Raw genomic sequence first — 72,089 nt, forward strand, 5'->3', positions numbered from 1 at the left:
GGGGGAAGTTGAGGTGGGTATTTATAGGTTTTTCGGAACCGTTAAGATCGTTCATCGATAAACGAGCTTCGATCTGGATCGTACACCTCTTACCCACTGATTTACAATACCATGGGAGCCCATAGATTGCTTAGAAAACCATTTGCACACTCACAAACAGCTGGAAACAGCTTTCTGCTGATCTGGAGGGGCTTTACGGACCGTAAGGTCCATAGCATACGGTCCGTAAGGACCAGGTCTGCACATGGCCACTTTCAATAGTTGACAGTTTTGGCCCCTGCACCTCCAAATGTCATTTCCGACACATCCAAGACCCGTTAAACCATTTTTAAGGCTCTACAATGATACCTAAGCATAAGGAACATGAAACATGCTCAAAAATATGCCGGATGTCGGTTCGTTTGGTCGTACGATCCCGTTGTTCGGCTAATTACGACGAAACACGGACGGACGCTAAAAACGATCCAAATTACGCGATGAATGGAATTTTATCATGCCACACACTAAAATAAAATATTTTAGTGCTTACATAAATTTTTGGGTGTCCGGGGATATTCAGAATGCGAGACATGCGCAAAAGTGCAAACTTGTGCACTTTTTGACACTTTTAGTCCCTGCAAGACATAAAAGTTTATTTTTGCGCACCAAACACCTCTAATCCTATACCTAAGCTATATAAAGGATAAATATGGTATGTTTAACTTATGAACATATTCCGGAAGGTCCGTTACCATACGATTCGACCTCCTTTTGCAGTTTGACGCAATTAGTCCCTTAATTGCGCAAAGTAGCGCGAAATGCCGTTTAATGACATCTAAGCCTTCCATGGCCCATATTAATCATTCCCAAGCATATACTTAAATATTACTATGCTCTCGTTCACTTAAATGGTCACCGAATGGCGTAGATTCAAAAGTTGACGCTTTAGGCCCCTCTATTGCAAAAACTTGCGCATCTCATCATTTAATTGCATTGAAGCCTCATCTAATCCATATTAGGCATCCTTGATAGTATTATTAAACATCACGATGCTTCGAGTTCGCTAAAAGGCCATTCAGAGGTATAATTAAACATATTGACGCTTTTAGTCCCTCTAACTTGCAAAGTTGCGCGTAACTTTACTTATAGGCATAAAAACCTTAGTTGGCCATTACTTGGCATTCCCGAGAGTATAATTAAATATCATGAAGCTCCCGGTTGGTTAAAAGGTCACTCAGAGGTAAGAATTAACATGTTGACGCTTTTAACCCTTCATTGCGCAAACTTTCAATTAATTACGCAAACGGCTACACTTTATCATCAAGTGGCACATTTGTGAATATCACCATCGTGAGAGGTTATTTAGAAACTTATTTTAGGTATGCTAACACTTCCAGTCCTTTCAAAATCAAAGTTTTCGATTTTTCGAAAAATTAGTCCCTAAACTTCGCTGTTTGACTTCATCAGGGTTTATTACACGTGTCAATACCTCATTGGACGTGATTTTACGAGGTGTTACACCAACCCCTTGAGATACAACTCAATGCGTCTGATAGGAGGGTCCACCATAGTTGGACACAGAACGGCCAGCTCGTTTGACCTTTTAGTATAAGCCTCAATTTCCGACCCAGTCATCTTCAAATGAAAGAACTCCACTTCTAACTTGTGGATGTCGTCGCGTGTGCAGTATTCCCATTTAATCAGCTCCTTGAAATCATTCCAAGGAGTGGCGTTAGCAGCTGCCAATCCTAAAAGTTGGACTTGCGCATTCCACCAAGTCAGCGCGATTCCTTCCAATGTGCCAGTGGCGTACTTCACCCTGCGAGCCTCAGGGCATTCACACATTTCAAACACAGACTCGAGCTTTTCAAACCAATGGAGTAGTCCCACTACTCCCTCCGTGCCACTGAACGTGCTTGGACGACAGTCCATGAAATTCTTGAAAGTGCAAACAGGTGGCTGAGTGTGTTGACCTGTTGTGTATATAAGAACAGGACAAGGTTAAACACAAGAGTTGGTTTAGGAATGTAGGATCTAAAGATCCTAGTGTGAGTTACGACTGCATGGTATACCTCCTGCTTGTGCAGCTGCAAGTGCCGCAGCAACTTGTTCGTTGATGAGAGCCGTCAACTGGGCTTCTGTCAAGTTAATACGTCCGGCCATGATCTTCATAGCAAATATAACATATGTGAGAGAGGTTCGCGAATAGTGCGATGACAGAAGAGAGTAAGCACACAAGTGTTCTCAAGCAATAACGAATAGTAGACAGTGTAATCTAAGCATACCACGAGCTAAGTTCTATGTAATTCTAGCATGTAGGCAATAAACATAAACCTTATTACCTAGGATGTTGAGTCTTGCACGTGGAGCGAGGCGTCGTTGTGGATCGTTGAGCACTGTACTGGTTATAGTCTGGTTTTAATAAAAACATTTTCCACATATTAAAACCAAGTTCTCTATAACCAATGGCTCTGATACCAATCTGTCACAAATCCACACGCGGAGTATCACCGCTTGGGAGCGTGACTGACCAGGATCAAGCCACCAATCATATAGAACAACGTAAATAGTAAAAGTAAATGTCATTAAACCAAACCAATCCATATGAAAGGTGTTCAAAACATAAGTATAAATTCAACGTTTAGCGGAAGCAAATGAGTAAAAGCCCAATCATAAGTAAAGTATGAAATGTCAAATGTTTAATCAAAGCATTCACGATCCTTGTCCGAAACGACCGCGCCTCCCAGTGCAAGCTCCATGTATACCTAACGACCTGTAAGGCATGTAACAGAAAGTCAACAACTAGTTGAGCGAGTTCACAGAAAGTAAGTTCGTAATAGTAAGTTCGTTTGTAACGTGTGGCTCTACTGGGCCGATAGTATGTTCTATTGGTGGGGGCTTCCCATAGTTGCATATACACTAGACTATTTGTAACCATAAGTGTTCTTCTTAACACAAGAACAGTAGTACGTACAGGGTTTACGTAGGTTTTACGTAAGTGTCCTTCACAAACCGAGGACAGTGGTACGCGGGGGTTTACGTAGGTTTTACGTAAGTGCCTGTCACAACCCGAGGCAGTAGTGAGTATAAGTTTACGTAGGTTTTACGTAAGTGTCCTTCGCAACCTGAGGATAGTGATGAGTACAAGTATACGTAGGTTTTACGTATGTATCCTTCGCATCCGAGGACGATGGTAGATAGTCTAGTAACAGTGTAAGTACAAGTATCTATTCAATCACATTTCTTCAATCCCATTCCCAAACCCCGGGATTCCCATGCCTTGGTAAGAGTGTGAACTCACCTCGGTTTGCTCGGTATGTTATTGCTTCTAGTGTTAATTAATGGTTAGGTCCGTAACACACGACCTAAGGTACATTGCACATAAACTCAATGTAAGTGTTTACGTTCAATTAGGGTTTACAATTCCTTGATGTCCAAACAACTGTGTTCCGTGCGATAATCGTGTACAGAATGACATGACATAGATTGTTCATACATACAGTATCATCCAGTAACTTACAGTATCATTCAGTCATATACAAGTCATATACAATAGCATACAGTAGCATGTTGTTCCTCATACAGGGTTTTGAAACTTGGCATCATTAATAAACTCGGATCCCTAGTGTTAACATCAGTCTCTAACATTGGTGTTTACAAGTGAACTCGGATCATACATCACTTTGTAAAGTTCGGATTATATATATCATATGAAATTCGGACCACCATCAAAGCATAAAACTCAGACAAGGCATCAAGGCATAAAAGTTCGGACAAGGCATCAAGCATAAGAATTCGGACAAGGCATCAAGCATAAGGTCGAACCATATATAACAAGCAAAAGTCGGACCATGGATAACAAGCAAAAGTCGGACCCTACTTAACTTTACAAAAGTCGGACCTTTCATAACATCACAAAAGTTCGGACCCTTATATTCCTTCAAAAAGTCAGACAACATACAATCACAAAAAGTCGGACCATATGAAACTCATAAAATTCGGACCTTAAGCTTTAATAAAATTCGGACCATATGCATGCTTGTTAAAGTTCGGACCATGCATACTTGCAAAACTCAGACTATGTTTCATTCACAAAACTCAGACACTTAACTCCGAGTTACAACATATGTGATTTCCAAAACCAGTTCACAGAATCAATGGAACAGTTACATTTACGATCAAAAAAAACCCTAATTTCATACATTTGCATTGCAGTAATCTAATCATCAATCAAACATCACTATCATATCAGGCATCTTAGTGTCATGCAAGTGATTACACAACTAATCATATCCATTTCACAATAATCAGAATCGATCAATAAACACAGAACTATTGTTTGTAGAACTAGGGTTTGCAAGAATCAATTAACCAATGATTAACAACAAACAATCATTAAACATTTACCTTGGATTGATTCTAGATGGATTGGAGGATCAAGATTGATGCAAGAGAACTTGTGTAGCCAAGAATGATAGCCAAGAATGATGTGAGAATGATTGTAGAGAGAATGATTTGAAGTGACGTATGATTGAAATTGGTGAGAATGATTTAGGGTTAAGGGGTTTTGTTATTTTTCATTACTATCACTAAACACCCCTAAGTATCATCCTTTACTAAACACCCCCAAGTATCATCCTTTACACAAAACACACATACCACATATAATTTACAGTTTCATCACCAAGTTCATGTATTTGTCAATCATTCATAAAATAACACATAACCTTGCAACAATCACAATACACTTTATCAAATCACAACGTATACAGTTACAACGCAAACAAATTGTGTAAGTAAGTACTGAATAAACAGTGAACATGCAATAAATGCGAAAGTGGAATCTCGGAAACTCGAGTTCTCACAGCAACGGCGCCAAAAACTTGATGCGTGTGTAGTGTAATATATTTTAGGTGTATATTTTAAGCCCCTTTTTTACACTTTTTTAGCCAAGTTTTAAATTTATAAAACACGATATTTACTAACACTAAACACACATATGGGCAAGTGCACCCATCGTGGACGTAATATATTGTTGGTAAGATACCGAGGTCGTCCAAAGACACAAGAGCTTTTAGTAGCGGTTTATCCTCAACGTCTAATCCAATCAAAAAGTTAGAAAAAAAAGCGTTTTTACTAGAAAAATAAAACTAACTAAAATGCTGAAAAATAAAATAAAATAAAAACAGATAGACAAGATGAATCACTTGGATCCGACTCGTGTGTAGTGTAACCTTTGATTATTTCCGCACTTTTGCACATTTTTGGTGATTATCTTAGTTATTTTAGTAGGCCCCTTTTTTGAAGGTGACGTTACCCTCAACCTAGTAGTTTGAGTCAGCAAGGATACAATCCTAAAGGGTTGGATTATTGAAAGATAATTAATTAAGTTATTAATGCATAATGTGGTAAGCCCCTCTTTTGAAGGTGATGTTACCCTCGGCTAAGTAGTCTGAGTTAGCAGGGATACAGTCCTAAGTAGCCGGGTTAAAGTTTTAATAGTAGTTTAACTTATGAGGGGATCAAAGAGTTTGGACCCCCGCTATCCAATACCGGTGGGTATTGAAAGAGGTCCTACTAAATTTGACCCAGGTCCTTTGCAGGATCTATACACTGAACAATGGCAAGACTCTTACCAAACCGTTCCCTTAACCCCCGACCAGGTAGCCAACATATCTCCATATAGACCGTGGAGATATGAATGGTGAAAATCTTTTACTTTATATAGACAGTAAAATAATGCCAAGACACCACGGACAAACGATAAGGAAGAATCACCTTCAACATAAGAAACTAGTTATTAAAGTCATTAGTACATAACCAAATAAAAAGTGCGAAAAGATTAAAAATAAAAAGTATTACACTAAACACTTGTCTTCACCAAGTGATGTAAGAGACTTAGGCAAACATGGCCTTTGATTGTCAAGAACTCTTACGATCAATCTTGGATCCCGAGACGACTCACACACTCTATGATGGACAATGGATGATGGTGGTGGATGATGGTGTTTTGATGGTGGTGGGTGGTGGGTGAAGTGTGAGAGAGGTGGTGTGCCAAGGGATGAGTTGCAAGTGATCCAAGCACTCCTATTTATAGGCTGAACAGAAGCTCGGGCACGGCCCCGTGTCCATCCTTCTCTCTTTCTTCATTAATTGCAGTTTGTCTGCATTAGTTGACCACGCCCCCGTGTCCGCTGAGCACTACCTCGTGTGCAGAAGCGTATCTGCACTATCAAGATTTGCCTGGATTCTGCGAATCTTATAGTTGACCACGGCCCCGTGTCCGCTGAGCACGGCCCCGTGGTGGGCGATAGAAGCTTCTACAACTCTGTCTTTTCTGCTGACACTTGGGCACGCCCCCGTGCTCACTGAGCACGGGGCATGTTCAACCTTCTGTTCTCTTGTTTTGCTTGGGAGGATGCTGTCAGGGGTCGGGCATGCCACGTTTGTTCCTTTTCTTGTATTTATGTTCGATTTAGCTACCTTTTTGCTTCTTTTGTTCATTTGAGCTCATTTAATCCTGAAAATACAAAAGGAAGACAAAAACACACTTTTTCCAACATTAGTACTAAAAAAGGGTTAGTTTTATGCCACAATTGATGTAATTTATATGTTGCATTTTGTGCAAATCAAAAAGCAATGCATTTGATGTTTACAAGGTTTTGTTGAGATGGTTGAAACCCAATTCAGTACCAAAGTTAAGTGTATTCGTTCTGATAATGCTTTTGAACCTGGGTCTGGTACTAGACAATGTGCATACCTTGTTAATAAAGGTATCATCCACCAAACTACTTGTGTTGGTGTCCCTCAACAAAATGGTGTTGTTGAGCACAAACACAAACATTTGCTTGAAACTGCCCGTGCATTGCTTTTTCAATCCAAGTTGCCAATCAAGTTTTGGGGAGATTGTATTTTAACTGCTACTCATCTCATTAACATTTTTCCTACAGAACTTCTTAAAGGTAAAACTCCTCATGATTTACTTTTTGGAAAATCACCTTCTTATAACTATTTGAGAAGTTTCGGGTGTCTTTGCTATGCTTCCACTCTTACACATGGTCGAAATAAATTTCAACCTCGAGCTTTACCCTGTGTTTTTATTGGTTATCATCCTGGTAAAAAGGGTTATAAGCTCTATAATCTTCACACGCATGACATCTTTGTGTCAAGAGATGTGGTTTTCTTTGAAACTCTTTTTCCATCCATTCCTTCTAAACATTCTTCATCTATTTTTCCATCTTTTGATGGAATTTCATATTTCTTTAATGATACTTCATCTTCTACCTCTCCTCATACTATTCCATCGAGTTCACCTCCTTCACCTCCTGTTAACAGTCCTTCTGTTAACATTCCTCCTGTTCACATTCCTGATCCCATTCCATCATCCACTGCTCCACGTCGTTCTTCTCGAACAGTGGTTCCTCCATCATATTTGAATGATTACGTTTGTAACAATGCTACTGCTGATCATGATTCATGTCATCATACAATCACCAATTTTTGTTGTTCCTCTACTTCGTTGCCTTTTCATGATTGTCTTTGCCCACTCAACATCTTGCCGCTGCTATTGATTTACTTCATGAGCCCATTTCGTATCAAGAGGCTGCAGCTTATCCCGAATGGCAAGCCGCTATGGCTAAAGAGTTTGATGCTCTTACAGCTAATCATACTTGGGATATTGTTTCTTTACCTCCTGGAAAGAAACCTATTAAATGTAAGTGGGTCTACAAAATTAAGTATCATGTTGATGGCACAGTTGAAAGATGCAAGGCACGTGGTTCGTGGTGACACTCAACAAGCTGGTATTGATTACAATGAAACTTTTTCACCAGTCATTAAAATGAAATGGGATCTCTTTCAACTTGATGTAAATAATGCGTTTCTACACGGTGATCTTGATGAATATATATATATGCATTCACCTCCTGGAATGTCTTTACTTCCTAATCAATGTCTCAAACTTAAGATGTCCCTTTATGGGCTTAAACAAGCTTCGAGACAATGGTATGGAAAACTTTCAGATGCATTAAAGTCAAAGGGTTATATTCGTTCTTCAAATGACTATTCTCTTTTCTTTAAAACAATGGGTGAATCAGTTGTTTATGTGGCAGTTTATGTTAAGGGCATTCTGGTTACAGAGAACCATTTGGCAGAAATTCAAGATTTAAAATCTTTTCTTGATTCTACATTTAATATTAAAGATCTTGGACACCTCAATTATTTTTTGGGCATTGAGGTATTGCCTAATTCTGATGGTGTTATAATGACACAACGAAAGTTTGCAAAAGATTTGGTTCAAGAATTTCTACCCAATCCTATCACTCATGTTTCTTCTCCTTTACCACCAAATTTGTAGCTTAAGGTTGGTCATGGTGATCTTTGTTCAGATCCATTGCAGTATAGAAGAATGGTTGGTAAACTGAACTACTTAACTCATACACGGCCTGATTTAGCTTTTGTTGTACAATTTCTAAGCCAATTCATGCAAGATCCAAGACAACCTCATTGGAATGCTGCCCTTCACACATTAGCATATGTTCATGGTACTGCTTCTCAAGGGTTATTTTTTAATAATACCTCTTATCTTTCTCTCATTTCTTATTGTGATTCGGACTGGGCCTCCTGTCCTAACACTCGTCGATCGGTTAGTGGTTTCTATATTTCTCTTGGAGGAAGTCCCATTTCATGGAAATCTAAGAAACAACAGACTGTTTCTTTAAGTTCTGCTGAAGCAGAATATAGATCTTTGCGTCGTGTAACAGGAGAACTCGCTTGGCTTACTCGGCTTCTTCATGAGCTTAAAGCTCCAACTGTTATTCCAGTTCCTGTCAAATGTGATAGTCAGGCTGCTATTCACATTGCTAAAAATCCAGTCTTTCACGAACGCACTAAACACATTAAATTGGATTGTCATTTTGTTCGAGAAAAATTACACGACGGGTTGATCACTTTATCGCATACTCCTTCACAAGATCAACTGGCCGATCTTCTTACAAGAGTTTACATTCTTCTCAACATAGTCTTTTGTTATCCAAGTTGGGGGTTTCACAACCACCAACTTGAGGGGGGTGTAAGTGTATATAAATGTTGACCGTTAATTTAATGTGTTAGTTAGACGGTTGTTAGACAGTGGTTAGTATTAGACAGTGGTTAGTTAGTTAGTTAGTTAGGGTTTGTTTAGTTTGTTTTTCAACTTGTATATAAGTGTAATAGTGCAGTAATGAGAATAAGAAATTCTTCCCAATTTTCTCTTCTATCAAAATCAAGAGGACGTGATGGAGGATTTTTTGTGATGAATTAGGTCTAGGGAAACTTCAATCAAAACTCATAGTTTTATGGGTTTCGCATCTAAGCTTAGATGCATATCAGCTAAATATTCATTTTCCCCATATAGATATTGAAATTGAATTATATATATATATATATATATATATATATATATATATATATATATATATATATATATATATATAGCCGTTACCCTATCGTTGCCCAACGTTCCACTGGCCAAATTATTTTCGATCCGGCAAGTTTAAGGAAATGGTCAACAAAAAAAATCATCAAAAACGCCCCGGGGGCGGTGATGACGGCGTGGTGGAGCGTTTTTGGAGAAAAAACGCCCAAAACCTCTTCCACTATTGGTGTCTTAATATTGAAACGTCAAATGTGTAAAAGAAAATAAAGAAATCACGAAGAGGATTATATTAGGTCACCTTTAATTAAATAAACAAAATAAATAATTGCGTTTATACAGAAAAAATGTTAGCTTTAATTTTGATAATATAACATAAGAAGACGAATTTTTAAATAAATCACCAAAAGTAATAACATAGCTACTTTTATACAAACTTTCTAGCTCCCACAATACTCATATTTGGAATACCCCATCCACTGAAACCGATGATATAACATTTCTACTTTTATAACATTATTTTTTTTCAATATAAAACCTTCCAACAAATATATGGTGTTGACTGTTGGGCAATGTATTCACTAGCTGGCATGTTAGTTTAATAAAAACCATCGTAAGACAAAGTATGCGAGGCGTATAATGTATGGTTCACAGGTTCAGTTTGGTTTTACCTTATAAATGAAGAGTAACTAAAAGTTTCATTTTGTTGTAAAAGCTTAATTGATCACTCCAATTAATTTCGGCTATTGGTTAAGTATACAAAATGGATCCGTCACCAAACTAACCACCAGACCTATTTGGTTTTGTCTAGGCCATGATTAATACGTTGATCCTATTCAAGAGAAAACCTTCATACTAAGCATACACGATTACGAAAGGAGGACAAGTGTTATTGACTTGAATGGGTAATTTAGTTCTCTCACTTAAACAATTCCCATTGATTTTCAAACGGGTATAACTTTCTCATACGTTTTTAGTTACACCGTATTAACGAGCATTTCATTATCTTTAATTCGAGCAACCTATTGTTATAGTTTTCTTAAAAAAATTATAGGATTTTAAAACTCATTAGTCTATTACGTGATTACACATTCAATATAAATCTATTATTTGGTTACACATCCACTATGATTTGTTATAACTGATGTTATTACAATTATGTTTATTATGTGATTACACATTCAATAATAAGAACTTGATTATTTATATTTTGTTACGTGATTAAATCTCTAATATACGACATTATGTGGTTATTATAGGTCGATTTGGCTAATATTTGTATATAATTTATTCTTATTATGTGATTAGACCTGAAATGTTAGGTATTCCATATGAAATGTTATGTATTACATATTTTTGTTTTTACGTAATTACTCATTGTGGTTTCATATAAAATACTATAATGAAATCATATAATCACGAAATGAGTATTCAAAATCACGTAGTTATATAATAATACATAGCCAACTATTTTTACGTAATTACGTAAGCACTTAGTGTGATTACACATACTATAATGAAATCACGCAATCATGTAATAGTTATTCAAAATCATGTAATTTTTAAAGAAAACTATAGCAATACACTGCTCGAATTAAAGAGAATGAAATGCTTGTTAGTATAATGTAATTTAAAAGAAAATATTAACGTATGAAAAAGGTATTTCTGTTTGAAAAAAAAAATACATCACTAGTGATGGGACTTTGTATTCACATGTATATAATAATTAGTGGATCTGTTTGGTTAACTTATTTTGTTTTGTGAGTGATTGTAAGCTCGGGGCTAAAATGGTTGTGTTGAGGGTTGGCAACCCTAATTTGAACACGAAACAAATATTACACAAACATGTATCCTGATTTTTGTTATTTATTGTAGTTTTATATTTTAGAATTATAAAGTGGAAGTACAAATAAAACATAAAAAATTATGTTTTAGTTATAAAACTTTATGTAAATTTCTTGATAATTATAAAAGTGTTAAACCAACAAATTACAAACAAATGACAAGTAAACGGGTAACAAGCTACGTCACAACCTCTTTTGAATTGCAAAACCAATTCTACCAAAGACGAAACGATTTTTAAGGGTCGAGAAATTACTATTCACGACCCGTTGGACACTATTCGTGAATTCTACTGCCTCTGGGGCTAGGGAACCAAAGTATCAAAAACAAATATGATAAACACATGCTGATTCTGTAAACAAGCTTTCTCGTGTTTAGTGAGTTTGTCTGATTCCTCCTTCAACGCTGCCTGACCAACAACAAACCATTATCCCTAAGCCATACAAGAGGTGACACTCTTGTAACTGTAAGCATAGGCGGCTATGATGGTGTGCGGGGAGGACCTCCGCACAAGACCTGAGATTTCGAGGGGCACGCGATTTTAAAAAAAGCGATATATATATATATATGTTATATTTTTTTAAATAGTAAACACGTTCCAATTCTAATATAGACCTATTTATAAATCACTTTTATGGTTTAGAATTTACCCCACTTGGCATTAAGTTTACTAAGCCCAATAATAATTGGATTTTTTTAAATAATAATAAAACATTACGGAAGGGCACAATTTTTTGAGCTCGAACAGGGTACGTGAATTCTCAGAGACGCCTCTGTCTGTAAGGTCTACACAAGCGCGTTTTCCCCTGCCTACCCAAACACAAGAATATCAGCTGCCCGAAGAGTAGACCACCCATCGAGTGATCCGCCAGAGAGTTCACCAAAGCCTCCATTTTAGCTGAAATCCCTGCCCGCTTTTGAACATTCATATTTTAACAAAACTAGGTTTAAACAAATTCGCCGCGTTGCGGCGAACTTTTTTTATTTAGTATGTGTTTACATGTGTTTTGAAATCACTATGAGCGCGTTGCGAACGGAACCACTGACAAGAATAAAAAGAAAATGTAGAAAAAAACACTAAACACATAACCGAAAGAAAATCAACCAAAAAAGTTGTATGGTAAAGATGTTGTTCCTATGAAACCCGTGGTTAGAGATGAGCAAATGGTACTGGGTACTGGCACCGAATTTCCTGAACCAAAAGATCTTAAGTACCAATTCGGTACCGACTTTTGACGTTCTTGGTAACGGTTCGCTACTGTTGTTTACCTTCATATACTGGTACCGTAACCGGTATTTTCGGTACCAGTACCGATTCGGTATCGGTTGACAACTAGCTCATCCCTACCATTGAAAAAAGAAAGAAGTCATAAAAAGTTGAAGAAAATCAACAAAAAAAGTTGTACAATGCCGTTGTTCGTACGTTACCCGTGATCAGGGATGAGCAAATGGTACCGCATAGCAGTACCGAATTTCCCGAACTAAAAGATTTTCAGTATCAATTCGGTACCAACTTTTAGGTGGTGTTTGTTTTTTGGCCAGAAGCACTTCTGGCCACTTATGTCTGCGCCGCGCAGACGCGCGCAGAGGTTTGGAGTCCGCAGCTTGTTTGTTTTCTCGCATACCTTTCATTAAAAAAGGTATGCGAGACCTCTTCACCACACAGACATTCACCCATGTCTTCTTGGCACAGACACAAACCTCTTCTTGGCACAGACCTCTTCTTTCACACCTCCACCCACACATCCCTGCCACCACCTCCACCACCACCACATCCCTGCCACCACCGCCACCTAATACATCACCACCACCACCACCATCATTATCAGAGAGAGACCGTAGAGAGAGAGGGAAAGACCGTAGAGAGAGAGGGAAAGACCGTAGAGAGAGAGACCGTAGAGAGAGAAAGAAAGAAGAGAGAGATCAGTGAGAGAGATACCGTAGAGAGAGAGAGAGAGATCGGAGACCATCATCATCGAACAAAACCCCCAAATCGAACCAAAAACCCCAAATCGAACAAAACCCCCAAATTGGAGACGACGAAGGCGGTGGTGGTGGTGGTGGTTGAACGACGAAGGCGGTGGTGGTGGTTGAACGATGAAGGCGGTGGTGGTGGTTGCGACGGGGGTGGGTGGTTGTGGTGGTAGATGAAGGCAGACGGGGGTGGGTGGTTGTGGTTGTTCTTGGCAGTAGATGATGGCGGTGGTGTGATGGCGGAGGTGGTGCGGTGGTGGTGGTGCTATGGACGGTGGTGGTCCGCAGATTGTAGAGAGAGAATAGGGAGAGAGAGTTGAGGCAGAAAGAAGTGTGTGTGTTGTGTGTGTGAAAAGTGGTTTTGTAGAAGAAAAAAAAAAGAAACCTTCTTTTCCTTGCAGACTGCAGATATTTGGTCCACTTTTTCTCCTGCATATGCCTGCAGATGTGGTCCGCAGACTGCAGACCTTTTCCCGTAGAAAAAACAAACAGCACCTTAGTGTTTTCTGTACTAGACTGATGCCGGTTTTTACCTTCATGTACAGATACCGGACAGGACCGTAACAGTATTTTCGATACCGGTTGACACCAAGCTTATCCCACACGTGATACAAAAAAATAATTAAACTTAAGAAAAATATGAAAATTATACATATATTACTATTCTTATAATAGTAAAATAATAAAAGTATTTAACAAACTATCTATTACTATTATTATAATAATAAAACACTATTCATTAAGTACGTTGTGTTTATAATAGGGGTGGCAAAATGGGTGGGTTGGGTAGGTTTGGGTAATGGGTTAGGATGGGTATGGGTTAGAATGGGTTTGGGTTAGAATGGGTTTATTAAGAAATGGGTTAGAATGAGTTTAGGTCAAGATGGGTTTTTGTCAAGATGGATTTGGGCATTAGGCTAAAAATATAAATAAATAAAAAAATCAAAAAATCAAAAAAATTTAAAAAAAAATAAAAAAATATAAAAAAATTAAAAAAAATTAAAAAAAAATCAAAAAAATTTAAAAAAAAAAAGTAAAAAAATTCAAAAAATATTAAAAAATAAAAAAGGTTTAGTCAAATAAAGATCATATCTTGATACATAATAATCAACCGGAACTATGTTTAATATTGGTCGTTTTTGTCACCAATACAAACTGTCAAAGTTACAGTCAAATAAAGATCATATCTTGATACATAATAGTCCACTGTTAATTCCTAATAATGTTTAACAAAACATAAACTAGAGTTTAGTTAATAATCAAAGATCATTAGTTAGCTATTCTATATGCTAGAAGTTTCTTAACTTAGAGTAGCTACAACACTTACTCAAACTTATGCATTCAACATGTGTGTTTGCTGAAATGTAAAGGACGTACGTACTCGCTAGTGACGAAACTGATGAATTCAGAAACACATTCCTGAAGGGTGTCTTTAGCATCTTACCATTAGCAGGCAATGCTTTTTTCATGATCCGGCTTATGTTAGCGATGGGCAGGAACCTATCCTGCTCACCGGCGCTTGAAGATTTGTTCAACGTATTTGCCAACAAAGTGTTTCAGATAAGCATAAACACATTCAGAAACAAGTAGCCAAATAAACAGTCAAATAAACAAGCTGCAAGTAGCCAAATAAACAGTCAACTAGACATCAACTTTACCAAAAAAAATAGACATCAACTAACTATTAAAAAGTAGAAGTCGACTTTTTTGTATCGACTTTTTTGATGACTGTAGACATTTTGGGCCCTTGTGACCTCTTCAACACATAATAACCCGACCTTCATGAACTACACACCTTCGCCTCTTAACCAATCATCATCATCACCCCCTTTTAACAACACAGGGTCCACCTGAATAACGATCAAAACAAGACCAATATTTCACCAGTTTAAAATTAAAATTAAAATTAAAATTAAAATTAAAATTAAAATTAAAATTAAAATTAAAATTAAAATTAAAATTAAAATTAAAATTAAAATTAAAATTAAAATTAAAATTAAAATTAAAATTAAAATAATATGCTTACAACCCGCCAACCCATTTACAACTTGATTACAACCCGCCAACCAGACTGTGACAACCCTCACCAAACCAGGTATCCGTACGACTTAATTAACTATTAATTGTTGCTTAATTACTGTGCTTTACTGAGTTGCTGATAAACTGCTACTTGATTTCTGATAACTGTACATGTCTGCATCATACTTTGATTTCCGTCACTACATTACTTAATTACCGAACTTTAGTGACAAACATGATGCACAAAAGCACAGTAGCACTTTAACGGATAACCTATTGAACATGCTGATATAGCCAGCATCAGGCAAACACTGCCTCTAATGGCCTGTATGAGCCAGAATTATTTTACTACACCCATAGTGTGTGTAGGGATACAAGGGTTGTATAATTGCGTCTCTAGGAATAAGATACAGAGATTGGATGTGCCTAAAACGTACTTTAAGCACGAAACACAGCACTTTTATTTACATACTAGCTTCTAGCTAACTAATAAAGTGCCAAAACATGAGGAAATATTCCTGACACTTTGCAGAATAAATTGTGTCGCTAAAAATATTATTTATGACGCTTAAAAGATTACTTAAGCACTTTAACGGATTACTATCCAACCGAACAACCGGACAATACCCGGAGCATAAAAATATTGCCATAAATGTTATTGGTATTTTTCTGAGCCAGTTAGGGTCCCTGATTACCCTAACACCCGCATTATAACGCATTAAACAACTAACGGGGTTAATCCCTAAACTTAACCGACTTAACTTAACTAAACTGTAACTGAACAATCGAGACCCAACCGGGCGACCCCACCCCCTAATGGGATCGGCCCAACCAAGAGGACAAGACAAGTACACTTTTTAATATTTTATAATAGTTTCGTGGATATCTAGACGACTCGAGGACCGTTGGACGATGAAGCTTGAAATCTCTATATAAACACACACACACTTCACACAAACTCACACTTTTCACCAACACACTCTCACTCTCTCTTGTCTCTCCCTCTCGGCCGAGAACACTCACATCCATCCATCCATTTTTCGGTTCGTGTCTCTCCATTCCAAGCATACACTAGTGTCGGGGATCACCTACAACGGAGCTTGGAGCAAACGGAAGTGGAAGGACCTCGCTACGTTGCTTTTATCCACGCCATTTCCGACTAGATTCTTCCCTAGCCCCGAGCTAGAGGTATATTGTTTAAAACTCACTCTTGAACGTATCTAAAGTGGTTAAAAGGATTTTTAATTGTTGAAAGTCGGTAACCCATCATTCGAATCTAAAAAGTCTACAAAAACATGAAAATCGTTGGATAAAAGGTCATGTCGCGTGTAAATGTCGTAGTATTTGAATATGTTGATTGTTAAGGCCCGATCTACAATGTGGTGGCTCTTATCATCGTTTAACCCGACTTTGTTAAGATCCCGAATCTTGACATACACTTGTTTCTAGCGGTACAAGGGTTAAAAGGTGAAACTCCACCGCACGGGAAACATGAACTTGTGTAAAAATGTTTTGACGCGTGAAATAGTATTTAAAACGAGCCGATCTACGTATGTACAAGTGGTATATTCGTAGAACCGGGTGTTGAGAAAATCATGTTTTATAAAAGTGGATAACATGTTAATAAAAGACGATTTCTATAAACTACAAGTGTATAAACACTTGTGAAACGAAAGATCCGACAAAATAACAATTTTTACAAAAGTTGTCGGGAAGTTGTAAAGGAGGATTTGTGATAAAAACTGGGTTTTTTACGAGACTAAATCATTTTACACATAGATCCATTGATTATAACGAGATCTACACCGTAGTTTTTAGAAAAACTACAAGTTCATGAAATGATGCAATTTTACATACTTATCGACAAGATTAATGTGTTGGAAATTGATTGGTTGATTTAAAGAAATTGTTGAAGTGATTTGTAAAAGAAAATGATACGCTTGAAAGCGTGGCCACCTCCAGTTACAGGGGAAACTCTGGCGAAATTTTTCTAAAATTTAACACTTAGAATTATTCACAAGTGTTAGAGTTATTTTTGGAAATATTTACAAAACATATTTCGCCATGACTTTATTTATTAAATAATCGGAGGTGAGATTTTCACAAAAACTAAACGTGGTAAATATATATTCGGTAAATATATTTTGTCACCACACTGTTTATGATTATTTTGTGAAAATGTATAAATATTATTTTTAGAGTAAAAATAATATTTACTAACTTTGTCGAACCCAAAATAATACAAACGCTTATACAACAAACATACAAGTTACAACGGTAATTATCATTACCACTTAATCGCCAAAACGTAACTTACGCTTTATTCGGGAATATTCATAAACGCATGTGTTGTCAATATATTATTTTGGGAAAGTATTATGTGGAAAAGGAAATATATTATTTTTGAGAAAAATAATTATATTTTGGAATGAGAAATAAAATGTATTAAGTGGGACTTAATAAAATGATATAATTACACATGTATTAATTCCCCCATCCTTGGGAAGGAAAATACGTTATCAAGTATATACACGGAGCGGTTGTCTAACCGTTTCCCGAAAATATAAACTATGAAGCTAAAGCACGGCCATCCGTCTAATAGAATTAGCACATGTAGGTCGTTGCGCAGCACTTGGATATTTGGATTACTTGGTATTGTGACGCACTCACTGTGAGTTCATGTCCCCCTTTTCTCTTAACTGTTTTCAGTTTTCTAAACTGCGGGGGTGAAATACATGTTACAATGATTATGATTACTTTATACATGGTATGTTAGCGTAAGGAGGGTTACTTTTAGATCATGTGAATGGGTAGGCGGAAACTTGAGGTCATTAATCCTCAGGGTGGGGACCGAGGGGCAGGAGCGGTAGATCTATTTGGGTGTAGCGAGCCCAGTCCCAGGTCCAGCATAACGGACCTTGGGATGACTTTGTTCCCGACGCATAAATTTGCTAGGTTTGAGCCTTCCTACTTGCATTTACACATATCAATGGCCTTGCAAACCATTGGTGATCTCTTTTTCCTTATTTGCTGCATACCAGGGTTTTTGATAAAGATAAAGGTTTATTTACTCATTTTTCGCATGAACTCGCTCAACATTATTGTTGATTTTTCAACTTACATGTATTTTCAGGAAACTAACGATCTGGCGCGGTATGGCTTGTTTTCCGCTGCATTAGGCCCGAGGTCATCCAGGGTTCGAGGCTTGTGACTCTTTCCTGGACAAGTCACAGTCTTTGAATCATGTTTACTTTAAATTTGCATTTGTAATGTTTAGACAGGTTATGGTTGTTGGGTGTTAACCCGTTAAGACAATGTTTTACTATTTTATTTTTAATGGATGATCTTGCATATTTTTATTTCGTATAGCTTGTTATGATTAAGCTATGGTATTAAGAAGTCACACCAAATTAACCACGCTTCCGCAAAGCCAGGGTGTGACACAGACACGATTGACACCCCTAGTATTTAGACCAGAAAAGAGAAGCGTAGCCCGAAAAAGTGATTGGAATATAATGTTTGGTGGCTACTTAAATATTGTACACCGATATCGGTTACAGACTAGTGTTTGCTAGCATGGAATCCAACTATCCAAGACTAGTGTACACCGATTCGTTTTCTATGCTATAACCAGTTCTAAAATATTGTTCATTCACATCTGGCTCAGGTAATAAAGTGAGCAGAGACCATTATGTGTTTCACACTCACTCAAGCATTTCATAAAACACCTGGTAGGCATTCATTCAACACACTACATGAACATCATATCGTTCAACACCCCCTACCAAACAGCACAGAAACCCAACAATTAAACATCATTATAATCTATAAAAGCACAGAAACCTAACAATATTTGCAAACAATAACATAAAAAACTCATTATTTCTAATACGTTCCAAATAGAGGGATCTGATGCTGAAGGTGTAGGCAAATTAGTGGTGAAAACAGGAAGAATCCACGATGATGACGGTGATTTAGGGTTGAATCCACGATGATGGTGATTTAGGATCTGATGATGAGGTTTGAAATCAGATGATGATGGTGATTTAGGGATCAGATCGATGAGGTTTGACACAAGTTCCCATTGTCTGATGCGTGTTTTAGGCTTAGAGAGTAAAAACCCATCTGGCCCATGTTAAAACTTAAATAGGTATTTTAAAACCCATTCTAACCCATCTTGATTAAATCCTCAGCCCATTCTAACTTATTTCCTATTTTAAAAAGGCCCAAAATAACCCAAAATATCATGGTTGGGTTTTTATTGCCACCCCTAGTTTATAATATATGTATAATGTATAATATAATATATATAACAGTGACATAAAAAACATTGTTATTTAAAAGAATTAAGAAAACGGGTTAAAAAGGTTTGCCTATGAACCCGTCGACCTGAACCAACTTGTGTTAGCTAAACCTGGTTATGGTCTTGGCCAGAAACTGACCCGAGCATGTTTATATTTCACCCAACCTATTAAGAGGGTGTTTGAGGTTGAGTTTTAAAGGAGATTTTTAGATTATTGAGTTTTGAAATTGTAAATAATCAGTTTTGAGTGTTTAGGTAAAAAAAATTAAAAAAATTGATTATTTGCGTTTAGAAAGTTACAAAACGCAGTTTTCCAAAAATTGATTATTTGCGTTTAGAAAAGGATTTTCACTTGTTTATTTTTTTAAATATATATTTGCCAAACACTCAAATAATAATTGATTATCTGATTATTGTGATATCAAACAACATAATCAAATTCAACCACTATCTTTTAACATCAGGTTTTGTTAAAATTAATTATCTGATTCTGATTATTCAAAACGAATTATCTTTTATTAAAATTCAACCTCAAACACCCTCTAAATTCGTCTTTGGTTTCGTGTAGTATTAGACCATGTGTAGTGGGGCGTTTTTTTTAAAAAAAATTCAAAAATAACGCCCGATAACGCCCCGCCTACCATTACGGTAGGCGTTATGGGGCGTTTTTTTTTGGAAAATTTGGTTGCAGGCGTTTTATTTAAAACGCTGGTTTGGAGTTTGACTAGCAACATGGCCCTGACAACTTTTTGAATAATGCCAATGAAGTTTAACTAGACCAATCAAATTTTCCCACATGTCTGACAACTTTTGACTTATGCCCAATATTTCGTGTGTCTTCAACTTGCATGTGCATGTTTTAAATTTAAAAAAAAAATTGGTAAATGATTGAATGGGGCATTATGGGGCATTATACCCACTACACCACTTTTGCTATAATGCCCCCTTGCTGACTAGGACGCCACGTGTCGTATAATGCCCCATGGTAGGGGCATTATAACCTTCTACCACTACACATAGTCTTAGAAACTCACACCTTTGTAGTCGAATCTGAACCGAAATAAATAAATGATTATCAACCGTTTAAACTTCAAAGTCAAATCATCAATATTTTTGTATTCATTTTGATGTTATCGACTGCGGAATGTAAAAAGGGCGGGAAAAGAGCAAGAAGACGAAGATGGGTGTTTGGTCTCACCCAGAGATCTCACTAGAAGAACTGTTAAAATTGATCAAAGGGTTTGTTGATATCCTCATCTTAGCTTCTGGGTATCAATCATCTGGTCATTTTGCTCATTGGGATCCGCTAAACATCAAGAAAGCTTTCCAATGGGGCCTTTTCTTCGAGAACGTCAGTATTCCTCGATTTCTTTCTTCTAGTTTCCTTTTAGATTATATTTTCCATTGTTTTTCGAAAAGTATTTGTAGTCTGTAGAACACTAATTTACGATTTTGTGCAAAGGGGTCCCAACCCAATTGAATGAAGTGATGCTGAAGCAGACCCTTTATATGATATGGGTCGATCTGATTTAGTGATTTTGGATTTTATTTCATTGCTGGTTGCATTAGATAGGGTTTATGGTTGGTTATTTGAAGTCCAATTATTAATTTTTAGGGCTGAGAAGAGTCTTTAAGTCTATTATTTTGGTGGGTTGTTTTGAGTTTTAGCATTTGTGGTTATATATATGTATTGATTGATATACATATTTGCATTTTGTTAGGTTTTAGGTTTTTTTCATGGTTACAAATTGGGTTAATTGGGTAGGTTTGGAGGGGGGTTGCATCAGCGTTTAATTTGAGTCACAATGCTTAGCCGAAAAATTATGTAATATTGTTAGCTTTTGATCATTTTGTATCAAAATAGTTAGATCCGGAGATGCACACAGGCATAGATGATTACATTACATAATATCGCTAAATTATTCTATCTTCTTAGGTGCTCAAGAGCATAGATGACAACCAAGATTCTGTGAATGAACTCGATGCAGCCGTTTCTGAACTCACATCCAATCCTCATTTCCCACAGGTGGAAATTTCTTTTAACCTTCTTTAAAGTTTGTTATGTAAAATTACCTAACTATCCTCACCCTCAATGTAAAGCAGGGTCTTACACATCTTTCATCTGTTACTCTTAGTAAAGCAAGATATTTCATACTAGAACATCTAATTCGCACTCTACCCATGAGGGATTCACATATCAAAGCTGTTTTGAAAGCAACTATTGATATGGATCTTGAAGAACTTCAGAAGACAGAAATTAACTACTTAGATGTGTACATTGACAAGTTAAAACTGCAAAATGAGGAGGGTATAATGGACTTTTCGCCTATACCTTGTCCTGATGATAATCTACATGTGAAGGTTGAAAACGACATAAAAGTCGATCTGACAACGTTTGCTATCCAAGGAATTAAGAAAAGGCTACTTGCGGTTTCACACGTTTCATCAATAGAGACAAGTGTAAATGTTCTTGCTAAGACCATAACACAAGTAAACTCTAATGACGGTTTGCTTCATGAAGAACAAAACCATCCAACGGCTTACGTGTAAGTGATATTTTATTTGAAAAAAGATTATAATCTATAGAGGTGGTAATATCAACCTGTTTAAAAGGTAATTGATTATTTGAATCAGGTGGAATCATTGGCGCACAAGAACCCTTTCATATCTACTTGATAAACGGACTATCAGATTGGTTTCCGGCGCAAGAATGATTTTCTCTGCCCCTAAAGTTCAGTGGGCACAAGTTTTCGAACAGCTAGATATTTCAAAAGAAGGCAATACCAACTTTTGTGAGACAATTGTGAGTCATTTAATTACAAAGTTCTAGGTTTTAGGTTAGTTACATATCATATGAGTCACTAATATTGTACAATGACAGGAACTTCTACTGTTAGGATGTATATCAACCAGATGGGATCGTATAATTCAACGTTTCATGTCGAATTCTCATGAACAACCTCTCGGTATCTCCACATTATACGAAGGGGTGCACAAATTGCTCCTTGAAAGATTTCAGAATGTTGATTCTATGCAGCAAAAACAGCACTCAAAGGTAGTCTTTCTGTTACACATTTAGGGCAATTCGTGTGATTAACACATCATTACAATTTTTTTTGGCACATGGACTTCTTTTATATAAAAAATAATATGTTAAAACATGCTGCAGAAGGAACAGGAAATCATGGAGTATCTTGAAGTAAAATTAAGCAATCAAATTCATCATTTGTGGGAACTCTCCCCCGCGCTTGTAGCGGCTTCACTTCCTCCATGGTAAACTGTTTTTAATTATTATTTCGTTTTATCAGAATTTATGAGTTTTATGGAGTATTTTTTGCAGGTCTCGTTTATTTGAAGTGTATGCAAGTGAATTGTTGAGTCAGTTTAAAGGGAAAACTACTAAAATTCGGTATCTATTTTCCATAAACTTTATCTTGTTTATTATTTGATTTTTGGTGTCTATAAACTCACATTTCTGTTCGGTTAATTTTTTTATTGGGTTACAACAATTTTTATTCTACAGATGTTGCGGTTGCATTGATGATAATAAGGAACACATAGAATGTGAGCTTTTTCATCTGAATCTATATGTGTTACTGGGAAAAAAAAAAAAGGGGTAATGCACGGTACCCCTGATCGCGGAGGGGATAACCCCTCCCAGGCCGCCACCCGACAAGCCTGAGCCTGGCAGTAAATACCCTTGCCGAGCCGACCCTTTGAGGGTACTTTGTTCGCCCCAAGGTTCGAACCCGGTACCTCTTGGTAAGAGGTGGGTGTCGGTGGCCAACTGGGCTACCCCAGCTGGTTATCTATATGTGTTACTCATTAATGATTTAGCCGATTTCATTGAATTGAAACTTATGATTGTCAAATATTTAAGGGACCGGTCTAATTCTTGTTTACAGTAGTGAATATACTCAAATGATAAAAGGTGAACTACTGAATAATAGACTAAATGGTGAAAATCTTGTGGCAGGTGAAGTTGTAGAGAGGATTTGGTGTGTGTACGTGTTTCATGTATCGAAAAAACAAGTCGTGTTATGATGTCACATGAAAAGCTGGCTGGTAAGTTTTATGTTGTATATTCGTTTCAATGAACGTTTTATAAAAAAAAATTATTTTGTGAGGTTTCAATCTGATGATATACAAAGTGATATCGGTGTGACGTGGGTCTCAATCCAAAGCTTGATAAGAATTTGAGATTTTTTTATAAGCAAACAGTTATGTAATTTTCTTTTTAACGGCAAAACGTTCAAATTTCTTTTTAAGAGGTTTACTACTCATATTTCAATGTTTATAAAAAATTGACATGTAACTTATATTAGTTTACATATGTTTTCAGTGTAAAATAGTTGAGATAATATCAGTCTTATGTGTATGAGCACTTGCGATGCAGGTGTTTGCAAGCGTGCAAACGCCTATGTGAAGAGGAGAGAGAGTGGCAATGCATCAGCGGTCACATATAGAGAAACGGAGTGGTTTTGAAAGGGAGAGGAGAGAGAGAGCGTTCATACATGAGGCATGTGGTGACGTGGAGAAGAGAGGGCGGACATCCGTTATATATTGCATTGTTGATGTTTAAAATGCTTAATATAGGCTCCTGTTGAACAAAATTCAAGGTTGAATTGTTTATACAAAGTTTGAGTAGTCTTAGAGGAATGGTGAAAAATAAAATTACTCTATGCTAACATTTCTAGTTTTGATGAATATATGGTATCTTTAAATTTAGCTGTAGTTAGGGGCTGTTTGGTAGCTTCTGAATGGTCATTAAGAGGCTACCTCTTAATGGAACCATTAAGAATTTTACCAATGAGAAGGTAGAAGAATGTGACATGTGATGATTTACCATTCAGAGGTTACCTCTTAATCATTCAGACTTGAGGTTACCTCTTATTCATTCAGAGGTTTTAAACCATTAAGAGGTAGCATCTGAATGGTTATTAAGAGGCTACTAGTTATATGAAGTGTTTTTAAATAGAAAAAAAGAGGGAGGCTTGTGTAAGAGTGATCAAGTATGAAGAGACTTAGAGAGAGGGTGATTAAAATATTAAACCCATAGTTAGGTATGTAAACGAACCGGACAAACACAAACGATGGCATGTCCGCGTTTGTTCATTTGACTTTAACAGAACACGAACATATAAACGAGCACATTTTTTTTTGTTCATGGTTGTTTTTTTAATATGAAGGATCAGAAGTTTTATATGATATAATTGTCATATTCATAACTTATAAGTAGCATTTGATACAAGAAGTCAACAACTATCAAGTTCCTAAACCTAAAAATGGTATAGCTCAACGCTATTACTATGTACCAATAACTTCTTTTACTTTCAAATGTAGGTGGAACTTGGATGGATGATAGGAAATAGAATAGGCCAAAATTAGCAAAACATTTATTATCTAATCATCATACCTCATCTAATAGTTTTTGATGGCTAGGCCTAGGAGATCAAGGCATGTGTACACATAGAGATGTTAATCTCACATTTTAATTGTTTGATAAAAATAGTGTCTAGACGATCAAAAGCTTCAACTTCGTCAACAATGGCTTAACACAAGAGGAGAAAAGATCCGTATATATTTTAATACTGTAAATATAAGAATTAAATACCAGTTTGATCAGTGACGTGCCCATAATTATTTGCTGGGGGTGCAGATGAGGTGTTCAACCATATTTTCAAGAGGTGCAGTCGGGGTTTTTTTTTTCCAAAATATACACACTTTTTTTTCAAGGGGTGCGGCCGCCCACCCTAGCCAAAGGGTAGGTCCGCCCCTGTTTGATATAGATTTATTAGATCTATTTTTAGCCGGTGTCTTAGCGAGGAACACTCTCTTTGGGATAGAAGTAATGTTTACACCTATCACACCCTCTCCCAAACCCTGTCAATAGGTTTACTATAAGTGAGATTGTACTCATCTGAGTATGTTGTTGTTACGGTAATAGGAGTCGGAATACATTGTATATATATTTAAACAGCATGCCAGGGAATAATGCGAGGCAACTGTTTGACACTTTTCCATTGGCCCGAATAAATTATGATATTACCTCCAGTTCAGAAGTACGATTTGCGCCCAGCTCAAAATTACGGTTTTGCGCTCATTGTAGCTTTTGATAAATTACGATTTTACCCCAGTCAAATGTACGAATTCCCCCCAGTTCAAAATTACGGTTTTACCAAGTTTTAGTTTTTTTAGCAAATCAATGGTAGTGTTCTGTTTTAATTGGTTGACTTGATATAATTTTTATTCGTGCCAGCCAGCTGCCTAGCAATCACTCATTAGTCCTGACAAGTTATAGTTTTTCCCCCAGCTCAAAATTACAGTCTTGCTAATATTGTAGTTTTTTTCCTAACAAAACTATGCTAATATTTGTTTTAATTGATTGAAAAATATTTGGCCTTGCTTCCCACAAGGCGAGCTAGATATAAAACTAGTTCTATATAAAGAACCAAAATCCATAAAATACATGGTAGGACCAAACCAAACTAACCGGACCAATTGGGCTTTCTAGTAATTTCTAGCCCAATACTCATCATGCGAAAACTGTGAAATGTGAATACTCTTTCTCTCTCTATCCATAAACCCTTTCCCCAACCCACCACTCTCACCCCCAATCACCGTACACACACACAGTCATGGCGGCGACCACCGCACTCTTCCGATCACTCCGGTCATCATCTCCACACCTAACACGTTTCTTCTCTTCATCCTCAATATGCAGAGCTCCACCTCTTCCCGGATTCACCCGACCCGCCCGTGCCACAATCTCTCTCTCACACTCTCTCCGCGTGTTTGCACCTGCCGCCGTTCGCCTCAACCTCATCCGGTGCCGCGTCAACCGCTCCGGAGGCGCGTACTCACCGCTCAACTCCGGTTCCAACGTCAGCGACCGGCCGCCCACGGAAATGGCGCCGTTGTTTCCAGGTTGTGATTATGAGCATTGGTTGATTGTGATGGATAAGCCTGGTGGTGAAGGTGCTAGTAAACAGCAGATGATTGATTGTTATGTTGAAACCCTAGCTAAAGTTTTAGGAAGGTATGGTGTAAAACCCTAGCTTTTGAGATTTTTTATTTTAGGTTAAATGTTTACTGTTTAGTGATTATTATTATTATTATTGTTATTATTATTATTATTATTATTGTTGTTGTTGTTGTTGTTGTTGTTGTTGTTGTTGTTGTTGTTGTTGTTGTTGTTGTTGTTGTAAGCTAATTATATTACTATTTTGCAATAGATTAGTTGCCAGAACCTTTAATTTGACAGATTATGTATAAAATATATTTTTATATTTATCCTTTATATAGGTTCTTAATATTAAGACACAAATAAGGCTTTATATATGTTTTAATATTGAAATTACATAGATGTACTGTGCGCTCGCCTCAATTGCGCCTTGTGTAAAACGCGCACCTTTATGTAGCCTAAAGTGATAAGGTTTGAGCCTGGCGTTTAGGCGCGCTTTTTTAAACCAAGAGTATGATGTGAAGTAAGCAGAGCATTTGTGTCTAAGTTATTGTTAAAGTTGTTATTCTGGTAATCTAATTGACTAATTATGTTAGTGAGGAAGAAGCAAAGAAGAAGATTTACAATGTTTCTTGTGAGAGGTACTTTGGATTTGGCTGTGAAATTGATGAAGAGACATCTAATAAGCTTGAAGGTTTGTCTGCTTTTTTTTTTTTTTGTGAGTTTTGAGTAGTTGTTTTTTATAAAATTGATGATTACAGTTCTAGCTACCTTTTACAGGGTTGCCCGGTGTGCTGTTTGTTCTACCAGATTCGTATGTGGATGCTGAAAACAAAGATTATGGAGGTATGGTGGTTACTGTGTAATTAGTGTTTACCGCATTTTAGGTTTTGTTTTTTTCAAATGTGCTTTTTGTTATCTGATTGTTATATTCTTGCTTTGATGTTTTAGCTGAGCTGTATGTGAACGGAGAGATAGTTCAAAGGTCGCCCGAAAGGCAGAGGAGGGTGGAGCCAGTGCCATCGAGAGTGCAAGACAGACCCAGATACAATGATCGGACCCGATATGTCAGGCGTCGTGAAAATAGCCGCTAATTGCGATATCCACTAATCCTAAGTATGTAACAGATTGCTCGAGTCTGATACAACAAATCCTAAATATGTAACAGACTGCTTGTGTCTGGACATTTGAAATATCACTAGTGGACTGGTTATTGTTAATGTAGTAATGATGGTATGTCGGGTAAAGTATTTTTGCAGATATGATTTGGTCTACAATCATGTCTCGTTTATTGAATGTTTATTTTCGGTATCAAGCAGCATTGATCGGTTTCAGAAGTTGGTTATGTTTTATGAAATGTTGAAGAAATAATGTATTTTTTTCAGAATGCAAAGCAAATCATGTAACTTTAGGATTTGTTTTATAAATGGTCTGTTATTAAAATCTATATAGAGGATGTGAACATTAAAAACCATTGTGCTAAGGCGAGGCCGCCATGGTCACGTTTGACGCAAACTTGAACAAGATTGTGTTCGACTCCAGTATTTGCAGGTTGATGTGAAAATAACTCGTTAAGCAGATCACTCCGTAAATCAGTGTGGTTAAACGACACCTCCTATTTGGCTAAACGTGTTTGTGAGCTTGATTGAAAACTAACGAACCCATCTAGATTAGACCATAGTCATAAATTTGATGTTAAATTCGTGTTATGTTCACATCGCTCCTTAAAATCCTTTTTAGTAGAAACCTTCAAAATCAACCAACTTTTGAACATTCAATGATATGTTATACATAATGTATTTGTAAATTAAAGATGTTAGTAATTATCAATACTCTTTTAGGATAGATCAACCAACTCCACTCCAGTTCCATGGTTTGAAACTCGAAAGTTTCCCTACAAGAGTTGATCTCTAATTTGCTAACCTCCCTAAGCTTCCTCAGCTCCAGAAGCTCATCTGAAGTTGTTAAACTAACCTCTTGTCTCCCCATCTTTGATACCACTCTCCTCTTCTTCATCACCATTTTCAGTCGACACTTGGTATAATTTCTTCTTATTATTTTCCATTGATCCATGATCTGTTTCGGTTTCATCTTCAACCTCGTCTTCATTTTCATCTTCAACCTTGTCTTCGTTTCCATCTTCTTCAAAATCCTGAACTAAAAGATCTGCTGTTGTTTCGAAGGAAACTTCTGAAGAGCCTCGAGAGTCATCACCTTCAATGGAGTTTATTGAAGAATGTGGTTGGTATTCTTCATCATCAAGCTGATCAAAGTCTTCACTTAACTGTTGGGTCTTTTCAACCAGTGCCTCGAGCTCTTTGATAGCTTCAACAGCGGACTTCGCAACCTTCTCATAATCAACAACATATCTACCAATAACAAAATCATGCATTTTTATATTTCTTTATTACTTTATGGTGCAGCAAGCAAATAAATTTTGTTTGGCTTGGATAAAAATGATCATCCCAAAATGGTTTAGTCCAACTAATGCTCTTTAAATGGTTAATAATGGCAATGCTGCATATACCTGTTTAGATCAAACCCGGAAGAAACCATGGCTGATTCCATCCGTGATACCAAGTCTGTAGAACAGTTGATCATATCGGTGGTTAAGTATCCTCCACGCCTTGCTACCTCAACCAGAAATTGCATGTCGAGGGCAAACTGTTGTAAAAACAACAATTAATACTAAAATTTGCAGTTAAGGTGATCAACTTTAGGTATACATGATTAGATGCTATATTTAATCTTCTATAAAATATTGTCACCTGAGTCAATCCATCAGAATGCTGATCAGTGGCATCATTCTTGTGTCGGGTCACCCAATTTACATCGTTTTCGGAAATCCAATCAAATGCGGCCTCGATAAGATCTGTAAGTAAGCTCACCAACCAATCAAATTCAACAACATTGTCTTCAGCAAGTTCTTCTACTTTCCTTACTTCCAGAAACAGTATCTGATCGAGCATTTCGCTTCACACTGTCAGTTATGAAGTACAGACAATTTATCGGTTCAAGAAACTGTTATTGGTTACCTGATAAGGAACAGAAGGCATCGGACCCTGCAACAAGTCAAAGTCGACATAGTCTTTAATACACGACGCTTCGTTAGACATTATGCTATGTATAAATTGCTTGCATAAGCGAGCTTTGAGTCTACTGCAACTGCCCGAAACTGATGTCACGTGACGGACAATCACGTTCTTTAACTGAGTTACGTCCTTGAAGAGGCTTCTGATAACATTGGGGAAGAAGTATTCAAGCGTTGATAAATTCGCAATTATCGAAACCTTTTGTGAAAGTGATTCCGCCATTTTAATTCTTGATGCACCTTCTACAACATCATCTGTTTCATAGGTGAGGGCTCTTTCGAGAATGAAACAGTACTCCGCAAATAGGTCCATTAGCTCTTCAAGAATCGTGCTTCCCGTAACAGAAACTAAAGATGAAACGTCTTCGATTACTGTATGCAGCAGTGACACAAACTTCCTGCCACTATTGGTGAGCAAGCAATATTCCGGATGTTGGTCAAAAACCGACGAAGAGGTCCCGTCTATCAACATTCCCGATACAAGATATCGTTCCATAAACCAAACATCACTAGATGTTACAATGCTGATAACTTTCTTGAAATGATCAAAATGAGCTTTTAGAGTACTCTCCATACAAGGAAGAATATGCTTAATCAAGCATGGTTGTAACTCCAACTTTTGACTTTCTAACAAAGAGCAATACGACATCGCGAAGTGCACCGAATCAACCAATGTAGACAACCCACCGTTAATCTTTGAGATCGATCCGACATGTTTAATAAACAAACCAGCAAAAGCTTCTGTTTCCTCAAAGAGCCATTTCATAAGTTCTGAATCATATGGCGACGTTTCTCCGTGTAACACAACAAAACTCTTTGCGGCTTGAGACATCATAGAAAAAACATACTTTGCTAAATCATGAACGTAAATCCCGGGTAGAGATCTTGACGAGGACTGCAAATTGTTTACACCCGAGGCGATACGTGTATGGTAATACTTGAAAAGTAACCGCGTTGCAAGATGATCAAAACCAAGCCTGGAAAGTCCAGCTAACGATTTTTGCAGTTCTGCCACCGAGACCCTTGTGTTGTCGGCCATTAGCGTCAGCTTATCAGCAAGCATGACCCTCCTTTCCGCCATGTCAGATTTGTAACACATCCAGACATCTGGTGAAATGTCTTCTTGAAACTTCACTGTTGGAAAATCGCTATCTTCAATCTCGAAGATTCCCAAAGCTTCTTCTAATCTATGCTCAAACAGAAGGTTGTCTAGAGTTTCTAAAACTTCATTAGCACAAGCCTTGAACAAAGTTGTAGGATTATAATCATCAAGCGTGGATTCATTGACACCTGCGGCAGTTTGATCATCTGATACGGTCTTTAGACAATCATTATCCATTAGGTTTCGAACGAGCTGCTTTTGCGCCATCAGATGATACTTAAATTGCATTACTTCATTGTTTATACCTTCTGTTTCTCTATAAACCCTGTGTAACATGATGGTCAATATCAAATCAACAAACCTTATAGTTATCAGGAATATTTATATTAATAACAAGTTTTTTAGTTCACCTTATGAAGGATGAATAATTGGAAATTAAATTATCCTGAAAATCAACTTCTGATGCTTGCTTCAGCTCCATGAGTTCTAAACATAGATGATTAATCCCCTAAAACAATAAACAAGTTATTTTAATAATAATAATAATAAGACTACTTGTTGTGAGCTAACGACCCATGTCACCTAAGCATTTGTTGGCGCTAAACACGGGCGCCAAAGGGGGAGGCGCTACCCTCTTAACATGGGCGTGAGAGGGTAGGGGTGTGGGGTCCACCCCCAATCAAACAATCACAGTTTTCTTTCTTTAAAAAAATTGGTTGAACCACAATGTGATAGTTAAAGCGTGGATTAGTTTAAACTTACATGACAATGATGTGGCAGACTGTAGGGGCGAAGCATTGAAGGGGGGGGGGACCGCCCGACCCCCCGAACTTTTTGCTCAGTAGTGTTATGTATGTACGTTTCGTATAGAATTTTTTAGGTATAATACGTTTTCGACCCCCCGGTTTTATAAAAAATAAATTAGGTATATACTTTTAGGTCCGGTGATTTTCAACCACTAGGTGAAAATTTCAAGCTTCGCCACTGGCAGAGCGTTATACACTTTTTTAGTGAAAACACAACATATAGTCTAATAATAATAATAATTAAATCAACACAACATGATCAAATTTACATAATTATCACAATCACATATTCTAAAATCTGAACAAATCCAATGGCTACCTTGGCGGTCATGGAAGCAAGCTCATCGGAGTCGATATCAGAGTCTTCATCGCTAGTGAACGACGACAACTCCGTGCTTGTATCGCCAACGACAGAGTCTCCGTTCTCCATATCATTACCGTGATCTCTGAACCGGAATTTTAACGCAGGAGGAGATGTTTCCATGCCGGTTTTAGATGCAAAAGAGATCTGAAAGATGTGGTTGATACTATGAGGAGATTCGGATCTCGATTATGTGCCATTTTGTTTGAAGTTTTCAAGAAAGATCTTCGGTTTCTTCGTTCGGTTGATCGCAAACAGACACGGGTTTGGTTTTGTTTTTACGGGTAAAAATGGTTCCCGGTTTATACGTTGTCGTTTTGCTTGGCGGGAAATGGCTTTAATATATCGTTAAGAGTTTGTATATTTAGTTGACTTAATTCTCGTTATGTTAGGTCTGTAAACGAACCAAACGTTTATGAACTGTTTGTAAATTTGTTCGGCGGGAAGTTCGTTTATGTTCGTTTATTTAATAAACGAACAAAGACGAACAAAAAATTGTGTCCATTTAACTAAATAAACGAACATGAACACTCCTTGTGTTCGTTCATTTATGTTCGTGAATGTTCGTTTATTTTCGTTCATTTATGTTCGTTTATTTACGTCCGTTTATGTTCGTTTATATTTTAGTAAATACATAAATAGTTATGTTTGTATAAATATTAGATTTTCTAACTACCTATATAAATATAATTAATTAGCAATTGAGTTTTCTAGGAATAAAAAATGAAATTTTAAAATTTTTCTTAGATCGTAACTGATCATTTACTTAATATTTATATAAAAAACTACTTAATTTTAGTATCTATAAACCTTAATTTAGATGTGTTTTCTGATATTAAAAACTACTATATTAGATTTGTTTGTTTGTGTTCACTAATGTTAAATTGTGTTTGTTTATATTTGTTCAATTACGTTCATTTGTGTTCGTTTATGTTTGTTCAATCATGTTAATTTATGTTAGTTTATGTTTATTCAAATATGTTCAGTTAAATTTTTATTATGATCATCTGTGTTCGTTTATGTTCGTGAACTGTTCGTTTAGACTTTAAACGAACAAACATAAACGAACATGAACATGCCCGATTTCTTAATGAACGAACACGAACAAAAAAATGTGTTCGGTTATATGTTCGTGTTCATGTTCGTATTCGGTTAAAGTTAAATGAACGAACACGAACATGCCTATGTTCGTGTTCGTTTGGTTCGTTTACAGGCCTAGTTGTGGTTTAGCTTTCTGTTTCCTGTTATTGGATAGTTTTTAAAGTGGATGAAGGTTAGTTAGTTCACTTAAGTTTATGTAAACTAACTAAAATAGCCTTGTCATAGGTGTTATTAGTAAAGTGATCTCTAAGGTCCTTGCTAATCGTAATAAAAAGGTGATGGGGAATATTACGTATGAAACGCAATCGACATTTTTATCGGGGAGACACATTCTAGACGGACCTTTAACAATTAATGAGATATTATCGTGGGCGAAAAGGATGGGAAAAGAGTTATTCTTGTTCAAAATAGATTTCGAGAAAGCTTATGATAACGTCCATTGGGACTTTTTGATATCAGTTATGCGCCAAATGAATTTTCCTGAAGTGTGGTGTAGATGGATTAAAGGGGTGTTATCCTCGGCTCGGTCTTCCATTCTTGTTAGTGGGTCACCTACTTTTGAGTTTGGATGTGGTAAAGGTATTCGACAAGGAGATTCGATTTCCCCCTTTTTTTATTTATAATAGTCATGGAGGCTTTTTCATGCATGGTTCGGAAGGCAACTGATAGTGGTTCATTTGATGGAGTTCGGTTTTCAAATGGTGGGCCGGTTTTGTTTCATCTCCTTTATGCTGACGATGCTATGGTCATGGGGGAGTGGTCTCGATTTAATTTTCAGGCACTGAAGAGGATCCTGCGCATTTTTCATTTATGCTCTGGTCTCCGAATTAACTTACATAAATCTAGTTTATTCGGAGTTGGTAAAAGTATGGAAGAGGTTATGGTGTGTGCGAATGGGTTGGGTTGGGTTGTAGACAAGGAGATATTCCCTTTCAGTATTTGGGAATCCAGCTGGGTGCTAATATGAGTCGCATTACAAATTGGGACCCAGTTGTGGAAGTTTTTAATAAAAGGCTTTCGAGATGGAAGGCTAGTATATTATCTATGGGGGAAGGGTTACACTGATTAAGTCGGTGCTTGAGAGTCTTCCTTCTTATTATTTTTCATTATATAAAGCTCCGGTGGCGGTGATTAATAAACTAGAAACAATCGTTAAGAGATTCCTTTGGGGTGGTAATGATGAAAAAAATAAGGTCCATTGGGTTGCTTGGGAGATAGTTACGGAGTCAAAGAAAAATGGTGGCTTGGGCCTTAGCAAGCTTGAGGAGATCAACAATGCACTAGTTTTAAAATGGTTATGGAGATATCGTTTAGAATATGGTTCTCTTTGGACGAAGATTATTGATGCGATTCATGGGTCGAAAAGAACATGGGATACATTTCCTTGCAACAAACGGTTCACAGGTACTTGGACAAAGTTGGCGATGTTTGGTTATCGTTTCAAGAAACAAGGTAATAGCTTTGTTAATATGATTCGGGTTATTGTGGGTAATGGGAAGACGAATAGGCTTTGGATTGATCCTTGGTTACTAGCCGAACCTTTAAAGGTGTTGTATCCGACTTTATTTCGGCTCGAGAAAGAAAAAAGGCTGTAAGGTAGCTGATAGAATTATTAGAGGCGGTAATCAAAATGTGATCCAATGGCAATGGAAGGTTTATCCTCACTTGCCACAAGAGGTCGATCAACTTGTGGAGTGTCACAGGCGATTGTCGAGGGTGCAACTAGAAGATAAAAGTGATTATTGGGCTTGGAACCAAGGTCGGCCGGGTGAATTCTCGGTGAAGGAAACACGAAAATGGTAAAAAGGCGATGATGTGAATGATCATAATTTTACATTTACTTGGTGTAAGTGGATACCGAATAAATGTAATATATTCATGTGGAGGGCGAGCATGGATAAGATTCCGACGTATTGTGCGCTTCGAAAGAGGAACATTTATGTGGGTGACGAGTTGTGTGTGTTTTGTGGCGAAACAGAAGAAACATTGGATCACTTGTTCTCGGCTTGTAGTTTGGTGGGTGGAGTTTGGAATGCTATTTCTAATTGGTGCAAGATAAAGCCCTTTTTTTGTGTTTTCGACAACAGACGTGCTTCATTTGGTTGATTTCTTGGGCGGCTTAGAAACTAAGAAAGGGATTCTATATGGCATTTTTATTTTGACGTGTTGGCGGTTATGGAAGGCTAGGAACGATCAGGTGTTTAATGGGAAGGTAGCGAATGTTACTAAAATCGTTGGGGTTTCTTTGGTATAGGAGTAGACACAAGGAGGGTACGGTAGAATGGAGAAATTGGTGTAACTTTTCTTTTTCCTTGATGTATTAGTTTTTTAGACGGGTCATCTCTTTCTTGGAGATGTCCGTTCTTTTTGGTGTTTAATGAAGTTTACCTTTCAAGAAAAAAAAACTAAAATAGCCTTGTATATTATAAAAAAAATTAAAAGATATGTTTACTTAATTCAAATTGGATTTAAATAATCTCAACTTTCTTAATTTGGCTGATAATAATTACAACTCAGTTATTTGTCGATAATAATCCGAACTGGTTCACTTTTGGCCGATAATAGTCTGCGTCAAAAATAGCTTAACGTAGTTAAGTTTTTTTTTCCGAATTACAAACCGATGTTTTAGGGATTTTGATTAGAACGAAGATACGAGTTGATTAATGTAAATTTACCTTGAAATACTGCCTCAAACGACGAAAAAGGTGATTTAATTTGGGTGTTTAGACTTCCAATTAACAAAAACCAAGCCGTTTTGCGGCACAGTTTCGAGGTAAGTTATACATAAATTGACTCGTATACTCGCTCTGATCAAAATCCCAAAAACATTGATTTGTAATTCGGAAAAAAACTTAACCCCGTTAAGCTATTTTTAATGATGGACTATTATTGGCCAAAAGTGGACCAGTTCGGATTATTATCGGCAAATAACTGAGTTTGGATTATTATCGGCCAAATTGAGAAAATTGTGATTATTTAAATCCAATTTGCCAACTATAAAACTTTAACCCTATCCAACCCCCATATATCTTTCTCTCTGGCTCCAACAACCCGCTCCACCCTTAATTTCCGGCAACCTCGTTCTAGCAACTCCACCCACCGTATCTTTACACAAAGCTTGAAACTTCTTAAACAACGGTGGTAAAAGGCAAGAAAAAAGTGGATGCATGGGTGGCTGTGGTGGCAGCATGTTAACCACAACAATTCCGGCGGTTCAATCACCGAAATCCATTGTCGTCATCGAAGAGTTGTTTAAATTGGAGAAATTGTAAACCCTACGTTGTTGATTGAGTGTTGGTGAAATAGATCTTGATACAGATCAGAGAAAAATGGATGAGGATGATAAGGATTGAGAGGTGGGTAGTGGTGTGAAGCAGAGATGGTGGTTCCAGGTGGCTGGAGCAAAAAAAAAAGGGTTTAATGTCAGTGATGGAGTAGGTTGTTATTCTTGGTGATTTGGTGATGGTGGTTTGATGATTTCGTGATGGTAGTTTATGGGAGTGGTGGGGTAAATGGCGGTGTTGGATAGTGTTTAAGGTGACAGGGTGGCGGTGGTTATGGGTTTGGAAGGAGGTGAGCGTTGGGGTGAATGGCGGTATTGGATGGTGGGTGAATGGCGATGTTGGATGGTGGTTACTGTGGTGGGTGAAGGATGGTGAACAGGTGTGGCGAAGGATGGTGAATGTTGATGTTGGAGATGTTTGTGGCGGTGGTTATGGGTTTGGAAGGAGGTGAGCGTTTGGGGTGAATGGCGGTATTGGATGGTGGGTGAACAACGATGTTGGATGGTGGTTACGGTGGTGGGTGAAAGATGGTGAACGTTGATGTTGGATATGTTTACGGTGGTGGGGTGAAGGATGGTGAGTAGGTATGGGTTTGGGTAGAAGGAGGGATTGGGTAGTGGTGGGCCCCACTAAAATGATTTAATCTAGTTATATTTCTTTTAATAACGGTGGAGCCTATTTGAAAACTAAGGTGCTGTTTGTTTTTGCTGAAAAGCTCTGCGCAAGTTCTTTTGTCTGCGCCGCGCAGACCACACTGCTGTTTGTTTTCTCGAAGACGTTTTATTAAAAAAGTCTGCGCGAGCTTTTCTTGGTGCAGACTTGGCCCAACCACTTCTAAGATCTTCTAAGATCTGCAGAGAGTTAAACACCATCACTCATCACCACCACCACCACCGTTCACCACCCACTACAGTCCATCTCCACCACCACCATCCACCGTCCATCACCACAACCAACGTCCACCACCACCGTCCACCACCACCATCGTCCATCAACACTACCGTCCATCACCACCACCACCGTCTGCCACCATCACCATCCACCACCACCACCACCGTCCGTACACCACCACCAGTTTATTTTAGAAGTCTGCATACGTTAAAAAACAAACAACTTTCTTCTTGCAGACTGCAGAGGTTTAATCCACCTCTTCTTCTACAGATGTCTGCAAATGTGGTCCACAGACTGCAGACATTTTACCTCTTAAAAAACAAACAACACCTAAATGATTAATCAAAATTTAAATGAGTAAGAGGAATTTAGTAATTTCACACCAACTTAACTGAGCAAATTAACCTTCATTCACTTTAGGGACTACCTGAGTGACAAGTGAGCAAACCACATGAACAAACATGCTATTTTGAAAAGGCGAGAACTAAAAATGAAAAACGGCAAACCATGGGGATCGTCCGGGCAATAAACCCTATTTATTTAATTATTTATGACGAAGTATTTTAAATCACAAAAATAACCTCTTTTTATAACGAAATAATCTAAATCACAAAATAACCTCTTAGCTTTATATAAAGGTACACCTCTCATAAAAGGGTTTTACTAGATTTTATAACAATAGTTTACCGGCATATACTTCTTGAACACCCTTGGCCATAGTTTAACAATAACGGATGTAACTTGGATAGTTTAATTGGTACCCTTGGCCATAGTTTATCAGTTATGGATGTAACTTGGATAGTTTCATCCATTTAAATATAATTTTGTGTGAAATGTAAGAATAAATAAATAATATATTTATTTATATATGACCATTATAATCATTTACATTATATGGATCAAAATATATAACAATCCATTAAATAATTAGTTGGTAATTGTTGATGGGCCTTATTACCATTATTAACTAATTAGGGTTTCCTCCTGGGTGCATATATAAGGAGACTTATGTTGAGGTTCTAGGGTTAGACACATAACCTAACTAATTCACATAACATCAATCGACCTCCTCTCTACAGCCGATTACCCTTTATCGGTTTCTCATACCACCATCATTAGATTGCACCCTAAGGAGGAACCAGACCAAACTGACAACTATGTCAAACACTGTTGCTACATCTCCATCTGGATTCTCTGCTGGCTTGTGCTGATGCAATCAGGTATGTTTTCTTGTTTTCCATTATGTCTAAACAGAACTGATCCAACATGTGGTATCAGAGCATATGTTGATTAGTCAGTTCTGTTTTCGTATCCATTAATTCTGGGATTGAAATCTGGAAAACAGAATTTTGAAAGCCTAATTAAATTCATAGCCGGTTTCGAGTCACATAACCCGAGTCCACTGTTTCGCGGAAAAAGAATGTTTTAATGACTCGGAATCATAATCGTAAACCTTAACTGTCCGAAATCTGTATAAAACTCTTAAAAATTCAGGTTTCGGGTTCCAGAATTATTATTTTATTTATTAGGGTACTTCATGTTCTTAGTGAAATTCGAATAAATTCCCTTATTTGGAATGAATTAAGGATTAGAAGGTGTTTTCCCTGTATTTGATTAATTTTTATCCCTTAAGATTTCGAAAAATCTGTTAATGTTATTAGATATAATTTTCGAAATTATTGGATAAATATAAAATATCTTTTTAAAATAGGAAATAAAATATACCAAATCCCTTAAAATTCGAATTTCAAACTTATCACACAGTCAGCTGATTAACAGGAAGTTTCGAGATCCCTTTAACGAGCCGAGACCAAGATCTCGACTCGAGACCATAAGGTCTCTACTCGAAATCATAAGTGTTCTCAAATCTTCATAACTCGAGACAACAATTTCGACTCGAGACCACCAAGGTTTCGACTAGGGGCTTAAATCTGTACAACTCGAGACAAAGGTCTTGATGTGTGTAAAATGCAACATATAAATCACATCAATTAAGGCATAAAACTAACCCTTTTTAAGTACTAATGTTGGAAAAAGAGTGTTTTTGTCTTCCTTTTGTATTTTCAGGATGAAATGAGCTCAAATTCACAAAAGAAGCAAAAAGACAACTAATTCTAGCATAAATACAAGAAAAGGAATAAAAGTAGACTGCCCGGACCCTCAACAGCATCCTCCAGAGCAAAGAAGAGAAAGCAGAAGTCTGAACACGCCCCGTGCTCAGCCAGCACGGGGCCGTGCCCAAGAAGCAGCATAAAAGACAAACTTATAGAAGCTTCCATTGCCCACCACGGGGCCGTGTCCAGCGGGCACGGGGGCGTGGTGAAAGTACAGCAGGCGCATTAATTGTAATTGCGAATTACAATTAATGAGGAGAGAGAGTGTCAGACGGGCACGGGGGCGTGTCCAGCGGACACGGGGCCGTGCCCAGCCTTCTGTTCAGCCTATAAATAGGAGTGCTTGGTTTCATTTCAACTCATCCCTTGGCACACCACCTCTCTCACACTTCATCCACCACCCACCACCACCATAACACCATCATCCACCACCATCATCCATTGTCCATCGTAGAGTGTGTGAGTCGTCTCGGGATCCAAGATTGATCGTAAGAGTTCTTGACAATCAAAGGCCATGTTTGCCTAAGTCTCTTACATCACTTGGTGAAGACAAGTGTTTAGTATAATACTTTTTATTTTCAATCTTTTGCACTTTTTATTTGGTTTTGTATTAATGACTTTAATAACTAGTTGCTTATGTTGAAGGTGATCTTTCCTTATCGTTTGTCCATGGTGTCTTGGCATTATTTTACTGTCTATATAAAATAAAAGATTTTCACCATTCATATCTCCACGGTCTATATGGAGGTATGTTGGCTACCTGGTCGGGGGTTAAGGGAACGGTTTGGTAAGGGTCTTGCCCTTGTTCAGCGTTTAGAGGTCCTGCTTGGGACCTGGGTCAAATTTAGTAGGATCTCCTTCAATGCCCATAGGTATTGGATGGCGGGGACCCAAACTCTTTGACCCCCTCATAAGTTAACTACTATTAATACTATAACCCGGCTATTTAGGACTGTATCCCTGCTGACTCAGACTACTTAGCGGAGGGTAACGTCACCGCCGAAAGCGAGGCCTACCACAATTTGCATTAATAACTTAATTCATTATCTTTCAATAATCCGACCCTTTAGGATTGTATCCTTGCTGACTCAAACTACTGGGTTGAGGGTAACGTCGCCTTCAAAAGAGGGGCCTACTACAATAACTAAGATAATCTCTTAAACAAGTGCAAAAGTGCGAAAATAATCAAAGGTTATACTAATACACGTGTCGGATCCAAGTGATTCATCTTCTCTATCTGTTTTTATTTTATTTTATTTTTCAGCATTTAGTTAGTTTTTATTTTTCTTAGTTTAAAACATTTTTCTCACTTTTTGATTTGATTAGACGTTGAGGATAAACCGGTATTAAAAGCTCTTGTGTCCTTGGACGACCTCGGTATCTTACCAACACTATACTACGTCCACGATGGGTGCACTTGCCCATATGTGTGTTTAGTGTTAGTGAATATCGTGTTTTATAAATTTAAAACTTGGCTAAAAGTGTAAAAAGGGCTTAAATATACATCTAAAAAAATATATACACTGACACGCATCAAGTTTTTGGCGCCGTTGCCGGGGACACAAGGATTTTAAGAAAGTTAGGAATCAACGGCCTAATCATATTTTTATTTTTCTTTTTAATTTTTAGGATTTTTCTTAGTTTTTCAGCTTCTGCAGGGCTCAGCACGGGCCGTGCCTGGTCGGACACGGGCCGTGCCCAGCATCGTTACTGGCAGTTTTTTGTTTTCCAAGTTACAGAAGGCTGACCACGGGGCCGTGCCGGTGCAACACGGGGCCGTGTCCAACTTCCAGTAACTGGGATTTGGAAAACAATCACTGAAACTCCGACCACGGGCCGTGTTCGCTAAACACGGGGCCGTGGTGAACCTTCTGACCAACATTCTTTTCTGTTTTTATTGCAGGACTTGGAACCCGACGCCAACCTCACGTAGTGTATGAGCTCCAGTTCCAATAAAGACATAAAAGAACCACTAGAAGAACCCGAACGCTTTCTCAGAAAAAGGTTAAAAGCCAAAAACCAAGAGAAGGTTTCGGGTGATCCACCTCCAATGGCGGACCAACGTACCCTTATGGATTATCTACGACCCACCGTAGGTAATCTAGGCGCCGCTATCAATGCTCCGAATGTCGAAGCTAATAACTTCGAACTCCGGCCGCATTTGATACAAATGCTCCAAAACTCCGCAACCTTCCATGGGCTTGCGGACGAGGATCCCCATCTACATATAACTAATTTCTTGGAAATATGTGATATTTTTCGGATCAATGGAGCATCAAACGACGCCATCCGCCTCCGTATGTTTCCCTTCTCACTAAAAGACCGAGCGAAAGCTTGGCTCAACGCCCTCCCAGCTGGATCGGTAAACACCTGGGATGAACTAGCCCAAAAATTTCTATATAAGTATTTCCCTCCCGCTAAAACTGCTAAGTTAATGACGGAAATTAATACATATTCACAAGAGGACGGGGAATCCTTATATGAAACTTGGGAAAGGTTCAAGGAGCTATTACGCAAGTGTCCCCATCACGGCCTTGCAATATGGCAACAAGTATCCACTTTCTATAATGGATTGTTGCCACACACTAGGCATACACTTGATTCTAGCTCCGGGGGACTTTTAGGTAATCGACGCCCACACGAAATATATAATCAAATTGAGGAAATTGCTCAAACCAATTTTCAATGGCACACCCCCCGGGGAAATAAGTCTATCGCCCCGGGCGCCCATAAGGTCGATGAAAGCACTTCTTTACAAGCCCAAATCGAGGCCCTTTCTTCAAAGATAAAAAAATTGGAAATGACAAAAACAGTCTCGGTTATGGCTTGTGAAGGGTGTGGTGGGTCACATGAAAATTGGAGTTGCATGAAAGAAACAGACGATCAACAAGAAATGGTAAACTACATTGATAATAGACCTAGGCCGTCGGGTCCCCCAACGGGAACTTACAACCAAGGATGGCGAAACCACCCAAACCTTGGTTGGAGGGAACCCGGCAATAGTAGTAACCAACAAACCCAACTAACAAACTTTCAACAACCAAGAAATGAGTCACAAAATTTCACTCAACAACAAAGTGGACGAGAAAGGCTCGAAGATACTTATCTCGCCTCGTCTCCGACACTGATAAGAAAAACTCGGAAAGATTTCTACAATTAGAATCAAATTTTAGAAATCAACAAGCTAGTATTCAAAACATAGAAAAACAATTAAATTAAATAGCTCAAAATTTTGCCGAGAGACCGCAAGGCGCATTACCTAGCAATACCGAAACGAACCCAAAAGCACAAGTCCACCTCATCACACTACGGAACCGCACCGTAGGGCCTGCAGAAGTGGCACCGCCAACGGAAGAAACAGTACCCACACCTCTACAGGAAAAGAACTCCCCTCCGTCACCAGAGCCTACCAAGGCTCCTCGAATTCCATACCCCGGTAGGTTAATTCGTCAAATGACCAATGAGCAATTCGCAAAGTTCGAAAGTCTGTTAAAACAATTGCATGTCAATATTCCTTTTATCGAGGTCCTGACCCAAATGCCTAAGTACTCTAAATTCATGAGGGACTTCCTTACACATAAAAAGAAAATTGAAAGTTTGCAATTAGTCAATTTAGGCGAAGAATGCTCTGCCCTCGTACTCAATAAACTTCCCCAAAAGAAAATCGATCCCGGAAGCTTCACGATTCCCTGCTCAATAGGGGAATCGCCCGTTCGTAATGCCTTAGCCGACCTTGGGGCTAGCATTAACCTCATGCCCTCATCAATGTTCAAAAGACTCGGCTTAGGAACCACGAGCCCTACAAAAATGAGCATACAACTCGCTGATCGATCCGTCAAATTCCCACAAGGTGTCATCGAGAATGTCTTGGTAAAGGTAAGCAGATTCGTTTATCCAGCTGACTTTGTCATACTCGATATGGAGGAAGACACCGAGGTCCCCCTCATACTAGGGAGACCCTTCCTTGCCACCGCCCAAGCAGTGGTAGATATGAATGACGGGACACTCACCTTGAGGTATGGGGATGACGAAGTGAAGTTCGGAGTTGGGAAGAGAATAGAGGACGACGACCCGGTCAATTACATGAAGGTTATTGATTCGAGCTTGGATGCTGCTCTCCGACGGTGTAACATGGGACGCCAGGCATCCCACTCAGAAAACATATAACCTCGCACTGGGTCTAGCCAAGGACCCTTATAAACGTGGCGCACCACGGAGGCATTCCGTGGAACTATCCTTAGTTTAGTTTAATCTTTTAGTTTTAATTTGCAGAAATAAAACACACTCATGGTGGGAATGGATGAAAAAGGGAACGAGAAAAATGGCCCCATGCACAAAGAACAGAGCAACCCGACACAAATCTCCATCACAGAAGGCTCAACACGGGCCGTGCCCAACCAACACGGCCCCGTGCTGAGCCACCTGCAGAAAAACGCCCAGTTTAGGTAATTGGACACGGGCCGTGTTCAGCGGACACGCCCCCCGTGTCCAGGCTTCTGTCTTATTTCTTTAATTTCTGTTACTGGCACCTTACCACGGGGCCGTGCCCGGTTACCACGGGGCCGTGTCCAGGATGCCAGTAACATAAATCTTTGCTTTTTAACCCACTTTTACACATTCTAATCAACCGAAAATCTTATTTTTGGGACACATTGAGGACAATGTGTAATTTAAGTGTGGGGGGGATGCTAAAACCTTGAATTTTGCAAATCCTAATTACAAGCCTTACACAAAACTCTATTGGAACCGCTAAACACCCCAAATTTTTTTCAAAAACTTTTCGTTTTTTTTACTTGTCTTGGTTTAATTTGGGAATAACAAGTTCTAAAAAGGTTATATTTTTACAAATTTACAACCGATAGCGTCGTGATAACAAAGAACCAACATAAGAAAATTACGAAACGGCATAACAAGTCTAGTTAAAAATTCGATTATATATACTTGATCGCATTAAAAACCCATTCCCACAAAAGTGAGTTTTGAGCCTTTATTGAGCATACAAATATACATCTTTAGACTAAATGCTCATTTTTCGTTTCTTGTGTGAATAGCCGCTTGGTTCTTACAACTCTAGAACTTGCCACGACGATACATTCCCGGTCCTTACCAACTTAAACCCAAGTAAGTAAGTGATGGAGGCATTAGGACTAACCATATTTTTCTTTCTACACCATTATTTTTCATTTTTTTACCACCTACCCAAAATCCCCCTAGTTAGCCCCTTTGAGCCTAAACCTTTCATTTCATTACCCTAAAACCCTTTTTACCCACCAAAAACCCTTTTTTATTTTTCACCCTTTATTTTAGTAACAAGCTCGGTTTTTCGTAAGCTCGCTATTTTATGTGACTTATAAAAAAAATATATATGATGAAGTCAAAAACAAACAAAAGCTATATAAAATCTTGTTTGGAGAAATACTTCAAAATAAAGAGTCACTAAAAACAAGGTGTGTCACGAAAACCGACGCTTTTTACGATTTTCGCCCTTTTGCTAACCACTAACCCAACCACCCACCTTTAACCCAAGCCTAACCCTTCACCCAAAAAGTCCTCTTGATATTTACAAAGGTAAAAAGTTAAAAAGGAGGAGGATTGATTGCTTGGCAAGCCTATGGAAGGCGTAAGTTCCATGCCGTTCTCGAGTGATTCACTAAAAAAAAAAAATACACCTTCGGCCGAGTGTTGAGTGATCTCCCGTGAGGTATGTGAACTTGTATATAAATGGAATTTTAATAAGGCATGCTATGCCCGAATAAGTAATTTATCCTGTGAAACGTTCTAAATAAATCATAACGAATAGGATTGTAAATAAATAAAAATAAAACTTACAAAGATCTTGGATTCCCGACACTCTATGACAAGCCAAAAACTTTCTCTTCTACCTATTCCATTTGGGAGTGTAAGCCACATTTAAAGAGTTTTGCTTGAGGACAAGCAAAAGTTCAAGTGTGGGGGTATTTGATGTGTGTAAAATGCAACATATAAATCACATCAATTAAGGCATAAAACTAACCCTTTTTAAGTACTAATGTTGGAAAAAGAGTGTTTTTGTCTTCCTTTTATATTTTCAGGATGAAATGAGCTCAAATTCACAAAAGAAGCAAAAAGACAACTAATTCTAGCATAAATACAAGAAAAGGAATAAAAGTAGACTGCCCGGACCCTCAACAGCATCCTCCAGAGCAAAGAAGAGAAAGCAGAAGTCTGAACACGCCCCGTGCTCAGCCAGCACGGGGCCGTGCCCAAGAAGCAGCATAAAAGACAAACTTATAGAAGCTTCCATTGCCCACCACGGGGCCGTGTCCAGCGGGCACGGGGGCGTGGTGAAAGTACAGCAGACGCATTAATTGTAATTGCGAATTACAATTAATGAGGAGAGAGAGTGTCAGACGGGCACGGGGGCGTGTCCAGCGGACACGGGGCCGTGCCCAGCCTTCTGTTCAGCCTATAAATAGGAGTGCTTGGTTTCATTTCAACTCATCCCTTGGCACACCACCTCTCTCACACTTCATCCACCACCCACCACCACCATAACACCATCATCCACCACCATCATCCATTGTCCATCGTAGAGTGTGTGAGTCGTCTCGGGATCCAAGATTGATCGTAAGAGTTCTTGACAATCAAAGGCCATGTTTGCCTAAGTCTCTTACATCACTTGGTGAAGACAAGTGTTTAGTATAATACTTTTTATTTTCAATCTTTTGCACTTTTTATTTGGTTTTGTATTAATGACTTTAATAACTAGTTGCTTATGTTGAAGGTGATCTTTCCTTATCGTTTGTCCATGGTGTCTTGGCATTATTTTACTGTCTATATAAAATAAAAGATTTTCACCATTCATATCTCCACGGTCTATATGGAGGTATGTTGGCTACCTGGTCGGGGGTTAAGGGAACGGTTTGGTAAGGGTCTTGCCCTTGTTCAGCGTTTAGAGGTCCTGCTTGGGACCTGGGTCAAATTTAGTAGGATCTCCTTCAATGCCCATAGGTATTGGATGGCGGGGACCCAAACTCTTTGACCCCCTCATAGGTTAACTACTATTAATACTATAACCCGGCTATTTAGGACTGTATCCCTGCTGACTCAGACTACTTAGCCGAGGGTAACGTCACCGCCGAAAGCGGGGCCTACCACAATTTGCATTAATAACTTAATTCATTATCTTTCAATAATCCGACCCTTTAGGATTGTATCCTTGCTGACTCAAACTACTGGGTTGAGGGTAACATCGCCTTCAAAAGAGGGGCCTACTACAATAACTAAGATAATCTCTTAAACAAGTGCAAAAGTGCGAAAATAATCAAAGGTTATACTAATACACGTGTCGGATCCAAGTGATTCATCTTGTCTATCTGTTTTTATTTTATTTTATTTTTCAGCATTTAGTTAGTTTTTATTTTTCTTAGTTTAAAACATTTTTCTCACTTTTTGATTTGATTAGACGTTGAGGATAAACCGGTATTAAAAGCTCTTGTGTCCTTGGACGACCTCGGTATCTTACCAACACTATACTACGTCCACGATGGGTGCACTTGCCCATATGTGTGTTTAGTGTTAGTGAATATCGTGTTTTATAAATTTAAAACTTGGCTAAAAGTGTAAAAAGGGCTTAAATATACATCTAAAAAAATATATACACTGACACGCATCAGTCTCGACTCGAGACAAAGGTCTCGACTCGAGACCATAAGGTCATAACTCAAGACCATAAGGTTGCGACTCGAGACCATAAAGGTCACAACTCGAGACCATGGTTGCGACTCGAGACCTCATAAGGAGTCGAGATCTCATAATTCACAGCAGTCGAGACCATGATTACGACTCGAGACACTGAGGTTGCGACTCGAGACCATTAATGAGTCGAGACCTCATAATGTTATAAGCTGAGTCGAGACTTGACTCGAGATCTCACTCGAGACCTCATAACTAAGTCGAGATCTGACTCGAAACTTCATTATTTTAGGCTGTTTAATGTGAACTAAGATTTAGCTCGGGGCTCCGCCCCGAACCCCATGCGGGGGCACGCTGCCCCTCTGCAACCCCAGCGCTAACAGGTGGTTTGCTACTAAATAATTGGTTTTTGTAAATACTTAGTTAATTAATAAGGATCAAATAATGTTTTACAAAACCAAAATGGCTTAACTTGAATGAGCTTCTGATGTATCACTTCTGGCCAAAGCTGATTTGATGCATCTATTTATTGTTCAAGTATTATAAAAGCTATGTTGAGTATGCATTACAAACGTGAAATGTCTTAATTCTGGCCAAAGCTGATTTAATTCATTTATGTTTAGCATGCTTGACAAGTGCATAACTAAAGTGATTGTCTCATTTCTGGCCAAAGCTGATTTGTCACGATTACTTTGCACACATGCTTAAATGATTACACTTCTGGCCAAAGCTGATTTGTCTTCGTTTAAGTAGAATTTTAAATAAGTCTATTATTTTTATGTTAGTAATAGACATATCACAACCTCTTCACACAATGATCCTTATATTAATGATCCTTAATTAATTTTTATGATCATTTCGTCTGCCTTATTCTTAGTACCCATAATTTTTTACTCACTATAATTTTCTTGAATAAATCTATATCTCATCCACTCTAATTCCTAAATCTAATATGTTTTGCTTAAAGTCTCTATAAGAATTAGCTCTTAAATTAAATCCTTGATTATCTCTTAAGACACGATAATCGTATTGCTCTTTTCTGATAAGGCACTACAGAAGAAAAGTAGAGCATGATGATTAGGATAAATCGAACATGATGTCTCTTATGATAATCAAGAACTCTCTAACATAACTGCTATCACTAAAGTTATTCCAGATTAAGTCTTTTCTAAGACTAATCTATAATTGTGGAATAATCACAAGAGCTCCTAAGATGCATGCCTTCATTTAAAATTATAAATTATAAAGCTAAGTGGTATATGTGAATACATAACAATGTACAATATAATGACCCATAAAATTAAGGGCTTACGCATGGAAATAAGTACATTTTCCAGTACATTACATACTAAGATTTTCATTTGTACAATTTGATGCCTTATAAATCAACTATAACACTCAAAAATACCAGAGTATAACGAGTGTGTTGATAAGCAACATATGTACAAAGAAATAAATGTTTGAAACTGGAAAATAAGATGTTATTCACCTTACAACCACTAAAACCTTAAGAGAGGATTGTTCTAAGGTCCATAGACAAATTACAAGTGCTAATTCCAACTTTAAGGTTCTTCAAGGGAAAATCTCACTGCATAATTATGCCATTAGACTAGACATAAGCAACGAGACTATCCATTATTCTAAAGAACAGTTGGATAAATTAACTAGATAGTCACTTAATAATGATATTTAAGTCTGATAATTTTAATATTCCAATTAACACATGATTAGTTGACTCTAGTTTTAAGAGTTTCCTTACCAGAAGTCAACAAATAACTAACGTGAGAGTTAGTGACAAAATTAAATGTTAAGACTATAAGAACCATAATAAGCAGTCTTCTAACAACGCTATTCGATACCTTACATATTCTGAAGATTAATCAGAATACAGTATCATTACTTAGGCTATGTTATGAGGATTGTGAGGTTTGCATAGTCAACATAAAGTCACACTTATCTTAAACTCTCCTCTTATTTGTTCTAAATATCTGGATAGAAACATTACTAAGATGAAACTAGATGATACCTTACTTTTTCACAACTTTTGTCATCGTGTAAATGAGAATTTGACAAAAGGAAAATGAGACTTATAAATTTCATCCATTATAACCAAAATTCATGAGAAATCATGACATGGTTAATGAGGATGATTTTTTCATTTAATCTCATTCTAAGTGATTTTAAATCATGACGTTAAAGCCCTAAAATATGACTTGGCTTAAGGAATCAGCATGGGTCCATCATAAGTCATTCATTGACATTCGTGGAACTTATTCCAAATGGAATATTCAGACATAATCCATTTATCATTTAACAGACTATCAACTTGTATCTAAATTCTGTCACATATGGCCCACTGTCTTAGAAAAACTCTATTCATATATGTACTTAATAAGATTTCTATTAAATATGTCCCTAAAGTTTCTTATGATATCTGGACATTAAAGAAATCAAATAAAGTCTAACGTATATGTGATAGGTTCCCACGTCACGTAGCTCATTGAAACTTCTCTTGCAGCACTCTAGAGATATTAAAGATCAGTGAGAGCATTAAGTGTCTTAACAATAACTTGCAATAGTTGCAAGAGGTGGGGGAGTGAAAATTTTACATTACCTAAATTTACACCTCTTGTACAAGACACCGCTCCATCACGACACTGTTCCATCAAAACTTGTCTCCTTAAAATGTAATGCTACACTTACAAAAGTTTCATTGTTGCTTAATTGTGGGCACACTTAGATTTCTTACCTAAACTAACATAATCCTCAACAAGAGAAATCACAACGACTAACGTCATTAATTTGTTTTCTCTATTAGAATTTGTTGGTCATTAAATATTGACCCTAAGCATGCTGAGTTCCTAAAGTTTTCTAAGGTTAGTGGGAGCAGTCAAAGTCCTTATCATGATTTGTAAGGAATACAAGAGGCGGGGGGAAGAGTGTCATTAAATTTCACTCCGAATTTAACTCCGATTACACTCTTGTACACCATACTGCACCAACTCTTACAAAACTTAGAATGAAAATGATAGCAACCTAACCAAGAGCTAATCCATAAAGCTGAAACTTTTAAAACCCAATAATCAACTCAGGAGGTCATCTAGGTTTAAAAACCTACTAACTTTGATGATTACGTAACCTCCCTAACTGAAGTTGAAATGGATTTTGGAAATGTTTACTGATCCTATCTCTTAATATCAAGCCATTAGCGTAAATTAATCATCTGAATGGAATGAAACAGTTTTCTAGTAAAACTGATTTTATGTGTTCGTGTAACGTTTGGGATTTGATTGAATTACCTAAGAGTGTTCATAACTAAACCAAATCCTGATATAAGCGTTAAGACACTAAGAAGCATGATTGATTGTCAAAGGTTATACTTAGGAAGAGATAAATTATCAAAGATTTCTTTGAGGATCATCACTGTTCTAGTAGCTTATAATGGTTTAAAGCTACATTAGATGAACATTAAAAACAATTTTCCCTAACAAATGGCTGACACATTTACATGTTCATTAGATAACAACCTAAAGTTTCAAACTGAAGGTTAAAGAACACTTTATTTGCAAGCCAATAATATCCATGTATGGGTTAATGCAAACATCATAATGTGATGAAAAGCTAACGTAATTATTTTCATCAAGAATCAAGTGGATTAATGAACCTACCTCAAAATGAGTGGGAGCAACTAAGATAAACTTGTCTATATAGATGATATTCTTTTGACAAGTATATGTTACATAAGTCAAAGCATTGTTAACACAAACTTTGATATAATAGATCTCAGAGATGTCTCTTATGTAATAGAAATCATAACGTACCGAGATAGACCCAATGGGACATTAGTTTCGTTCCATAAGTTTAACATTAAATGGGTCCTTACATATGTAACAAAATACTGCTCTCCTTTAGAGGATAATAGGACAAATGAAATTATTTCCTTATGCTTCATTAATTGGAAACCTTATGTAAGTTTAAGTCTATACTCGTTTAGATATTACTCACATTGCAACACACTAGATATGTCTAGATTAATGTGAAGCATCTAATGGAGTATTACAATATCTTTAAAAGAAGCGAGAGACTATACTTTAAAGAAGAAGTGAGAATTAAAACCGGTTTATTACTCTAACTTTGTGATATTCAAAGATTACAAAATGTAATTTTGGGTATATCTTTATGTCAGCAGACAAAATCTATCTCATGGAGGAGTCATAATACACTGATATCAACAACCTAAGTTATAACGACATAATATAGTCACTAAATGTTGTTAGAAATTTATCAGTGGACTCATAAGTTTATTAACTCCATATAATGTTTTGAAGACTTAGTGTGATAAAGTCAGCTACCATTACTCCTTGAACAGTAATAGTTCAAGAGGTGCTGCATTAAATTTCGATACACAATTAATTATTCGTTTATGAACGAATTGAGGAAACTAAGTTTTGTATCGAATACATTCATGATATGCTTAAGGATCCTATAACTGAAGGGCTATTACCCATAAGTCTTATTAAGAGAGCTCATAGACGGGTATTAATTAATGGCCGTGCGCAATTGCATATCGTACTATGAATGACTAAGTATTAGTTAATTTTCCTCACCAGTTTGAGTTTGTATGTCTCTAAGAATATGTCAAGTCGACATAATGGCATATAGACAAATAAAGTTACAAATCAAACAATGGGCTTATGCGTATTTTGATCATAACGATTAGGTTTTAAATTAAGGCTATAGTATGATTAATGGGGGTCCTGAGTCGCATAATGATTCAACGGCTGTATTTCTCTGCTATAGTACTTGTTTAAGGCTAAAATGAGTGTTAACTCCTGATCAGGCTTATCTAACACTCATAGTAAATGATTACTCGGCCAAGTGGGAGAATGTAGGAATAAATAAATAATATATTTATTTATATATGGCCATTATAATCATTTACATTATATGGATCAAAATATATAACAATCTATTAAATAATTAGTTGGTAATTGTTGATGGGCCTTATTACCATTATTAACTAATTAGGGTTTCCTCCTGGGTGCATATATAAGGAGACTTATGTTGAGGTTCTAGGGTTAGACACATAACCTAACTAATTCACATAACATCAATCGACTTCCTCTCTACAGCCGATTACCCTTTATCGGTTTCTCATACCACCATCATTAGATTGCACCCCAAGGAGGAACCAGACCAAACTGACAACTATGTCAAACACTGTTGCTACATCTCCATCTGGATTCTCTGCTGGCTTGTGCTGATGCAATCAGGTATGTTTTCATGATTTCCATTATGTCTAAACAGAACTGATCCAACATGAAAATGTCCATTCTCATACACTATACACCTGGTCCATAATTGGACGTGAGTCCGTCATCTTATATGAATTGATAGTAATCTATTAGGTGAAATATCCTTCTTCAAGAGTGTTCCACAATTCTACCGTGGTTGCAATGTTTTGATAAACACCAAAGAGCGTGTCGAACATTATATTCAAGATGTTTCCTTGGAATTAGAACTCATCAACATCGAACTTGAAACAAACACGGGCTGCTGCAATTGTTTTGGTTTCACCTCCTTTAGGGAAATACTTTGGTGAGAACATAGTATACGTTTAGCGTTGCTTAGGGCCATCTCAAAATATTTTAGGCCCAAATCTAGATAATAAAATTGGGGTCTTATTCGTGAAAAAAGAATTGCTTTGGATCCTATAATTCATATATCATCTCTCTCTGTGTATGCATAATTATAGATCATAAACCTCAATGTCAACAATTTCAAAGCGAAAATCACTTACATAGAATATGTTTTTCTTTAGAATTTGGGGTCCTAGAGCAAGGGTGTACTCACCCTAAGGCATGGGTGGGCGGGTGCACCCCTTGAAAAAAATTTTAGTGTTATTTTCCGTCGGAAATTTCGACCGCACCCCTTGGAAATTTTCGACGAAATTTTCGCCCGCACCCCTTGAAAATTGTCAACCGCCCCACTTAAAAAAAATATGAATTGATAAAAAAAATTAAACACTGATTATTATTTAATATACAAGTATATAACACAATTTATATAATTATTCACTTATTTTTTTAACGGTGAACTTCATGTATAAGGTTACCACACTCTCCAAATCGGAGAGCCCCGTATTAACCCACTTTGGCCAGACTATAGGTCCACGCTGGCTTCAAAGTTTGGCATTTTTGGGCATTCCTCCTGGAACTATACCGCCGGCTGCCACTTGACAGACGTTGTGCCACCACAAGAGCAAAACTCTCTGGTGTAACACACGGTGAGACGAAAACCCGGTTGGGCTCGGGAATCGAACTGACAACCTCACACAAGGCCTAGTTCAAATCCTTCATTGCCTATATCCACCCCAATATGATACATCTGGGAATTGAATATATATGTATAGGGAAAAGATCATGAGAAAACTATATATAAATGAGAAAACTAGAAAACTAACTAAAAAAGCTAAAAAAAAGCTAAAAAAAAGCTAAAAAACATACCAATTTTTTTTACAATTTTTAATAAAAAAAATCGCTAGTTTTTATGCCTGGAAAAAAATTTTCAATTTTTTTTTGTTGTACACATGTGCATTATATGTGTACTACACATGTGCACTGTATCCGTAATAGTGCACATGCGTAATACAACGAAATTTTTTATTTTATTTTTATTTTTTTGAAATTTTTTTTCCATGTATAAAAACTAGCGATTTTTTTTATAAAAAAATGCAAAAAAATATTTTTTTTGGTATTTTTTTAGGCTTTTTAGTTAGTTTTTTGGTTTTCTCATTTAAACTAGTTTTCTCATGATCCATCCCATATATATATATATATAGGGGAAGGTTCAAATGAAAACCACTAGTTATTGTGAAAACTGGAAAACTAATTTAAAAAGCCAAAAAAATATACCATTTTTTTTGCATACCAAGTTTCGCCATTTTTATATATAAAAAAATTTCATAATTTTTTTTTGTAGTACACATGTGTATGTGTACTACGCTTGTGTATTATTATACATGTGTACTATAATTTTTTTTGAAAAAGGTTTTTATATAAAAAAACCTGCGATTTTTATAAAAAATTGAAAAAAAAAATTTGGTGTGTTTTTTAGGTTTTTTTTTAGTTAGTTTTCGAGTTTTCACAATAAAAGTGGTTTTCATTTGAACCATCCCCTATATATATATATATATATATATATATATATATATATATATATATCGTACATTACGGCTTAACGTACTTCATGTACGACAACTTGCGTGATTTGTTCTATGACATGCGTGATTAATGTGTTTCAACATGCGTGATTTTGGATTTTTGAGTTATAACGTGCGTGATTTTAAAATGAACGTGCGTAATTACCTGTCGTACGTGATGTACGTTAAGCCATAATGTACGTTAACCTTCCTCTCTCTCTCTCTATATATATATATATATATATATATATATATATATATATATATATATATATATATATATTAATATATGTATATACACACATATATAACTTCTAAGTTTGGCCAAAGTATGAACTATCTCTATAAGTGATAGTTTATTATTCATAACATTACCAAACCTTCTGACAAATAGCCCATATTACTTACTTCCAAATTTTTATTTAACTTAAATCGCTACCGGTAACCAACCTATCTTATAAATTGTGGTGTTTTAACATACTAATAGTTAATTAATTTTGCAGATTGTTGAATTTTATGTTGAATATAAGTATTTGTATTAGTTTTAATGAAAGAAAGTAAAACAATTTATTGTTTATGGTGAATTTGAATTAAATCGAATTTATTCGAATTCGGTTCGAATTCGAGTTTCAAATACTAATCGTATCGAATCGAATACGACTTTTTCTTGGGTTCTCTTTTGGTTGGTATACCGACTGTCGGTAACATAACGGACCAAACCGATAAGCTATTTGTTTTTAGCTCAATTATAAGTTTAGGGCCCATGTTTTTCTACTTACACAAGGCCCTTGAGGACCCCCAAAGTTTCCCATGAAATCCTAAAATCTCATATACCTTCGTCCGGGTTATCTTCTCTTTAGTGCAAGAATCATTAACGAATTTACACGTTAAACTAATTCAAACTTTTTATATTTAATAAAGATCACAAGGAAACAAGTGAATATCATTTTTTATAACATCCTTGTTATGTTGAAACTTCATTTGTTGTTCAGTTTGTGGGCATATAAATTCCGCACCTGGTATTGGGTTACATGCATGAAGATAATTTGGTTAATTGGACATCTTTTCTGGATGTCTGACTCTGAATCAGAACCAGTTGTTCCTGCAAGGGGTGTTCAAAACCGGATATCCGAAAATTCGGACATCTGAAATTTTCGGATACCAGATTTCATTATCCGAATCCGTATCCGAAATTTCGGATATCCGATCGGATAATAAAGATCACAAGGAAACAGGTGAATATCATTTTTTTTATAACATCCCTGTTTTGTTGAAACTTCATTTGTTGTTCAGTTTGTGGGCATGTAAATTCTGCACCTGGTATTGGGTTACATGCATGAAGATAATTTGGTTAATTGGACATCTTTTCCGGATGTCTGACTCTCAATCAGAACCAGCTGTTCCTGCTAGGGGTGTTCAAAACCGGATATCCGAATCCGAAAATTCAGACATCCGAATTTCAGATATTCGAAGTTTCGGATATCCGATCGGATAGTGAATGGGATATCCGAATATCCATTTTTATTTTTTTAATATTTTTAATATTCGAAACTGGATATTTCGGATAGTTTTGGATATCCGAATATAAATTTTCGGATATTTATCAGATATTTCGGATATTTTTCGGGTATTTCGGATAATTTTCAGATATTTTCGGATACTTCGGATATTCGGATTTCCTAAAAAAATAAAAATTAAATTTTTGGATATTTCAGATATCCAAAATATTCGAAAATTTTTAAAATCGCTATCCGAATCCGAATCCCAAAATTCGGATATCCGAAATTTTGGATATCCGGATTTCGGATATCCGAAATTTCGGATATTTTGGATTCGAATATCGGATAATTCGGATCGGATTTTCAGATACGGATAGTTTTGAACACCCCTAGTTACTACCTCGACCACTACCGGCCAGAACCAGCGACAAAACAATACGAGGTCTGACATCGAAGGTAGAGACACCACAACAACTACAACCATAGGGTAAGTTTAACTATTTAATACAATGTTGAGTAGTCCTATCTTTTCCATTTTGTTTCCCTTGGAGAAATTAATACTGTTAGTATGGGGACAGGGAGAGGAGGGGGTCCACATTTTTAGGGTATTTAATTATCATTTCATTTTCTTTTCTTTTCAGGTTATTTCAATCAGCAAATCCATATTTTGTAATAGGTTTGCTCACAACATATTTTTCCTTTCTGACATTTGTGTTGTCAAAACCTGGACCCCAAAAGCACGTTGCTGCTCTCATGGCCAACTCCTTTCTGATTTTCTGCTTAGTTGCCTATGGTGTGGCATTTCTGGTTCTGGTTGGTTCAGCATGGTTGTACAAGTGTCTAGCACTCCGGAAATCCAAAAGCCAATCTCACCTTCAATGCTACAAAATTATGATAAGCTCCTACTACAATGTGTGCATCTTGGCGCATTTGGCACTATTACCGGTGCTTCTGATCCAACGCCCCAAGATTCTAACTCTACCGCGCACGGGCTGATATACAAAATATTATGAAGCATATACATATATAATGTGAATATTATGATGCATATACATATACAATAGGAATATTATGATGCATATACTGATGTACAAAGTATATACAATGTTGGACTTTCGTGATAAGACACACTTAAAGTTTATGATATTTCTATCTATCTTAAATATAAAAGTCGGTTCACTTTCTGTTTCTATTTAAGATCCCCCCCCCCCCCTTCTACACTTTAATTCATTGCCTTTTATTTTTGTAATTTCCTACCCCAAATGACAATTGTACTAACTTTGAAAACTAATTCTTGCATAAGGCGTATTTAAGGAATTTCAAAGTTGAAGACACGTGGTAGCGTCTTCCCTCCTTTGCCATGTTTCCTCTGCCTTTGACCTCACCCACTACCACTAAGCAACCATCATCGCTTCTTTCTTTTTTTCTTTGTCCGCAGCTCAAGAATCATTAACGAATTTACACGTTAAACTAATTCAAACTTTTTATATTTAATAAAGATCATAAGGAAACAGGTGAATATCATTTTTTATAACATCCTTGTTATGTTGTTTGTTGTTCAGTTTGTGGGCATATAAATTCCGTACCTGGTATTGGGTTACATGCATGAAGATAATTTGGTTAATTGGACATCTTTTCCGGATGTCTGACTCTGAATCAGAACCAGTTGTTCCTGCAAGGGGTGTTCAAAACCGGATATCCGAAAATTCGGACATCCGAAATTTTCAGATACCAGATTTCACTCTCCGAATCCGTATCCGAAATTTCGGATATCCGATCGGATAATAAAGATCACAAGGAAACAGGTGAATATCATTTTTTATAACATCCCTGTTATGTTGAAACTTCATTTGTTGTTCAGTTTGTGGGCATGTAAATTCTGCACCTGGTATTGGGTTACATGCATGAAGATAATTTGGTTAAATGGACATCTTTTCCGAATGTCTGACTCTCAATCAGAACCAGCTGTTCCTACTAGGGGTGTTCAAAACCGGATATCCGAATCCGAAAATTCTGACATCCGAATTTCAGATATCTGAAATTTTCAGATACCAGATTTCACTATCTAAATCCATATCCGAAATTTCGGATATCCGATCGGATAGTGAATGGGATATCCGAATATCCATTTTTTTAATATTTTTAATATTCGAAACTGGATATTTCGGATAGTTTCGGATATCCGAATATAAATTTTTGGATATTTATCAGATATTTCGGATATTTTTTGGGTATTTCGGATAATTTTCAGATATTTTCGGATACTTCGGATATTTGGATTTTCGAAAAAAGTAAAAATTAAATTTTTGGATATTTCGGATATCCAAAATATCCGAAAATTTTTAAAATCGCTATCTGAATCCGAATCCCAAAATTCGGATATCCGAATATCGGATATCCGAAATTTTGGATATCCGAATTTCGGATATCCGAAATTTCGGATATTTTGGATTCGAATATCGGATAATTCGGATCGGATTTTCAGATACAGATAGTTTTGAACACCCCTAGTTCCTACCTCGACCACCACCGACCAGAACCAGCGACAAAACAATATGAGGTCTGACATCGAAGGTAGAGACACCACAACAACTACAACCATAGGGTAAGTTTAACTGTTTAATACAATGTTGAGTAGTCCTGTCTTTTCCATTTTGTTTCCCTTGGAGAAATTAATACTGTTAGTATGGGGACAGGGAGAGGAGGGGGTCCACATTTTTAGGGTATTTAATTATCATTTCATTTTCTTTTCTTTTCAGGTTATTTCAATCAGCAAATCCATATTTCGCAATAGGTTTGCTCACAACATATTTTTCCTTTCTGACATTTGTGTTGTCAAAACCTGGACCCCAAAAGCACGTTGCTGCTCTCATGGCCAACTCCTTTCTGATTTTCTGCTTAGTTGCCTATGGTGTGGCATTTCTGGTTCTGGTTGGTTCAGCATGGTTGTACAAGTGTCTAGCACTCCGGAAATCCAAACGCCAATCTCACCTTCAATGCTACAAAATTATGATAAGCTCCTACTACAATGTGTGCATCTTGGCGCATTTGGCACTATTACCGGTGCTTCTGATCCAACGCCCCAAGATTCTAACTCTACCGCGCACGGGCTGATATACAAAATATTATGAAGCATATACATATACAATGTGAATATTATGATGCATATACATATACAATAGGAATATTATGATGCATATACTGATGTACAAAGTATATACAATGTTGGAATTTCGTGATAAGACACACTTAAAGTTTATGATATTTCTATCTATCTTAAATATAAAAGTCGGTTCACTTTCTATTTCTATTTAAGATCCCCCCCTTCTACACTTTAATTCATTGCCTTTTATTTTTGTAATTTCCTACCCCAAATGACAATTGTACTGACTTTGAAAACTGATTCTTGCATAAGGCGTATTTAAGGAATTTCAAAGTTGAAGACACGTGGTAGCGTCTTCCCTCCTTTCCCATGTTTCCTCTGCCTTTGACCTCACCCACTACCGCTAAGCAACCATCATCGCTTCTTTCTTTTTTTCTTTGTCCGCAGCTCAAGTTTCACATAAACCCTCTCGTCACCGATCCACCCCCAACGAACCTCCGCTCAGCAGCCAGACACTCTCCACATCGGCCTTTGCATCTAACCACCGATCTCCACCTCCAAAACGATCCTTGATGAAGCATTCTTCAGCACCAAGTTCAACCATCGCTACTTCGTTCTTCACTTTTTCTAAATCCGAGCGTACACGAAAACTAATGATGAAGCTTTCGTCTTCTACCATTGTCACATCTATTCTCACTGTGCTGCATCCATGGCGCCTCTCTCCTCCTCCCATGTCAATTCGTCCTTCCAGGTACATTAACCTTCCTCAATCGATCCTTAGGGTTCATTCTTACGGCCGATACTCAGTTTGTTAGAGAAGATGAATGTAGTTGTTGATGTTGTTTTACAGGAATTAAGAGGGCGAAAGTGTGGGGAAAGCGTTTTACAGGAGACATTTGTGCCCACATTCCATGGATTGAGGTTCACCGAGATGTTGGTGACTACCTTGCTGAGATACCTTGCATTTGTTGTGCCACAAAAAAAGGTAAAAGTCTTGTGTTTGTGTGTAGATATTTTGTTAAAATCATATTTTTTTAGGTTTCAAGAAATGGGGTTGTATATTCTTCATTTAGCTTGTCTTCAAATTGTTAGATTGAAAAACTATAAGCAGCCTACAAGCTATTGTTTCATGTTTTAACTCTTGAATTTCATGTTGATCAGTTCGGTATAAACATGATGGAAAACATAAAGAAATACATGTAACACCAAACAGGCCAGCAGAGAATCCAGTAAGAGACGCAGCCATGGAATTCGACATACTTTTCAAGATGATCTGGTTCCTCCTTAGGGTGTAAGTTAATGATGGTGATACCGAACTCTAGGGTTTGAGTGCGTGAATATGGAGAGAGAGATGGGGTGATTTTGATGATGATGATGATGATGTTATGATAATTGTCTAACCTTTAATCTCTCTAGTTATCTCCTTATATATACACCCAAGAGGAAACCCAATTAGTTAATAAGGGTAATATGGTCCATCAACAATTACCAACTAATTATATAATAGGTTTTAATATATTTTGATCTATATAATATAAATGATTATATGCTACAAGATTAAATATTACAATAATAATATATTTAATCTTACATTCTCCCACTTAGCCGAGTAATCATTTATCATGAGTATTAGATAAGCCTGATCAGGAGTTAACACTCATTTTAGCTTTAAACCAAGAACCGTAGCAGAGAAATACAGCTGTTGAATCATCATTCGACTCAGGACCCCCCATTAGTCATACTACAACCTCAATTTAAAACCTAACAGTTATGATCAAAATACGCACATAAGCCCTTTAATGTTTGATTTGTATTTGTCTATATGTCATTATACCCGCAGAACATATGTTAGAGACATACAAAATCAAAACTGGGGAAATTTCATTAACTAAAACTTAAGTAAGTACAATACGCTACTAAATAGGGTTTTTAGTAAATCCCATATTCGAAACATGTTCTTCAAAAACTTTAGGTGGGAGACCTTTAGTCATCGGATCCGCAAGCATATCTTTAGTACTAATATACTCAATACAAAGATTATTTTTCTCAACTCGTTCACGTACGAACAAATACTTTGTATCGAGATATAAACCAGATCCAGTCGAACTGTTACTGTCCGAGAAACTAACGGCAACTGAGTTATCACAATAAAGCTTCAATGGTCTAGAAATGGAATTAACGATTCTGAAAGTCCAGTGATCAGATTCCTAAGCAGCATTCCATGACAGGTTGAGTTATAAACAACAATGTATTCTGCCATCATTATGGAAGTTGTAGATAACTGTTGTTTATGACTCTTCCATGAAATGGGTCCGCCTGCCAACATAAAGATATGGCCCGAAGTGGATTTCTTGGCATCTTTGCATTTGGTAAAGTCAGAATCAGAATAGCCTACCACTTCTAAATGATCACTTCTTCTATAAGTCAGTTTATAGTCTTTCGTCCCTTGAATATATAGTGATATCTTTCTTAGCTGCTTTCCAGTGATCTAAGCTAAGATTAGTATGATAACGGCCTAGCATTCCAGCAATATAAGCGATATCTGGGCGAGTACAGACTTGAGCATACATCAGGCTCCTGACTAATGACGCGTGAGGTATCTGGCTCATTTGCTCCTTTTCAACCTCTTTTGTCGGACATTGGAATGAACCGAAAACATCTCCCTTAAAAACTAGAGTGGCTAATTGTTTGCACTGTTGCATGTTGTAACATGTGAGGACACGATCTATGTAAGCCTTTTGAGACAATCCTAAGATCCCTTTGTGTCTATCTCGGTGAATTCCGATGCCAATGACGTAAGAAGCATCTCTGAGATCATTCATGTCGAAGTTATGCGAGAGTAACCGCTTCGACTTAACCCAATGGATTAAAATAGTAACGGTGAAACCTTTTTGGACCCACAGACGAAAAATGAAACATTTGCATTAAACTAGCAAAATGGTACAAATCACAAGGAATAAAATGGCATTTAACTCTTCTATATATTTAGTTTCCATAACAGTAGCCTTTCTATTCTCTGTATTTTGTATTCTCTGTTTAGTCTATTCCCATGTAATGATCTGTATCAAAGTTTGTGAAAAAAACTTCAGATCAAAGTTTTTTTTTATGAATTAACGTACTACATATCTACAACCAATAGGGTATAACTATGAACGAATACTTAAAATAGGATCATGATATTCACACACCTGTCCTTATTTCCACACCCCTAAAGCGCCACGCTTTGGCAAAAGCACAGCGTTTAGGGTTCTTTTCTAGACAAAAGGTGATGTGACTTTGATACGAGGTTTGATTCTGTACGAGGTTGTCAGCTATGTCACGCGTAACCTAAATGTCGTGCTTTGGCCAAAGCGCGACGTTTCGACCCCAAATTCTGGTGCTTTTAAGAAGGCTGACCATGCATTCGATATTCATTCAAAATTTGAAATCGCAAAGGTGTTTCATTCTTTCACGTGTTTTGTTGTTTTAGTAGCGTTTCTTCAAAATACGATGTCGTGGTTTAGCAACTACCATTTTGGTGAATACTTTGACGAGTCCTTGTTCTAGATTCTTACAAGGGAACCGCTATTTCTGACTCGTACGATAAACCAATCCCGTCCCACATCAGGTAGGAGGAGGTTGTATCTGGCATTCGTTATCGTGACAATACGGTGCAACTGGACTTGAATATCCCTATGGAAGACTCGTACGCACAACACGACTATTCGGATTACGGTTACGGAGGTGAACCATATCCTTGGGCTGAATATCCGTACAATCAACCAAACTATCCCTACCACGGATACGATGGTGAGCAGAGCTATGTACAACAAGACTATCCTGACCACGGTTACGATGGTGAGTAGAGCTATGTAAAGCAAGATTATCCCGACCAGGGAGAGGGTGGTGAGTAGGGTGAGGAAGGCTCTTACCCAATTATGTTTTCATTTGATACAAACCGGACCTTTTCGTCACGTGATGAGTTGGTGAATTGGGTACGGAAGATGGGAAAGGATAATGGTTACGTCATTGTGATTATGTCGTTCGAGCTACGATGTAAGGAAGATGGGTTGAGAGTCTAAGGTGCAACTTGTGGTTACCAGCTTTTTACCAGTTGTGGTTTGCCATGTGCTTGTCGTTTGGAAAAGTTAGAAAAAAAAACGGTATGTTTACATATTGACTCTTGGCTTTTATGATTTCACTACCTAATTTACTATCATATGTTTTCATTCATAGGTCAGAAAATCCGAATCAATTCGATAGACGTGTGATGGAAGAAGCTTGACTTCAAGTCAGAAAGGAGTAAGATTGAAGATATCGATTTAGACGCGGAATTTGAAAAACTCAAACAACAAATCAATCCGACACCTCCTCAAGTGAAAAAGAGCAACTTAGAAAAATTTAAACAAATCATCATGCCATGCAACAATACCAAAAAACCTCCTGTTATTCAAATGAACACATGTGGTCGTCCAACAATGAAGACGCAAGAACAAAGGACGGTAGAAGCTGCAAGAAAAAGCTCGTATATACCGTCGGAAGAAAGTGGGTTCGACGCCTCGTATGATCTTCCTCGTCACAACGCGTACGTATCATCCCAAGACTCTCAAAGACAAAAAAACAACAACCGCTTAACCTTTACCCCGATTCCCAATGATCACATTGGGTTCTAAGTCGGATATAGCTATCGGGAACTATGGATGTCAAATTCCAAAAGTGTTTCACCCATACATCTCGAAAATAAAGGGTGTGAAACCAGATGGTCACTGTGGGTTTCGATCGGTAGCTGTGGGGTTAGGACAGAAACAAACAAAGTATTTGTCTATCCGCCTTCAACTTTTAATGGAGTTGCGTATGAACGAGGGTATCTGGAGGCAAGTCTTCGATCCGGTAAACGTAGGACATTATGATGAGTTGTTTAACACGATAAATTTTCATGGAGTGGGTAGAGCAGAGTCCAAAAATTATATGGTGATGTCTGAGACGGGATTTCTTATTGCTCAAAGATATGATGTGATTGTTCACACGTTGGACATTCGTGGTAGCGACACAATTTTCCCTCTGTCGGGCGGTCCGGATGAAGCTGAGGAACCTCATCAAGTAGTTGCGGTTGTGTTCGTCGACGGTGGACATTTCATCCACGTAAAGCTTGATGAATCCTATCCAATGCCTCCCCCAAACTATCTTTGGACTTTGAAAAGAACATAGAGTGCAGCAGCCTGGCATGACTTATACAAGGATCGAATCAACGCATATCGAAGGATAATGTACACACTCGTTGACCTTAATGTTTTCCCAGATGTTCAAGATATAGGTTAGGTATGTATAATTGTAATCCAATTAAATCAGTTATAATCCAAAAGTGTGTTTGTGATTGTTATTGTTCAAAAGATGCGCTTTTATCATGTGTCATGCCAACCCGAATCTCACCCACACGACCCGTACGACCAAAATACGCCATAATACGAAAAATAGAGACATCATACGCCACACAAACAATCTACACACAAATACGGCACTTACTGTAACACCTCGAAAATTCATGTCCAATAATGTATAAACACGTGTCATAAGCTCTGAACGTGAGAAAGAATACTTTAGAGGGACTAAAGTTGACAAACGGGGGAAACTATGCGAATATAAGGGTCCAAAGTGTCAACAATGGATAAATATATTCTAAAATAGCCCTACATAATGTTTATACCTTAAAACGCATAAATCATGGATCATACGAGGCTAAATATGAAAGAAAGTGAGGAATTACAAACTACAGGGGGTAAATGTGTCAACATGTACAAAGTATACCTCTGAGTGACCTTTTGGTGGACCAGAAGCTTTGTACGTAAAATATACTCACTAGAATATGTGGTTAAAATTTCATAAAGTTTCGTTATCGTGTGAGAAAGTTATGATCAAATTCGTATACGAGGGGTTAAAAGCATCAATATTGAATTTCAAGGCCTTATGAGTGGTTACAATGTTAGTCAAGGACTTAACCAAGTTAGTAAAAGTCCCAAGACCCTTAAAAATAAGGTTAGAAGGCTGAAAATGCAAATTTGGGGCTTGAAACCACGTTACAAAGGACTAGGGACCAAAAGTGCAAAGATTGAAACTTGTTTGGCTGGTTCTGACAGGCCAGGCGGCCCGCGTAAGGGTCCCTTTTGGGCTTACGCGGCCCGCGTCAGAGTGCCAGCGACAGAAAACACCTGCAGGTGTCTGTCCAGCCCGTTGCACCGCCTTAAAACCTTGTTTTCTTATACCAGGGACTTCCCCACTGGTATTTCATGCACTAGGGACAGCTGGGACCATCTGGTAACATTTGTAGACTTGTTTGGCATCATCTAAGGCACTTGAATTCACTATATAAGAGAAAGGAAGATTGTAACCATTCTCACTTGCAACTTCAAAAGTTTACAACTTATTCTCTGGAGCTCTCTGGTCAGCAACAAGGATTCATTAGGCTCCCTAATCATAATTAGGACTCTTGTAAGTGTCCTTAACCTTTCCAAATTCGTTTTAGCTTAGTTAATTAGCTAAAAGTCAAACCGTCGTAATTAAGGTTTGACTTCGAGATTAGTCAATAATTACTCACTAATATCTCGAATTAAAAATACCTTTAAGTAGGTAATTATGTGGGTAACAAATCCTTAAAAGGGTATTTCCAGATTCCCACTCTAACTATGTTAATTGTCGAGTCAAAGCTTATCTTAAAAAGTCAACAGAATGCTTAACTTCAAATTAATGCATAATTAACAATGTAGGATACATGCAACCTGTTTGATCATTAAAATAACTTGGTAATTAATGCAAGAACATGTCCCAACATGTTCAACTCGACAATTTCCAGTTTAGGCTCGGTTTGGAACCGAAAGTCGCATAGTTTGACTTCTGCTTTGACTTTCAGTTCTGACCCGTTTAAGCCAAGTTTAGGATTGCCTTAGAGCTTCTTTTGGACCTATTTACATGTTAGTATAACTCTCTGAGATTATACAACCTGGTTCATTAGATATCCTATTCACATGCATGTTTCCGTTAATCGCTTATATGTTGACCATTATGCCCAAATGACCTTAAAATGTGATTTTTGGAAAAGTAAAAGGGTAGACACCTTAGCTACTGATTTATAAACTTGCACCTAAAATTTGAGATCAGTTTGAGGTGTAGATTAAGAGTTATGCTCATTAGCGTAATTTAAAGCTTCTATGTTAATAAAATGGCGTAAATTGCATATGGCCTATCTAAACCCAAATTTTTATACAAAACCTTATACCTACTGATATAAAATAATATTTTGGGATTTTTAAAGATTTTTATTTATTTTTAGGCTGAGCATAACTTAGTGTTCTAAGCTTAATTCGGTTTATGCCGGTTTTGCCCTTTTAGGCTATAAAATGAGTTTTATAAACCCTATTGACCTGAAACCTTTTTCTACTGATTCATTATGATAAATATATTATTTTGAGCCTTCTGGGATTATAAAAATATCAGTTTTTCATACCAAACCCGGAAATGGCTCCAAATCGCCTTTTTAGGCATTTTTACGACATAATATGTATCAAAAACTAGTTTATATATATATATATATATATATATATATATATATATATATATATATATATATATATAGGTTGATACCTACTGATATATTCAGTAAATTTTCATATTATAACAGTAAGTTAAAGTTCCAAGCTCAGGTTTCCAGTTTTGACCTTTTTGACTTATGTGAAATTACCAAAATGCCCTTCGGTGCATAAAATGGTTATAACTAATAAATTTCACATACATTTGATACCCTATTGTTATGACTTAGTAAATTAAGTATATTTACTAATTTAATCAGATCTGTAACTCAGATTATTATTTAAACTCTTTTACACCCTTTAAAATGACCAAAATGCCCTTATGAGGCATAGTTTTGGTTTAAACCATTTGGGGCATGATGGAAGGTATCATTCTGATATCACAACATATTTTAAGCATATTAACTTCAGAAACTTGTATATGACTCTTATGGTTACTCGTTACGCACTTTATGCGTTCGGATCGGCCTATGTAACTAATTTACCCATTTTAGCCGAAACGGGTCAAACCATATCATTTCGGTCTCAAAATCCAGAATGTGATTAAGTTACCCATATTAAGCAAGCATGCAAGCTTGTCGGGCCAAAACCACATTCTAAAACGGTTTTCACCCTTCATGCGATTAAACCATAATTATACTTGAAAACTAACCGGTCTAAGCTTAGGCTAAATTAAAAGACACGTTAGGATTCTAATAGGTTATTATAAACCTTCGTTCCAGATTAGGAGGCCCGGTAAAAGAAACTTGCACTTGATTATTGTGGTTTGTACTTGCTCAGGTAAACACTTTTAACTTATTTTCCCTTATACGGGCTTGGGGTACGGTATATAAAATACCGCTTGGTCGGGCAATTGACCTTAACTTATTAGTAGTTGAGTATTATCAATGTGACCCGTTTAAAAATTGGTTTTGTTTGTTTTACGCCTTTGGGAGTTTAATGACCATGTCCCGGATATCCTTGGCATCATTCATGAAATGGCCACAACCTTGACACGCGGGTGTAGGCGTACACCCGACAATGTGTCCATATAATTTAAGTGTAGCCGTTGGTTTCCCCACCACGGTTTTACACTATGTGGTGTGTCTATTAATCTTAAACCCGGCACGAACCGGGCAACTAAACGCATAACAAACATGTAATTCTTTTACAAGATTATAAGTGAATAATTACTCCAAGTTATAAAATGTTTTGTGCCGCGTGCATTCAAATAAATTTTAAATATTTTCAAAATGAGTCAGTTAAATTGTATTTACCAGTGTATACTGACGTATTTTCCCCAAAAGATTAAGTGCATGTTCTACATGTAATAGGCTGGCTACTCCTTAGCATCGTTAGAGTCTTGCAAGCTTGGGATGCCATTATCTGTTGAACAAGTTCTCTTTTTTTATTGTGATCCGCCTGTGGATCTATTTCAGCTACATTGTGATACTTGGATATTACATTTGTTTGGTTTAAATAAATCTATCTTTTTGCTTCCGCTGTGCATTTATATATTTGTGTTGTTTGACTATGACGATATCAACTACGTCACTATCCCCCACCGGCCCCACCGGTGACACATGGAAATTAGGGGTGTGACAGGTTGGTATCAGAGCCAACGCTGAGTGAATTAAACACTATGCCAATGTGGACCCATACCAGGAGGCATGGGACTACAACGCTCGTCACCCGGAGGGACCCTATGGTGGTCTTTGGACCACTGGTTACCCAACTTATGGGTACCAGCGTCCACCACCTCCTCAACCTCTGTACCAGCCGCCGCAGCCATAGCTAATTCCACCGGAGCGCCAACAGGAGGTTCTCGACCGATTGAACCGAGTCGAGCAAGTGGTTCGTGAAGACCGCGAAAGCAACCGAGGCTTCTTCAAAGGTCTGTCAGACTTGCTCAAGGGGAAGTCCAAGAGAATGGGTCATTAAAGACCTTTGTTATGTATTTGTTTAGTTCTAATCAGTCCCTGCGTGGACTTGTTGTTTCTGTATTCAGCCCCTGCGTGGGCTTGTCTTTTAGTATTCTGCCCCTGCATGGGCATGTCTTTTAGTTAACCCCTGCGTGGGTTTGTTCGTTTGTTTGTTTGTGTTTCGCCCCTGCGCGAGCATGTTATTTTGTAGAAGTCCCGTTTAGGGCAAAATGTACTGTTTAAATCTTAATGAGGTGTTTAATTTAAATTTTCATTTTTGCTTATTAATTATTATATGCATAATCGTGACATGAATGAAAGTAATTTTATTTAGAGATCTACCATTATTATAAAATGGCAAAGTCTAAAAAGGGACAAAACCTAGCCACATGTCAGTTAAAGACAAGGCCAAGATGGCAGTTCCATAATTAGATTTAGATCCAACTTAACATCTCAAATTAGGATTGCTCTGCGTTAATTATTAAAAGAAACCTTGGGGGTAAAACCTAGCCATGTGTCATTGTAGACATGGCCAAGATGGTAGAACCTATCCAAGGGATTATAAACTTTGTTGACATCTCTGAGTATGTTAACCTACTTGGTAAATTGTGAATCAGTAAAGTCACACAGGCCATCTTTACAATTGGGTTAATTTAAAATTCCCTTAATTATGTATAACTGCCCCTTGTGGACGAAGTGCCTATGGGCAATAATTAAAATGTCCCCTGGGACTAAGGACAGTGGTAGCTTACGATTCCCTGTCAAGAAAAGGTAATGAACTATGGTTCAAGCCTAAATACCTGGATATTGTAAAATCCTGGTTTCTAATTAGATTAAATTGTCCTTGTGACTAGGCCTTATGTGCTGTTATTAACTTAAAATTTAGGATAATAATAAAAGATCCTAAAATTTTTACAAATTAACCTAAAATGGCAATTTAAAACCATGGTTAATAAAATCTAAATTTACTGTAAAAGCTTATAATAAAACCTTGCCCATTATTTTTATATGTAGCAACTGAAGCTACATGGCTGGGTCGGATGAAGTTAATAGTCATCCGGTGGAAAACCACGACAACGCTAGAATACAGTTAACTGCTGCAGAACTACAAGCATTAGTGGATAATGCCGTTACCAAAGCTTTGGACAGGCAGAACAGTGAGTCCTCTGGGACCCAAAGTAGAACCTTGTCTACGACACATACTAAGCCTAAGACCCACTCCGAGGTTCATGGCAAGCCACCACTTACCCCACCTAGATCAAAGAAAGATGATGATCGACATTCATCGAATGAGAACAGTGTTTACCCCAAGAAAATAGTGTTCGATGATGCGCCTTGTGCTAAAGGGTGCACGTACAAATACTTTGTTTCCTGTAAGCCTCGAGATTTTACTGGGGAAAAGGGCGCTGTAGATTGTATGACTTGGTTGGATGAAATGGACACTGTGGTGGACATTAGTGGTTGTGCGGAAAGGGATACTGTGAAGTTTGTGTCCCAATCCTTTAAAGGTGAAGCCCTGGCCTGGTGGAGGTCGTTAATTCAGGCTACTGGGAAGATTCCGCTATACAACATGTCATGGGAGCAATTTGTGGCTCTCATCAAAGAAAATTACTATCCTCAACATGAGGTTGAAAAGATAGAATCTGATTTTCTATCTCTGGTCATGAAGAACCTGGATTGCCAGGCTTATCTCACAAGCTTCAACACCATGTCCAGATTGGTTCCGTACCTTGTGACCCCGGAACCCAAAAGGATCGCACGTTTCATTGGAGGTTTGGCCCCAGAAATAAAAGCAAGCGTAAAGGCCTCTCGGCCCGCTACATTTAGATCTGCAGCGGATATATCTCTGTCCCTCACACTGGATGCAGTGAGACAGAGATCACTGAGAAATACTGACGCGGAGAAAAGGAAACGTGAAGACAATAATTCACGACGGTCGAACAAGAAGCACAAAGGGAATCATGACCGCAAGACGGGGTCTGAATCGAAGAAGGGCGATCAACAGTCGAGTGATAGACCCAAGTGCAAGGTCTGCAAGAAACACCATTACGCGAGGTGCAGGTTTGAGCATAAATCCCAATCCCAGCCTAAGGCATGTGGGATTTGCAAGTCCTCTGAGCACAGGACCCTTGAATGCAAAAAGCTAAAGGATGCAACTTGCTATAGTTGCAACGAAAAAGGGCATATCAAGACTAACTGCCCAAAACTGGCAAAGAAAGCCGAGGAAGGGAAAAAGACCAATGCCAGGGTCTTTCAAATGAATGCTCAGGAGGCCATCCAGAATGACAATGTTATAACTGGTACGTTTCTCATTAATGATATTTTCGCAAGAGTACTTTTTGATTCTGGAGCAGATAAGTCTTTTGTTGACAATAAGTTTTGTGAGTTGTTAAGATTACCTGTTAAAACCTTAAGTGTGAAATATGAGGTGGAACTAGCTGATGGAACCATAGAAACAATTTCGACTGTGTTAGATGGATGTGCCATATCCATTAGGAACCACTCTTTTCCCCTGTCCTTATTACCTTTAAGCTAGCCGGATTCGACGTAGTATTAGGCATGGATTGGTTATCACGTAACCAAGCTCAAATAGTGTGCAACAAGAAACAAGTGGTGATTAAGACTCTGTCTGGTGAGCCCCTCACCATTCAGGGAGATACCCGGCATGGATTGTGTAGGTCCCTCGGAGGATGACGAACCTAAACCTTGTTATACAAACCCACTAGCAAGTGCGGAATCCAAGCTAGCAAGCAAACCGGGATGAGACAAGCATAAACACAAACACACAAGGATTCACCGATTAACACCACTGTATTAATACGAATGAAGATTCCGGTTACAAGCACAATGTTTACAAATCTAACTTGCAAACTCTCTAGTGTGTGTGTGTGTGTTTGGATAGAATGCTCTCAAACTCTCTCTATGTGTGCATCTATCTAACAAGTCTCTCAAGTCTCTTACAAAACAACACACTACATGGGTATTCATATACCCAGCACAGCAGGTCTGACCGAAGGATCAAGTGGACTGCTCGATAGATCATCTGTCGAGTATCCAGCTCTCGAACGATACACATATACCTCGAAGGATGGTATATCCTTCGAGGTCCAACTGCATCTATCGAAGGTTAACTATCGAAGGTTAACTTTCGAGCACATCGAAGGATCCACATCATCCTTCGATGTCTCATCCTTCGAGACAGACCATATATAACCATATACTAACTGTTTGGCCAAGTCAAACTAGGAGGACAGTTGACTTGGTCAAACTTACAGGATTGACAAGGACATCGTTTACAGATAGACCGAATACAGACAAAGTACAGACACAAATGGACCAACAAACTCCCCCTTGGCTGTAGCTTTGTCTTTATCTTCTATAGTTGTAGACTCGTCTCGAACTTCGATGGTCTTTGGTCTTCGAGTTCTCAAAGCTCTGATGTCCTTTCAAGTCTTCAATGTCGGAGGATCTTCAAAGTCTTCACGTATTGAAAGCAGAGAGTGTATCAACAAACTACCCGTATCATGTAGGAAGTGTGTTAACAAACTCCCCCTTAACATAAGCTCCCCCTTGAGTTATGCTCGTGAAATACTTTATCTTTATGAAGTGAGATCCTTGTGGTGTTGACGATGGCCAGCGGCAACTCGATCATCTTCATCTTTTGAGTGCCTTCTCGTCGTGTCTTCATTCCAAAGCTTTGTCATCGACCATGTTCTCCTAGCCTTTAGAATCTGCACATGCAAGAAATCTAAACGCGTAATGAGAACAACTGCTTGGAATATAGTTAATCATAAACAAGTGACACACGGATGACCATGTCACAGTCAAACACCGTCCGACAGTTTGAAAGTTTTTCAAATTTATCAATTTCAGATTTCAACTTTCAAAACATGCAAATTTCGACCGTTT

At 37.5% G+C, this 72,089-nt stretch overlaps 3 protein-coding genes and 1 non-coding gene across 6 annotated transcripts; 2 read left to right on the plus strand and 2 right to left on the minus strand.

Annotated features, from left to right (window-relative positions):
• Positions 1 to 20,577: 20,577 nt before the first annotated feature.
• Positions 20,578 to 24,236, plus strand: LOC110936792. Of its 3 annotated transcripts, none has more exons than XM_035989056.1 (10): positions 20,578 to 20,880; positions 21,466 to 21,555; positions 21,633 to 22,075; positions 22,164 to 22,332; positions 22,411 to 22,584; positions 22,699 to 22,802; positions 22,870 to 22,938; positions 23,053 to 23,093; positions 23,506 to 23,580; positions 23,924 to 24,236. In XM_035989056.1, the coding sequence occupies exons 1-9, from the start codon at positions 20,710 to 20,712 to the stop codon at positions 23,571 to 23,573; spliced, it is 1,329 nt and encodes a 442-aa protein (XP_035844949.1). In that variant the 5' UTR covers positions 20,578 to 20,709; the 3' UTR covers positions 23,574 to 23,580; positions 23,924 to 24,236. The 3 variants fall into 3 exon arrangements, with proteins under 3 accessions (XP_035844949.1, XP_022034888.1, XP_022034886.1); XM_022179196.2 differs by having other exon boundaries at positions 20,579 to 20,880; positions 23,506 to 23,594; positions 23,872 to 24,236; XM_022179194.2 differs by having other exon boundaries at positions 20,579 to 20,880; positions 23,506 to 23,594; positions 23,926 to 24,236.
• Positions 24,237 to 26,028: 1,792 nt separating this feature from the next.
• Positions 26,029 to 27,808, plus strand: LOC110936793 (multiple organellar RNA editing factor 2, chloroplastic). Its single transcript, XM_022179197.2, has 4 exons — positions 26,029 to 26,568; positions 27,090 to 27,187; positions 27,274 to 27,339; positions 27,445 to 27,808. The coding sequence occupies exons 1-4, from the start codon at positions 26,168 to 26,170 to the stop codon at positions 27,585 to 27,587; spliced, it is 708 nt and encodes a 235-aa protein (XP_022034889.1). The 5' UTR covers positions 26,029 to 26,167; the 3' UTR covers positions 27,588 to 27,808.
• A 501-nt stretch (positions 27,809 to 28,309) lies between these two features.
• Positions 28,310 to 32,091, minus strand: LOC110936791 (exocyst complex component EXO84B). Its single transcript, XM_022179193.2, has 6 exons — positions 31,812 to 32,091; positions 31,097 to 31,194; positions 29,529 to 31,011; positions 29,262 to 29,450; positions 29,021 to 29,157; positions 28,310 to 28,862 (listed from the first exon to the last, which is right to left on the minus strand). Exons 1-6 carry the CDS (start codon positions 31,974 to 31,976, stop codon positions 28,463 to 28,465), a joined length of 2,472 nt encoding a protein of 823 aa, XP_022034885.1. The 5' UTR covers positions 31,977 to 32,091; the 3' UTR covers positions 28,310 to 28,462.
• Positions 32,092 to 41,676: 9,585 nt separating this feature from the next.
• On the minus strand, positions 41,677 to 41,778 carry LOC118491895. Its single transcript, XR_004892340.1, has one exon. It is a non-coding gene; the product is annotated as a small nucleolar RNA R71 (small nucleolar RNA).
• Between the last annotated feature and the right edge of the window lie 30,311 nt (positions 41,779 to 72,089).

The sequence above is a fragment of the Helianthus annuus genome, chromosome 4 (genome assembly GCF_002127325.2).
Source record: "Helianthus annuus cultivar XRQ/B chromosome 4, HanXRQr2.0-SUNRISE, whole genome shotgun sequence".
Taxonomy (NCBI): domain Eukaryota; kingdom Viridiplantae; phylum Streptophyta; class Magnoliopsida; order Asterales; family Asteraceae; genus Helianthus; species Helianthus annuus.

Bases quoted from the DNA above. Each gene is read 5' to 3' on its own strand.
- LOC110936791 (XM_022179193.2), bottom strand. From the start codon at position 31,976: ATGGAAACATCTCCTCCTGCGTTAAAATTCCGGTTCAGAGATCACGGT. The intron at 31,012-31,096 runs GTGAACTAAAAA...CATGTTACACAG, and splicing joins AATTATTCATCCTTCATAAG to GGTTTATAGAGAAACAGAAG. The intron at 29,451-29,528 runs GTAACCAATAAC...ATGCTCGATCAG, and splicing joins TGCCTTCTGTTCCTTATCAG to ATACTGTTTCTGGAAGTAAG.
- LOC110936792 (XM_035989056.1), top strand. From the start codon at position 20,710: ATGGGTGTTTGGTCTCACCCAGAGATCTCACTAGAAGAACTGTTAAAA. The intron at 21,556-21,632 runs GTGGAAATTTCT...AATGTAAAGCAG, and splicing joins CCAATCCTCATTTCCCACAG to GGTCTTACACATCTTTCATC. The intron at 22,939-23,052 runs GTATCTATTTTC...TTTATTCTACAG, and splicing joins GGGAAAACTACTAAAATTCG to ATGTTGCGGTTGCATTGATG.
- LOC110936793 (XM_022179197.2), top strand. From the start codon at position 26,168: ATGGCGGCGACCACCGCACTCTTCCGATCACTCCGGTCATCATCTCCA. The intron at 26,569-27,089 runs GTATGGTGTAAA...TAATTATGTTAG, and splicing joins CTAGCTAAAGTTTTAGGAAG to TGAGGAAGAAGCAAAGAAGA. The intron at 27,188-27,273 runs GTTTGTCTGCTT...TACCTTTTACAG, and splicing joins GACATCTAATAAGCTTGAAG to GGTTGCCCGGTGTGCTGTTT.